This window comes from Cryptomeria japonica, chromosome 6, assembly GCF_030272615.1.
Source record: "Cryptomeria japonica chromosome 6, Sugi_1.0, whole genome shotgun sequence".
NCBI classification, from domain to species: domain Eukaryota; kingdom Viridiplantae; phylum Streptophyta; class Pinopsida; order Cupressales; family Cupressaceae; genus Cryptomeria; species Cryptomeria japonica.
Genome location: NC_081410.1, coordinates 52,951,636 through 53,023,724, shown reverse-complemented (window position 1 = coordinate 53,023,724; position 72,089 = coordinate 52,951,636). Strand labels below are relative to the sequence as shown.

The 72,089-nt window shown below is 36.6% G+C and overlaps 1 protein-coding gene across 1 annotated transcript; it reads left to right on the top strand.

Moving 5' to 3' along the window:
• Positions 1-21,148: 21,148 nt before the first annotated feature.
• Positions 21,149-44,255, top strand: LOC131064224 (deSI-like protein At4g17486). The gene is made up of 4 exons (XM_057998306.2): positions 21,149-21,711; positions 36,201-36,488; positions 43,670-43,765; positions 43,873-44,255. Exons 1-4 carry the CDS (start codon positions 21,567-21,569, stop codon positions 43,998-44,000), a joined length of 657 nt encoding a protein of 218 aa, XP_057854289.1. The 5' UTR covers positions 21,149-21,566; the 3' UTR covers positions 44,001-44,255.
• Positions 44,256-72,089: the final 27,834 nt, after the last annotated feature.

Here is a 72,089-nt window from a genome sequence, read left to right as displayed (position 1 = left end):
TTGATTGGATATAATTAGATTGAATATGGAAGAACTGGGTAAAATGCTAGGAATTTGACAATGTTCAACATAAGTATGAAGATACCTAGCAGAAAGATAACACAAAAGTATAGATCTAGAAATGAGATATAGAAAGGAACTTATCATTGAAATTTGGGCTTGAAATGGTCAGACTAGTGTGCTAGGCACCATAGTCTTGATAGGTTTCTTGTAGCTTGAGACTTCAGATCCTATATCAAAATTCTCTTTAGATCATGCTCTCCAAGATTTAGTTAAAAATTGTCAGATAGGTGAGCAAATTGACATGGTTTTGGGGTTTTGACTATTTGAAGTTTGGAATTGTAGGTCTCAATTTGCAATCTGCAACTCTAGAACTTTTAGCTTTCAGATCTATAACATGCACACAAAAAAGAGGGGAAAAGTGTTGTGTTGTATAGGGGCTTGCCTAAGTCAAACCCCTCGTAGGTGTTAACCTCCACTACAATTATTATGATTAGAAAAGAGAACTTACCCTTGGTAGGGCAAAGGCTAAATCTGAAGTGAAATGTTGAATTAAAAATATTATACCTCTAGATTGATAATGGGAGTGATGCAATTCTTCATGGATAAGTACTCCGAGTGTTTGATGCAATAGCATGATAAATCATAACAAAATCCATCATGAAAACATACTTGGAGATATTGTTGCTCCTTGTACTCAAATCTAGTCTTGAAGAAGTTAAATACTTGAGCTTTGTTCATGAAAATGCTACATGTGTGCTTAGGTGAAAATGAGTGTGAGATATTACCTTTTTATAGGGTTGTCAAGGTATTTTCATATTTAGGTCAACTTCCAATGGTCATATACAAAACTTGAGACCATATTTAAAAAGAGGAAGGTTGACTCTAACAATGACTCAAATTTTTGGGAATTTTGGTGGGACACATGTGTTAGGTACCATAGTACTTACATGTGTCCAATTTGGGTACCATAGTCCACATAAGTGTCCAATCCCACCAAAATAGGACCTCCAAAAGGGAAGTCATGAGTGTTAGGTTTTGTGATGTCAAATCAGGTCCTAATATAAATATTTGACAATAGTAGGATAAAATAATGCCCAAATAAGCTTGAAATGACAAAAGATGAGGCACACTAAAGCAATTGCCCAAAAAAGAGCATGAAATTATAAAGGGGTTACAATTTATGACACTGTAATTCTCTCACGAGACTTTCACAAAACTATTCAAAAGTAGTCATCTTAAATTCTATTTGAAGAACAACTATGGTAGAGTAGAGAGTAAGAGAAAAGACCTTATAAGGACCTTTGAACACACTCATGATATGATTTGGTTTTGCTATGAGCTTTAATAGAAGAAATAAAGACTTGAATTTTAAGTTTAAAAAAATTAATTGAGGGAAAGACACAAATAGATAAGATAGTTAATTCATCATACAACTAAAGTATTTTATACCCATCAATTGTACCAAATAAATCATTAAACATATCCCGCATTTGTTTAAGAGTTGCACAACTTACAAGATGATATTGTAAATTATTAGATACATGAAGGCCAATAATGCCAATGGCCTCATCTAACTTGCTATAATAGATGAACTATTCATACTCCCATGTAAAATTATATTTGTTGGTCATTTATGAAGTTTTCCATAGTCCCTTTGATTGAAGAAGTTGATGTAATTTTACATTTCATCTCTAAAAGTTTTTGATTAAGGGTAAAGCAAGGTAAAGCATTGAGGTAGCAACAGAAGAGACATATTTGATGAGATTATTCTCACAAAGCCTAGGTGATCAAGCTATGGAATGGTTCTCCCAACTCCCACCTGGTATTAAGTCATGGGGTGATCTAGCAAAGGCATTTATTCAACATTTCTCCTACAACATAGAGACAGACATATCAGTCACTACTTTGTGCAACACCAAGCAAAAAGATGGAGAGTCTTTTTCATCATTTTTACAAAGATGGAGTAATCTAGCTAGCAGATGCTCTTGTGAAATTCCACAAAAACAAATGGTAGAAATGCTCACCCAAAATGTTAACAAAGACAATGGCTATGATCTAAGGAAAGCTTGTTTGTCCACCTTCAAGGACATCATTGAAAAAGGCTTAGCGACAGAAAAGGTCCTAATTGAACAAGGAGTCATTAAGATATTCAAGGAAAACAAAGATGACTTTAAAGGAAAAGACAAGCCAAGATTTTGGAATAAAAACAAGAACACAGTCAATGATGGTGTTGTTGATGCCAACGCGGTACGACCAAAAATCATTTTTTCTGGATCAAGTTCTACAAACAATCAAGTGAATACTCAAACAACTTCTAATTTACGAAGGAAGTACACTCCATTGGGAGAACCACTTGAGTCAATTTTCAAAAAGCTAGTGGCAAACAAGGTAATCACAGTTCCAGATTTTCCTCCATATGAACCAAAGGTTAAACCAAATTGGTGGAATGATGATGAGTATTGTGAATTTCACAAGAGCAAGGGTCATAAGACAGGAAATTGTCATCGACTGAAGAACATCATACAAGATCTCATTGATAGAGGTGACATTGAGATTGAGGGACACTCATCCAATCAAGAACATGAGATGTTTAAGGAACCATTCCCAAAACATGACAAGGGAAAAGCTAAAGCCACAGATGACCAAACCAACTATACCAAAGCAACCTGTAACTATGATTCAACTATCAATCACTTTTCAATGGACAATTACGTCTCTACCATTATCATCAAGGACAAAAACCCTGAGAATTCTACCCAGAGACCCAAAATTGTCCTAAAAGGTGTTGGATCTTCTTCCGAACCTACCTCTGAATGTAATGTCACAACCCGCCGAGGTAAAATCACTTTGCAAGGTGCTCCAGCCAAGAACACCGCTTCTTCATCAACCAAACCTGAGTATGATATTGTAGAATAGTTAGGGAAGACACCCACACTTATCTCAATCCTTGAGCTCCTATGCATATCCCCCGCACATAAATCCATTCTTGACAAAATCTTGAGAGAAACTGTCGATCCTACTGATCTAAACGTGGACCAGTTTCAAGCCATGGTGGGATACCTTTCCATTCCACACTCCCTTACATTCACAGAAGCCGATGATGCCTCCGTAAGTCAACCACATAATGCACCATTACACATTGAAGCCTTCATACACAAACATAGAATCAAACGAGTCCTAATAGATGGAGGAGCAGGTCTAAACATTTGTACATTGAGCACTATTAAACAATTGGGATATTCCGACAAAGCTGTGAATTCTACAAACAAAATTACTATCAAGGCATATGATGATGAAGAGCGTTCATCCAAAGGCACAGTCATTTTACCTCTTAGAGTTGGGCCAGTTACAAAGGATGTGGTTTGTCAAGTCCTAGACCTAGATCTCACATACAACATATTGCTAGGACATCCATGGATTCATGAGATAAGCGCAGTCCCATCTACATATCATCGATGTATCAAGTTCCCACACAATGGAGTTGAAATGACCATCAATGTTGACCCAAATCCATTCATATATTGCAACAATCTGCAACCTAGATCAAAAATAACAATTCCAGCCACTCGAGAAGCTATTCCTTCATCAGCATATGTGGATCCAGAATCATTGAAAGTTTCTACATCAAAACAAGCAGAGATCAAAGAAAAGTTCAAGTTTAAAGACATGGGATGTGGTGAGTATATTTTTCATGTTGATCAACTCCCGCTATCTCCTAAGGTATTCAGTCGACAGGAACATCCTACAAACAATTTGCAATGCCAAGGAATCGGGTGTGAACCACCTAGTGTTGTGGCTACTAAGTCTGAATGCAAATCTCCTCTAGCGGTGCAAGTATCTCTTGATATCAATAGTCCTAAGAGTGGTTCTAGCAAAGAATCTATTGAGCGTATCGCCCGCCCTCTTGAGAACTCACATAGCCTTACCATTTCATCTGCTCATTCCATTTCCACTCCACTTCCAGACTTGGATCAACAAGAATTACAAAAGCCCTTACTTATTGGGGATCAAAAATCAAGCTTTGAAAAGAAAAATCTAAAATTCAAAAATAAAGAAAAGTCCTTTAGTCTAAATCAAAATCAAAAGCTATTGGACTCTGCAAAAATCAAAGTCAAGGATAAAAATCCTATGAAGCAAAAAGAACAAGAGATGATCTTCCCTAATACCAAAATAACTAGGGGCAAAAGTTCTACAATTTCAAGCCAAAAAGAATACTTGTTGATCCTAAGTCTCCATCATGTCATCTTACTTTCACTTCTTTTCACAATCATAAGCCTTCATCACTCATCCACTTGTTCCACACATCATTTCCCTTCTGGCGATACATCATGGACCTTTAATGGAGCTTCCTTGAAGGACTTTGTTATCAGGGATGCCCAAACTTCTTCAGGTGACATGCATACGGGCATGCGTAGTCCACACACTAGTAATTCTATCTCAGTTCCTTCATCAAGAAAGATAGTCACTCAAGCTACACATCATTTAGTCAAGGAACAATGCAGCTACAATCACAAGGTCAAGCCTTGCACATTTGAGGTAGGTGATTTGGTTCTCAGAGAAAATCCTAAAAATCAACAAGATAGAGAGAAGAAGGGCAAGTTCGAACCAAACTGGCTTGGTCCTTATATCATCACAGCAGCATATGGATATGGGGCATATCAGCTCTCTACTACAAAGGGTGAACCTTTGGAGGATCCTATCAACAACATGCACCTTCGCAGGTTCTACACATAGCTCTTTGGAATATCCTAATTCAAAAAAATCAAAAAAATTCAAAAATTTAAAAAATACAAAAAAAAAATTTTTTAAAAAAATTCAAAAATACAAAAAAAATAAAATTATAAAACAAAAAAAATTGTTACTTGGTGAAAACCTAGCAAACAGGCACCTTGTGACACACAAAACATTGAAAAATCGAAAAAAGTAAACAGAAATAATTTCGTCCAACGGTGAAAACCACTTCGGTGGCACCCTGGGCAAGTACCATGGTGAAAACTGGGTCACCAGCACCATGTGTAGAGACATTGCTCCTCCCTCCTTCAGGATTCTCTTTCATCACTTCACTTTGCACACACTCACGACCAATTCATCCATAATAAACTTACCCATTCCCATCATGGCTTGTTATTGATCTACCCAAGATTGGTTAGCCATTCATAATAAACCTCCCTTTTCACCTCCCTTTCCATCCATAATAAATCAGATCCTATCTGTGGCTAAGGCAAATCCTACGTCTAGTGATGGGTGTGCAAATAAGAACATCACATGTTTCGAGGAGTACAATTTCTTCCAGCTTCCTTCAGTCTATCCGCGCACAATTCGCAATAAAGCAACATCTGCATCGCCGGTCCGCAATAAAGTTTCATCTTCTCCGCAATAAAGTATCAGTTTCATGGATTCAGTCAGTTTCAGATGAGACACAGCAGCAACAATGGGCTTCAACAAGTCAAATCTTTCGACAGACTCAGAAAACATATGGTTTAGTGCTATCTATCTTTTTTGTGAAAGTTAAGATTGTGACCACAATCAAATAAGACTTATACAAGTGACAAGAGACACTAAATTTGAGGACTACAGTGGATGTTGGTGTCGAGTCTTGGTTTTCTTTTGATTTCATCTTTTTGGTGACATGTCTTTTAGCTTTTCCAGGATGTCTTGGACTAGAGATTTTTACCTCCAGGATGTCTTTGACTAGAAAGGCGAGGATGGGGTATCATCACCTATTTGTATTTGTTGTCTATGGATTGTCTTTTAGTAATGTTATGACTTGTCCAAGGATATGAGGACACTGTGAGTCTAGTATGAACTGGGGCATTCCTTGTTTGTGACTATCTTATCTCCATGCAAACAGGTACAATGACTTTCTGGGTCGAACATATGCCTCGATTGTCATAACCTACTTGCCACAATAAAGCTCAATGATGATAACGCACAAGAAGCTCTTGCACTTTCATATCTTCTGTCTTCCATCCCCCTTTCTTGATTGACTTCCATCGTCCTTCTCGAGTCCGCGTAGCTTGCTATCACATGATTGAGTATAATGACACACCAAAAACATTTGCATTTCATATAGTTGCACCTGCATTACCACATATAAGCATTTCATACATACATATAGATATCACAACTGCATCACATCTTGCACACAACATCTGTTAGCATAATTTACATTTTCATTATCATATTCATCTGCATTACATACATTCACATTTGCATCATACATACACATATAAAAACATAAAAGAAAAAAATATTGTATTTCATCGTATACATATTTGCATCCATATCATAAGCATCACATAAGAACATCTCATCACATAGGTACACATGCATATAGCTGCCGCAAAGATGAATCATCTCATATATATATATAAAGTGTCATGATACAATGATGTCAAAATCATATGGCTACAATCACCCGCAGGTGTCTACATCATCATACAAAATGGTACAATATTGATACATAGGGAGCCCTCTACGACTATGATGAATTCCCTCCCTCAAAGCCAGCTGGCCTCGACGGAGTCTGAGCCCTAGAAGGACCCGCCCCAAGATCATCTCTCCTGGCCCCTGTGTCCTCTGCAGCCACCCCTCGTGTCGCCCTATTCGGACAGAGGAACCCACTGATAACTCCTGCCAACACTATTGGTAGTGCTAATCATGTCCATGTCATGGTATCCCATGCCACTTGTCCCACCCTCATCTCCAGTCCTGGGTCCCGGAACACTCGTCTCAGGGCCTCCCTGTCTCTGTCTTGATCGTAGGGAATCAACTCCCCATCGATCGGTATCCTCAGAATCTTGTATACATCCTCGATGGTGACTGTCATCTCCCCCATCGGCAAGTGGAAGGTGCAAGTCTCGGAGTGCCACCTCTCTGCCAATGCAATCAGCAGTCCCATGTTCGCCCGAAACTTAGGCACATACAAAATATGTCTCAATCCCATAGCCTCAATCACAGCTCGGTCCTCGGCTGTCAACTCAGGTCGCAACCTCTGAGTCGATGGGAATCTCTCCTGTGACTCCAACATAGGCAAATACTCCTACAATCAAGCAAATCAATCATGTCAGTCATCGTGGCATTCACTGTTCATCACAAAAAGCTACTTTTTATCTAAGTGCATATGGCATTCTATCCTAGTGACACTCACTGTTCATCACAAAGTGTTGCTATCTATCCTAGTGACGCTTACTGTTCATCACAAAGCGTTGCTATTTATCCTAGTGGTACTCCCTGTTCATCACAAAGTAGTACGTGTGTTGCACTCACTGTTCATCACAAAGTGTTGCTCACATTTGCACTCACTGTTCATCACAAAGTGCTGCTCATATTTTAGTACTCCCTGTTCATCACAAAGTACTATATCTTGGTACTCACTGTTCATCACAAAGTGCCTTGATCTATCCTATCCTAGGGCCTCTGCTTGAGTAAATCCTCTTGAGTAGTTTCCTAATTGGCAACGTATGTTCTATCACAAAATTGTCAATCCTAGCCCTATTTGCCATCCTAGTCTTCCCTAGAGGACCTGCTTGAGTGTATCCTCTCAGCAACTTATCCAATCGACAGCGTATGTTCATCACAGAACTGCTGATTTGACCTAGAAGACAAAAAATTCACATTTTTGGACACAACCATGCTTTCCTGACATAAACGCGCATTTATTACATTACCTAGTATGCATTAATGACAACAACAAATGCATCAAAGTACAAGGAGGTTTTGCGGTACTTACCAGCTCTCCTGCCTCTGCTGGCCTCTGGAATCGGCGAACACGATCGAATCTATGAACAAAGGCCATCACTGCTGACTGCTGCTGCTCTTTTCTCTCTCTGCACTCTGCTCTCGTGGATGTGTAGATGACAATGAGGATGTATTTTCCCTCGTGGTCTATCTTATAGACTACCCTAGCCCCAGCCCTCGTCTCTCGAGTCAGTCTTCATTATCCCGTGACTTTGTCACTTTATCTTGTCAGTCCATTCTAGCCTTTCTTTCTTATCGAGAGATTGTCTGAGATCTTTGCAAACATTTTCATCCAATCTCTCGAGGGGGCATATCATTCCCATCCTGGGGCAACTTTGTATCAGTTCATCTTATCTTCTTTGAAACAACACGACAAGTCGCATTGTCTCAAAGAGGGGAAAAATGTAGACACCCAAAATTGTCATGTCTAATTAAATAAATATTTTATTTATTTAATTATCTTTAGCTTAATTCTTCTATTAATTAAATAAATCTTTATTTATTTAATTAATTAATTTATCCTCTTCTAGCCTTATTTCTCATTTAAATAAATACATTTATTTATTTAAATTATCATTTTCTTAAATTAAATAAATATCTTATTTATTTAATTGATCCCACTTCTTCTATTAATTAAATAAATCTTTATTTATTTAATTAATTCATTAACCTTTTCTACCCATGATACATGTCATTCATCTCTTAATTCATACACTACCTACCCGTTTCATTATTTTATTATTTCTTTTACCTACCCTCTAATCATAGCCGACCTCCTTTTACACCTCTCAATCTTATCCCTCCATTTCATATTGTGTCTTCTATATAAGGAAATACTTCCTTCATTATCAAACCCTAATCAATCATTCTAACTACGCGATCAATTGACTACTTGGCATATGCGATCCTACTTGCAACCACATTCCGTTCTTTGTTGAGCTCTTGTGCACATAAAATCTGAGAGCAAATACATTAAACAAGATCAATGGAGATAGGAAGAATGGAGATCCAAACCCTATTGGACATGTGATGGTATAATCTTTGTGATTTCATTTGATTTGAATTGTCTTAGGTAATCTTCATATGTTATGGTGGATCTTTGTTGTTGTTAGGCTAGGGTTTTGTGGTTGAATTCATTTAGCCTTTCAATATCGTTATTATTGTTATCCATTTTCACCATATACACTAACAATTAGTAGTTATAACAAATATTAATGGTTGTCATAAAATGCTAATAGTTAGTGATGCCCTCCTAAATGACACAATGTTAGTCTAAGATCAAAGAACACAAAAACATACAAAACATTAGTGTTAGTCAATCTAAAACTAAACATATGAAGGCATTCCAAAAGAGACACAAAGAGACATGCTAATATATCTAATAAGTAAAACAAAGATCATGAGACATCTCCAACTGCCTCTTAGCATGGCCTTAGCTTCTTCTCCCTTGTTCCTCTCCTCTCCGAGTTCCAAAATAGTGTAGCTCTCAGCAGCTTTTTGCACTATGGATGCTTATGGAGGATTGAGATTTGTAGTATAGCTCCAAATATGAAATGAAAAGCTATTTTTATGCTAAAATGATGTATTTTAACCAAAAAGACAAGATTTAGTTATGCTATGCTAAATGCTCTCTAAAATGTCTATAGCTTAGATGCATACAAGTTTTTAGGATCTGGATTATGAAGGAATGGGCTCTATTTATAGGAAAAATGGAGCAATGGATGGTTGAGATTTGAGTAATCTTAACAAGGGTCAGGATTGAATGATTTCAAATCCATGTGAGGGCTTTCAACCCAATCCCAGGATGACAAGTGTCAATGTGAGATAGGTTGAGAGGAGAGGGAATAAGCATTAAATGCCTGACATGACTTTGGGATTTAGAGTCAAGGTTGGTTGAATGAATAAACTCTTTATTCAAAGAATAAAGCTTTTATCCAATGGATAAAATCTTGTGCAAATGTGAAATGGATGAATATGGTCAAAACAATAAATGTTTGGGGAGACAAGATTGAAATAACCATAAATGGTTATGTAAGAGCCATAAATGGTCATGTAAGAGCCATTAGTGGTCTTGGAAGACTTTAGAGGTTAATTTGTTGAACACACAAAGCATTAAATGCTTTTCAAAGACTTTGAAGTCTTTGAGAAGTGACTCCATTTTGCTTAGGAATGTGACAATAATTAGGGGATGGATTAGGCTAATTAGGAAGGGGTTAGAAGAATCTAGAAGGGGATTAGATTTTTGCAAGTGGATTTGGTGGGTAAGGGAAAATAGGATTTTATTAAAATAAAAATTCATTTATTTTAATAAATGTGTGCAAGTTGCATTTGTAGGAAAATGCAAGTGGGGTGGGGATAATGATTTAAATAAATATTTTATTTAATTTATTTAAAAGAGGAATAGGGGGATTTAATTAAATAAATAGATTTTATTTATTTAATTGATTTGTATTTGGTTTAATGAATGAATTAATTAAAATAAATTGAATAATTTAATTAATTAATAGAAGAATGTTTGGGGATGAATTAATTAAATATTTATTTAATTAACTGATGGCTAGTGGATTTTTAATCAAATATATACGAAATATTCATTTAATTAAGCTGGACAGATTTATGTGACTACAGTTAGCAATCACAAAAAATACCGATGGCTACAAGAAATATTACATCTACAATAAATGCTAGTACTTCGTGGTCATAGAACTATGATAAATATTATAGCTACAAGAAATGTTGGCATAAAATGCTAACATAAAAGAACAACTATTAAATGTTATCAAATTAGTTTGGAGCATAAAGTGTTAACATTTGAAAACTAACATAAAAATTTAGGGCAAGTTTTGGGGCTTGGAGAGTTGTGGAGCAGGTCATGGCTGATGGCATCACCTTTGAGGTGGCAATATGAGTGAAATGTCATTTGTGGGGATTTGTGAAGACTTGTGAGGTAGCCAATTTTTTATGGTCATAGGAGTGGCATGGTTGCGAGTCACTGTGAAATGTTGGTGGTTGTGGGAGTGACAAGGTTGTGAGTTGCCACTAAAATGTTGGTCCATCCCTACTCATAACTTTAATTCTTGAGAATAAATAAACACCCATTTAAAACAATTATAATATAGCAAACACTCCTACAATAAATTCTTTCATGAAGGAGTTATGGAAAAATAGTTGCTAATAAAAGAAAAGTTAAAGGAAAGACCTTGTTTGATGTTGGTTTGATTAAATATCAACTATGTTTGACATCCAAATTAAAGATTTAGGCAATGGAAAAATGGTAATTTGCAAGCAATGACAACAATGAAAAAAATTAAAATGATGCAACAAAAAATTTGACCTATAAAAATGATTCATAGCTACAAAATGTCAATTTTAACAAAATAAATACATTTCATACAATTGTAGGTACACCCCCCCTAAAAATATTGTGAAATTTTCTTGTGGAAATTTGTTATAATCTGGCAAAAATTCTTAGCTTATTTGGGCCTTTTGAACTCAATGATGAATTTCATTTGGCTCTATGACACACATATGATAGGGTTATGTGTGAAATTTGACTAGAAAAGGGAAGGTATTTACTATTTGTGGCTCTAATACCATGTTGGAGCAACAATGGAATGAAATAAGTATACAAAACTTCCACAAAATAAAAATGCACATAAAATACCAAAATCTATCATAAAAATGTATGAAAAACTTAGAACGAGTTGCTTGTATGTGTTGGACAAGGAAGAAGGAAGTTGAGAATGGATCACTAGCTAGCCCTCCAAGAAATGTGACATGCGTAGAACACTTGGGATAAGTATGAAGTAAGTCAACAAAGCCTTTAAGTGAGCTTATGATAGTGTGAATATGTATACTAGGTACTAGATAAATGTAAACTAGATAGCTAATATATATTTTTACATTAGCAATTTGGGTTTGGATGTTTTTACTTGTTGGGTAGATAATGTTCCAATAATGAATCTAATGAACATAATACTGTCAAGAAAGATGAAACTACTTGGGGTATTCTGAGGCCCTCGGGTATTGGATGTATTGTTCGATATCATAAGGGAATCATAATCACAATGGTAGCAAGATTGTTGGTCAATGGCACCAACAACAAAGCAAACTTCTAAGCTACAAGTCAAAGATAGAGTGAAAATTGGTGGAATTCTAAAATAGATGTGAGTACCCATGGAAGTGATGAAATATAGAGTGTAACCTTTAGGTAAGCCATATCAAAGATAAAATCCAAAGTGAACAAGGTGTGGACAATGAAAGTAATCAAGGTAGCAGTAGGGTTGATGATCATAGTAAGCATGAAAGAGGTAGGATTGGAATTGGAGAAGGATACCCCATAAAAAACAATTTCTAAGGATGGACAAGATCTCATAATTTCCTTGTGCTATGAGGAAATCCTTTTAATGTCCTATAAAAAATACTTACCAATTGATTACTTGGGATTTTGCTTGTCATAATGCATTTATCAAAATTTGTCTAATTGGATGAATATTTCATTGAGACCCATGTATATCATGATCATATCCTTCTTGGTCACCTGTGTTGATATCTCAATATGACCACTATTAAATATGTCACTCTTACATTGGGCAACCATGTTAGGTTTTAAGAGAGTAATCTTTGTCAATAAAGGATTGGGATCATGATTAGCTCTTGACATAAATAATAGTATGATCTCAAATAAAAAATATTTGAATTAAAGTACATCTAAAAATAAGTGAAAATACAAACCATAGAAACAATATATGGTAGGGTGGAGTAGGCAATAGATAGGAAAGTAAAAATGAGCATCAAACCTTAGAAGATTAATATACTAATGGAGCACAAATATGTAAAAGGCTATTTAAACCTAAAAATAGAATCTAAAATAAATAAATAAAAACATTCCAAAAATAATAATGTAAAGAAAATCTAGGAAGTAGACTAGGTCATTTAAGACAAAATAAGTTTATAAAAAAATACAAAGACAAATAAACTTTCCTAATGTCAACTTAAGCTTTGCAATACATAAATGTAATCAATTAAGCACAAATCAACCTAGATCAAATAATGATAGTTAAAACTGATAAACCTACTAATTAAAATAACTATTTATAGGAAAGTAAAAATTTAACCTTAGTGGTACTCATCTCTTTTACCAAAGAATGATTTCATTTGTTGAAGATTCAAGAATCAAACTAGTAGCCTAATAACTTATTTTTTCTCTATCTAGGATCAAGTTCATAGGTTTGGGTTTGATCAACGAGCATGGATTCAACCTCACACAATGTAAAATTTTGTTTTATTTGTCACCCAAATGATTTGCATTTGTTGTACTTTTCTCTAATATTTGAGGGCTACTAATGTTTTAAAATACCTAGAAAGAGTTGCCATGTTGCAAGGAGCCATTCTCTCATAAGCTAACAAAAACAAATCTATAAAAGTTTGAAGATAACATACATGAAACCTAAAATGAATATATGCAAATTCATTTCTCTTTTTGGTGCACAAAATAAATGCCTCACTATTGATTGCTCTTTTAATGCTCTAAGATGACAGAGTATGCTTTAAAGATAAAATACATGAATGCAATTGTTTGACAACATCAAATTTTGTAATATATGTACTTAATTAAATTAGGGTCAAAAAAATAAAGGGTCAAGTCTATGTCCATGGTCTTTTAGCTCCCAACATTAGGCAAATTTGCAAATTAAAATCCTACAAATTTATCCTCATAAAGTTTTGTCCTATCAAAGATAAGTTCATGGGGTTTGGGATATATTTGCGATTCCATATACATGCCCAAGATTTAGATTTATCCTAGTAATTTACAGGATTTTAATTGTAAATTTGACTAATGCATAGTCTCCAGCTCCACCTTTTCTAAAAGTTTGGGATAGTGACATCGATGAATACCTTGGTGAGGATGTCATATGATTGAGTTGAGAGGGTGTTGCACCTTGATCAACCCCTTTAAATTAAATACTAAAATAAAAATAAACAAGCACCTAAGATGCAATTTTTTCTCTTTTTGTTGCACCACACTAAAATATAATTATCTAGCATGACTAGCAATTGCTTTATTCAAATGATTGATAAACTAGCATACCTATCTTTAGAGGAATATAGGTAAAGTACGCCAAAGATATCATATTTGTTCATTATTCCACTTTAAAAAATGTTATATTTCTATTAAACTATTGACCAAAGCAAAAAATTTATTAAGACTACATTATTATTATATTATCACACCAATATATTTTTATTTGAAAAAAAAGTGGATTTTATGTAGGGACACTTTCAGTCCCTCATAGTTAATAATATTATTTCTAATATATTATTGTACTACTATTTTATAATATCGATCAATGGTAGAGATCTAATGAGAAGATTCGATGAGTGGGTTGATTGAGATAATTATGAAGTTAAATGATTGCATGATGGAGATAGACAAAATTGATTGATCAATTAAACTCAGAGTGAGTGGGATTTGAGAGGTTGAAGTGAAGATAAAATAATATAAAATTTAAAAATAATTTAATAAATTATTTTTTCTTAAAAAATTTCATGCATTGATGGCGTGCGTGCGGGGGCTCGCAAGTGGCCAAGGTATGGTTTCGATGCCCTAGCTCATGGGAGACAGAGTTGCAGGCGTGTCGTCAGGGGGAGGGAAGTGCAAGTGGCAGATGGGGCTGGGCAGGGTTCGGCCGAGGGAGTGGAGGGTGAAACAATGGGCTTTGGGTGGGGTTTTGGCTGCGAGCGGCTGGGCTTCTGGTCTGCTGTGGGCCATGGGATTTCAGGGGATAGGGGTTTCAGCTGGCTCCTTCTCTTGGTGGTTCTTGGGAGGGGTGGGGTCGTGGGTGTTGTGCCTTCCCAAGTGGCCCTTTGGGGTGTGGGTCCTTTATAATCTTGAATAATTTTTTTGAGCTCCAATGACGAGTATTGGTGGTGAGGCCTCACAGGTACCTCCCGCCATGGATTTTTGTGTTGCGGTGGGCTCAAAACCCCCACTTTAGAGTATGAAGACTTTTAACAATAACCTTTTCTCATCTGAATCGGGTTCAGGGAGTGTTGGTAGCTCTTGCATTATGAAGATTAATGGTTGCCTAGAGAGATGCAATGAGAGGCCGAAGCTGGTTATTCCTCCTGAGTTGATAGCTGAAGACATTGAGTACTTTTCAAAACACTCGCTATATTGCAAGTTTTTGGGAATGAGGGTTTCTTTGCAGTTTTTGGAAAACTGGGCACAGAGGACTTGGGCATCGGAAGGGGAAATGGAGATTATGCTGCTAGCAAACAACTATTTCATGGTTACTTTCAACTGCATGGAGGATCGCAATAGGGTCTTTGAAGGAGGCCTGTATTTTTACAACTAGGTGGGGTTGTTCATCAAACCTTGGCATGCGGGGTTTAACCCTTCAAAGGAGCTCCCAAATAGGGTTCCAGTGTGGGTTCGTTCACCATGTTTTTCAGTGGAATGCTGTCGGGAGGATGTGCTACGGTTGCTGGCTGCACTGCTTGGGAAGCCAGTGGGATCTTCAACGCAAACCCTAGGGAGAAAGGTAATGACCTTTGCGCATATATGTGTTGAAATTGATCTTAGTAAACCTTTGCCAGATGTTATAGATATGTGTGCGGGCTCTTACTCATGGGTTCAACAGCTAGATTATGAGACTTTACCTTTTCGTTGTCGTCTGTGTCATGAGTATGGTCATTTACAATGTAAGTGCTCTAGATAGAAACCGGTGGTGCGCCAACCTCAACAGCTGGCCCAAAGTCAAGATAGGGTTGATAAAGGAAAAGCTGCTATGTCGACCGAGGTAGTGGGTGTTGATGGTTTTGTCTCGGTTAAGACAAGGAACTGGAATCGAGGACAAAAGAGGTCCTTGCAGGAGAAACAAGAGGAGGATACCTTTAATAGATTTGAGGCCTTGGATGACCTTATCCATCAGGAAGTGAATCCGGGGTTAACTCCTTTGGACCAAGGTGCTTCAAGGGGGGGTCCGGAAAGAGTTATTGGGGATTTTACCCAGGCCCTGCAAGTGATTGGAAGCCAACAAATGGAGATGGATCAGACAGTAGGGGTCCAGTTGGGACTCACTACTGGTTCGGAGGTGAATTTGGTTTGGGGGGAGGGCTCTCTGATAGCCCTGAAATTGGAACCGGCTGGGGCTAAAAGTAATAAGTCTTTCGTTCACCTGGGTTTGCATTAGAAAGATATCAAGAAAAGTGCTACAGAGAAGAACTCAAAGTTTGGCAGAAAGAAGGATTTGGATAAAATCAAATTGATGGGAGAGAATTTGGTTGAGTTAGGGTCAGTAAAGACTTTGGATTCTCAGTTTTCCAATCATCCTAAATGATTGTGCTCCCATGGAATGTAAAGAGCTTGAATAGTGGCCCTAGACAAAAAGTTGTTCGAGAATTGATTAGGAATCATTCACCTAATGTCCTGTTCTTGCAAGAAACCAAACTCTCAGTGGAGAGTATGATGGGTCTGGTGTTGAAGCTCTGGGAGTGAGGCGAGTGTCAGTGTATTGGGGCAACTGGTTCCTCTGGAGGGGTGGCCTGTCTTTGGAACCCTTCAAGGATTCACCCTGTCTGGTGGGTGGCTTCCAGATCTTTGTTATCCAGGGTTGCCTCTAGTCTTGAGACCAGAGATCTTATCTTGTTTACTAATATCTATGCCCCCACTGATCTTCAGGGCAAGCAGAACTTATGGTCTCATATTTCTTGTATGTGAAGGTTGTTCCCTTTTCATCCTTGGATTATGGCGGGAGACTTCAATGGTATCCTTGAGTTGAGTGAGAAGAAGGGGGTGTCATGCAGTTGGAACCTTCTTCTTTCCTTTTTCGAGATAGTATATCTTCGCTGCATCTTGTTGACATTAAGCCTGGTAATGGTTTGTTCACTTGGAACAATAGGAGAGTGGGGGAGTATTGGATTGTAGAGAGGCTGGATCGATTTCTGGTTTCCAGTTTTTGGGTTGGTGGGGGGTGGTCTACAAGTTCTGAGATTCTTGACTGGAGAGGGTTAGACCACTGGCCTATCAAGCTGGTTTCTTCTTCTGCCCGAGTTGCTCGCTCTCCTTCTTTCAAATTCCAACTTATGTGGTTTTGGGATCCTGATTTGCAGGCTCTTGTTGAGCAGTGGTGGAGGAAGGGGAGGCCGACCTTTGGCACTGCTATGTATACTTTTGCCAAGCAGCTACGGTTTGTTAAGTTTCAGCTTTAACAGTGGAATCGACAGGGTTTCGGGAACATTTTTCACGCTAAGAAAGCTGTCCAAAAAGTGTTAAATGTCATCACCAATGAAATCAGAGAGCATGGTTTGTCTAAAGCCTTGCTTAGGGAGGAGGACAGGGCTGTCAAGGCTTTAGAGGAATGGGAGCTCAGGGAAGAAATTTACTGGAAATAGAGAGCCTGTATTGATTGGCTTCAAGCGGGCGATAAGAACACTACTTTCTTTTTCAACTTTGTGAAAGCAACATGCCATGGAAATTCCATTCCTGCTCTGGTCAATGATAGAGGTGAGGTTTTATTATCCTTGCAGGAGATATCTAGGGAGGCTTTACAGTATTTTCTATCCCTCTTCGGTGAGGATTCTCAGGGGAATTGGTGGAGGAGAACCAGGTTCTCGCTTGCATTCCTCCTCTTGTTACTGGGGAGATGAATGAGCAGCTTATGGGCCCTATTTTGCTTGAAGAACTCAAGAGGATTGTTTTTCACATGAGGAAAGGAAAAGTCCCTGGATTGGATGGGTTCCTAGTTGAGTTCTTTCAAGAGTTCTGGGATATCATCAAACTAGACTTACTGGAAGTAGTCCAAGAGTCCCAGAGGAATAAATAGATGCTTCGGGGCTTGAATGCGACTTTCATTGCGCTAATCCCTAAGTGTGATGGGGCTGACAGGTTAGGCCAGTTCCGCCCTATATCTCTTTGCAATGTGATTTATAAGATCATCTCTGGGCTAATAGCAGAGAGGCTGAAGAAGTGTCTGGGGGATGTTATCTCTGAGGAATAGAGCGGGTTTGTGGAAGGGCGTCAAATTTTGGACGGTGTGGTCATTGCTACAGAGACCATTAATTCTATGGCAACCTCCAAGGAAAAAGCTATGTTTATCAAGTTGGACATGGCTAAGGCTTATGATAGAGTTCGTGGGTCCTTTCTCCAGAAGATCCTTAGGGCTTTTGGCTTTGCTGAGGAATGGATCCAATGGGTTATGAGGGGAGTTACATCCACCTCTTTCTTAGTGCTAATCAATGATGATCATACTGAGTTGTTTGGTGTGTCTAGGGGCCTCCGTCAAGGGGACCCCCTCTCCCCTTACTTGTTCATTCTCCTGGATGAGGGCCTGGGGAGGCTGATCAAGCATAATGTGGGTCTGGGTAGTATTCAAGGTTGGAGCTGGGGTAATGAATTGCAATCCCAGTCTCATTTGCAGTTTGTTGATGACACGACCTTGATGGGACTTGCTCGGATCAGAGAAGCTACTAATCTGCGTAAGGTTTTGGATGTTTATCTGGCAGCCTCAGGCCAATTGATCAATGAAGATAAATATTCTATCCTTTTCTTCAACACCCCTGAAACTATTCAAAGGAGGATTGCTCTTATCTTGAGATTCCAAGTTGGCTCTTTGCCCTTGACTTATTTGGGTATTCCTATTTCTCCTGGTAACCCTCCTCAGGAGTGATAGCAGGGTATCTTGGATAAATTTCGCTCAAAGGTGGAACATTGGACTCACAGATGGTTATCATTTGCTGGGAGGGTTCAATTGATTTAGTCGGTGGTTCAGGCTCTTCCGATTTATTGATGTATGCTTCAAGTGGCTCCTAAGTGGTTCTTGAAGGGTTTGGACTCTTTGGCAAGGCAATTCTTATGGGTAGGCAATCTATCCTCTTCCAAATGGAGTCTTGTCAATTGTGACTTGGTGTGTAGCTCGAAGTTGTCGAGGGGGGGGGGGCTTGGTTTAAGGTAGACTATTTTATTCGGGGAGGCTCTGGCGGCTAAATTGTACTCGAGGTGGTGTGTTGAGCAGGATCGTGGCTGGGCTAAGATTTTGGCCTACAAATATATGCAGAGGATCCTAGTGCAGGAGGTTCCAAGATATCCGCTTGAGGGAGAAGGCTCAACGATTTGGTATACTCTCAAGAAGGGGACCTCTCTCATTAAGGAAGGACTCTTTTTAATCTGCAGGAGGGGGGAAGAGGTCCTTTTCTGGAATGACTCTTGGGATGGGTACCCCCCATCCTTGATCAATTTCCTAATCTTGGGAACCTTAGCCAAAGGTTTTTGGAGGCAGGGTGGTCAAGGGTGAGTGACCTCAAGGCTGGTTACAGGTGTGGGCGACTGGAGTTGGAGTGGTGGAAGGCTCCTAATGAGTGGTCGGTTGCTGGGATGGAGGAAGAGTGTGCTGAGTTGCATGGCATTCTGGCGAGTAGACACTATAGTGCCCTCAAGGGTAGGGATGGACTTGCCTGGTCTCTGAATCCTAAGGGCATCTTTACTGTAGCTAGTGGATATCGGGAACTGTTGAACCGAAGATTGGAGGGAAGAGAGGTGCACTGGTGGAAACAGGTTTGGAACAATTCTTCATGGCCGAAGTGCAACTGCTTCGCTTGGACTATGGCCCTAAATATATGCCTAACTTGGGATAATATTTGCAAGTGGGGATTCTTGGGGCCTTCTATTTGTGCTTTGTGTGGTAATGGGGAGGAAGATTCCTCACATCTGTTCTTCAGATGCCCCTTCTCTATGCTTATTTGGCATTATTGGTTGGGGGTGTCGAAGTGTCCTTGTGTTCACGCAGACTCTCTGGTGGAGTTTTGGAGCAGTTTGGGCAGACCTCCCATCTTGTCCCCCTTCCTCTAGACGATCTGGTATATTGGGCCCATTTTCATACTCTAGCAGATCTGGCTTGAGAGGAACTAAAGGATCTTTCGTGAGGCCAAACCGTTAGTGCAACAAGTGTGGAATAAAATCATGGTTATGGTTCGCGAGACAATGGAAGTTAAATGTGAGGTGAATTTTCCTTTGGAAAGAGATGAGGTGGATATTGTGAGTAGGTTTGGCCGACAGAAGTTGTCTCCCACCTTCGCTTGTGTCAGAAGAGGTAGATGTGCTATGAAGAAGATCCAAAGGGTGGGAAGGTGGAGACCCCCTCAGGATGAGTTTATCAAGATTAACACCGATGGCTCCTCCAGGGGTAACCCAAGCCCTGCAGGGGTTGGTGGTGTTGGTAGGAATTGTATGGGGGAGGTGGTTTTCTTCTTTTTGGTGCATAAAGGGAGGCAATCTAATAATTTTATGGAGGGATTTTCTATTCTCTATGCCTTGGAGCGGGCTTGGGAGTTGGGTAGAAGGAAGGTTATCTGTGAATCGGATTCACAAATTATTGTTAATTTGTTGATAGAGAAGAAGGTGAGTGGGATTCATTGGCAGCTGGCAGGGATTGTTCATCAGATTCTTCAAATTAGTTCTTTAATGGAGCAGGTGTCTTTCATCCACATTCCTCATGAATGGAACAAAGCAGCTGATTGTTTGGCTAAGTGGGCTTCAGAACATGATAGTGACTGGAAAATGAAGGTTGGGAGCATCTCTCCCCGGGTTACTGTCAGGTCTTGCAGAAGATTTTTGCTGAGGACATGGATAGTTATGATGTTGGCTGATCTTGGACTGGGCCTGTGGCTCTTTTTTGGGGCCTCAGGGCTTTGGTCCTCCTTGTAATTTTTGTGTCTGTGTTTCAATAAAGTTTTTACCTCTTTTATTCAAAAAAAATAAAAATTCATGCATTTAAGTGTCCCAAAAATGTCAAATTAAATGCTTCTAATTATATTGATGGACATTTTTGCATCCATATGTGAGTATAATATGCCTTTGATGTAATGAAGAGATGATAATAACACATGCATTGAATGTCTTCAAATACTAGCACATAACATTCGCACCAACAATGTGTTTAATCAACTTGATGTAGAAGAGTAAAGGGAGCCAATCAACCAAGTTTGAGTTTTGAATTTTAAATTGGATAAAAACAAGTTCACAATTTTGAGGTCACCTTTACTTTTGTAGACTTATCTTCAAATCAAATAATAGTTAAATCATATTACAAATGGCTAACTGGAAGTAGGAGACAAGTTCACAACTATGAAACCACCTTTTCATTTATAATCTTAAGATCAAATATGAATGACTAAATGAAAAAAAAAAAAAAGAGGAGATATGATGCCATTTGTCACTATGTAGATATATTATTAGCACATTGCTTCAATATAACACAAACTAAATTGAAAAGGGCATTTGGCTAATTCCACAAATTACAAATATATAAATTCCTTCCAAGAGAGGGGGAAGGGGCCATAAAAAGCAGGCCCTATTCATTCGGGATAAATGTTTAAGACAATCCATTGTTCACCTAACACTTGGGATTTAATCAATTGCATATCTAATTAACAATACCTACTCGTCCAGTCACCTCTTTGTTTTGGTCTCTCAGTCTTCGTCTTTTTACTTATTTTGCCCTGACAAATAATTTACTTTTAGGAACACACACATATCGTACAATCATTCGTGTATAGTAACAGGTCAACACTCATGTCTCCTCACGGGACTGATTGTTAATATAATCAGTATAGAATTTCTTACGAGAGATTCTTAATCTCCATACAGTTTGAACGAACAGTTTTTAATTTATTTTTAATTTAGTTTGTACTTTTTAATTTTGGGTTTCAAAAGACTGGAGGAATTCTTAAGAATGGACGCAGAGGCAGATGGATTTGAAGTAATAACTAATCTATATTGAGAAGCAAGAAAACGGAAGAAGCGCGGTTTGTTTTGAAGGGTGAAAATGAGATCAATTGTATCCAGTTCGAGTTCAGATCAGAGTCATGGTAGGAGTCGCAACCATCTTTATCTGAATATCTATGACCTCACCCCTTTGAACAATTACATGTACTGGTTCGGAGTGGGAATTTATCATTCTGGGATTGAAGGTATTACTTCTTTCTGTGTCTCTTTTTCCTATTTTGTTAGCATAGATCCACTTGAGTAGGAATGCATTTTATTATGATCAAAGGGAATAACATGACAGATAAAGAAGAACGCACCCATATATATTGAAACCTATGCATCTATAACATGGTAATAAAGAAAACTGGAGTTAGGTGTTGTATATGAAATGGCAAGGCATATTCAAGGGATGCATGATGCAGAAGCCCCTGCAAAAGGAAAGGGATATAGCAAAGTCGTGTACAGATAGATAGATACATGTACCAATGTTTATCTTGCAAATTTTAAAGATCTAATAAAACCTGACACATATTTTAGTTTACATTTTGCTTTTCCTTAGTGCCATGTGTAGGTTCATGTGTTCGATGCGCCGCTATTGTTTTTCATTGGGTGCCCATTAACGTTATTTTTACTTTGGCTCGGTGTCGGACAGAGACCTATGGGCTTGCCATATTGTGATCTGGGTTTGAGTGTAGCTTTTAGTATGAGATTCTGGATTGCCTGCTAAGACGACGGCTTAATTTTGGGTAGTACATTTGCGAATCTTCCCCAAATATCAATGCTTTATAACCTTACTTTCCCATTTTTGGTTCCCTGTATTTTAATGCTACATAACTGACCCTTCCCAATTTTTAGAAATCCATGTTTCAGTACTGTGTAATCAATTTTGCCCATTTATTGTTCCCCATATATCAGTACTACATAACATCAGTGACCTATTTTTCAATGCTCCATTACCTCACTTATCCATTTAATGTTTATCTTATATCACTACTCCATAAGCTCACTTACCTATATTTCAGAATTTTACGACCTTTTATGACCCTTGGGGATATGGCTGCCTTATTGTAGTGTGACAATTTAAACCCGGGCTAGCCTATTGTTTTTCATTGGGTGTTGGTTATTGTTATTTATGTTTTTGCTCATTCTCGGGGACAGACTGTGGGCTTGTCACAATGTGATCTGGGTTTGGGTGTGAGTGTTGGTATGAGATTATGGATTGCTTGCTTGGGTGATGGTTTGGATTTGGGTAGTACACATGCAAATCTTCCCCATAGGTCAATGCTTCATAACCTCCCTTACCCATTTTTTGTTCCCCATATTTCAATGCTACGTAACCGATTTTACCTGTTTTTTGGAAAACCATATTTTAGTGCTCTATAATCTTACCCATTTATAGTTCCCCATATATCAGTACTACATAAAATTGGTGACCTATATTTCAATGCTCCATTACCTCACTTAACCATTTATTGTTCCCCATATATCAGTACCACATAACATCGGTGACCTATATTTCAATGCTCCATTACCTCACTCACCCATTTATTGTTCTGCACATATTAGTACTACATAACATTGGTGACCTATATTTCGATGCTCCATTACCTCATTCACCCATTTAGTGTTTACTTTATATCAATCCTCCATAAGCTCAGTTGCCTATATTCCAAAAATGTATGACCTCCCAAGACCCTTAGGGAAATGGGTTGCCTCATTGCAGTGTGACAAATTAAACTTGGGTCACTCCCTCATATGAATGAACCACAACCCTTTATACCAATGGGTTTCTATTATTATTGAATTATTTCTGTATTGGTTTTAAACTTTTATGTTCTCTCCATTCTGCACCTCCTATGAATATACCCTACAAATACAATTAGCTTGCATATAACTGATCCACCTTTAAAAGTGGGAGATTGTCTGTCTGTTTGAAATATCAGTACTATCTGTTGTGCTAGATTGGTATGTTTAATCATCACACTATTCTAGCACCATTCTTTGAGCCAACGCCCATTCTTGTAGGGCAAAACCTTTCTATGGCTTCCCAAGAGTGACTACAGGGGCTTTACCCTTTGTTTATGTTATCAGAAGTGAAAAATGTGAAATTTGGCACAATGAGAATGCAACTGAAAATGGGATTTATAAAAGTTGTAGACAATTATATAATTAATTCGTAGTGTTTAATGTTTTTCAAGATGAATTAGCTGAGGTATCTTTTGGGGCCCAACCCACAAAGCATATAAGTTCTTACAAATAACCAGAAAGCCATTAAAAAATCCTCACAAATTATGGAATCAAATTGAGAAATAAAGAAGTCAGGGTACCACAAAGACAAACCTATTTCATCTATTCTTAACATGTGATCTCAAAGTCATTTTTAAAGAGGGTTATTTCATCTTTTTTCCTCTTCGGCTTCTCACTGTAGTCCACACCTCTTTACTGCTTCCTCTAGTGTCGGAAGGAAAATCCTCCTTGTCCACCTCAGTGAAACACTGTGGTTCACAACACAATGGATTATTTGTAGAAGAGATTCAGATAGCTAAAATTCAATGAGATTGGCCTTTTCTAAATCTGCACAACCCATTTTAGACTGTTCTTCAGGCTCGAAGGGGCTGCTCTCTTTGAGATTGTCCAGTCCACAGTGTTCCTACATTTCCTGCAGGAAGCTTCTCTTCCTAAACATTGACATTTTCCTCCACACTCCTGTTCTGTTCAGAGATTGAACTCACTATTGTTTTACTTTATAAAATTGAACTTTCAGGTAAGGCCTCTTTCTGCAATTTATAAAATTTGAATCATATTACAATCCAATGCTCCAACTTGGCTCTCAACTCTCTCACTCTAATCACTCTCATCAGCTTCAAGGTTAGGGTTTCTTTTGCAGTCTTCGTCAAAGCAGCCTTTCTGGTCTTCATCGCCTTCATCATCTCTAACATCACTTCCACCTTTGTGGCCATACCAACAACACCTTGAATTCTTCGTGGTGGCTTCTCTTCCTAGAGTTTGAGGAAATTGCCTCAAATCAGTGATTGATGTACAATCACTCCTTGTAATCGCCTCTTAGTTGACACTCAGTTGTCAAGTTTCTTCTGGATTGCCTCAATTTTGGCAATCTATTCACAAGCATAACTTTTAGGATATTATTAGTGCTCCTTGGTCCAATATGTTCCTTTGCTACTGCTAACTTTGGAAAGTTGCTGCAAAACACTGTAATTGAGTGTAAGCCCGCTAGGCCAAGTAGTAGATTAGAAATCACATTATGCCTTTGTGGTGAACAAAATATTCTATAAATTGAATATGATGTTGATGGATTAGTGTTGAATGTATGTTCCCAACCACGAAGTAAAATCTGCAACTGTGCTGAAATGCAGTTGGATCTGTGGTAACTGTTATGACTGGTATACCAAATACAAACATGCAGACAAATGAACATGTGAAAGGAAATATTTTTGGGTGATGCAAGATTGCTTTTACACCCTAAGATGCTCCTGCACTAGACAGCTAGGGTTGTTTGAACTTTCCAATTGCTAGAGGGAAACCAAGATAGTTTACCTCAGCCTTTGAAATCTAAATTGAGTATTCTTCTATATAGCCTTTAACAGTCATAATTCTTTGCCTCAAGTTGTGTAACTCCAACAACTCTAAATGATAATTTTTGGGAATGACTTATATTTTAGCTTTTTCACCATTCTATCCCATTTTTAAATGCAATATTTACCTCTTTTATTTATTCCTAACTGAGTTTCTTTCCATAAAATGGTAGCGTGACCTTTCAACTTAGCTTTTGCATATTTTACCCTATATGGATCATCTGAATCCTTATACTCAAAGTAGCACATTTTTCTAAAACTACGAGAATATTATGGAACATCTACCCATGTTTTCTCAATGATGCTTGATATAGCTTTCAACGTCCTTCCTTGTCTTCTTGCTTGCTTCCACTTTGCTTGGTAGGGTACTTCTTGTTCTTCATTACTCTCATAATCTCTAGGGTTAGGGTTTCTTCGATGGTCTTCTTCAAAAGCATCCATTTGGAACTTCTTTGCCTTCATCACCTTTGACATCTTTTCCTTCTTTCCAGCCACATTAACAACACCTTGAATTCTTCGTGATGGCATCTCTCCCTTTGGTCTGATGCAAATTACCTCAAGTTGGCAATCGGTCTAAAATCACTCCTTACAGTTCTTAGTCAATGCTCAGTCATCAAGCTTCTTGCAGATTGCCTCAATTTGACAACTTGAACTTGTTCAGAAGCCTAACTTTTAGGATACCAGCTCACTCTCTCCTCAGGTACCACTTGATGCAGTCATGGGTAGAAGATCCAATGAAGGATTGTCCAACCATGTGGCAAAATAAAACAACACAATTACATAGCAGAATCTCAATAAAACAGTAAAAGAACGATATGAACTGTATTGGTTCTTGGTCATAAATGAATAATAATCTACTGCAATGGGCTTCCAACATGCTAGGCTCAGCCATTTGATTATAACATGCAATTTATAGAATTCAAATGATATTACAATACAATGCTCCAATTTGATTCTCTACTTTCTTTCTCAACTAAACTACCTTCAAATAGTTCTAATCAATGTTTAAATAGCAGCCTCACGCCTTAGGAATGATGTCAGTTGGCTGCAAGGTGGTACAAAGCTCAATGCCTACTGAAACGTGTAGTTGGACAAATGTATAGATGAATCTCCCAAATTGAATGTGGTGATAATAGACTGATGAATCTTGATGCGTATCATTAGTACTCCTAGGTCCAATGTACCTTGATATGGGTTCCTTTGTTGCCACAAACTTCGGAAAGTTGTCACAAGCCATGAACTGTGAATTGAGTGTGACCTTGTTAGCCTGCTAGTAAGTCAAAAACCAAATTATGTGTTTATACTTATAGTGAATGATAACTTTTAGAAATTGGATACGATGTTGATGGATCAGTATAGAACATATGTTTCAATTGTGAATTGAAATGTGCAATTGTGGTAGGATCTATGGTAAGTGTTATGATTGGTATACTGATAATAACTTGCAAACAAACAAACAAGTGAAATAAAATATTTTGTGGGCAATGCAAGATTGCTTTTACACCCTGGGATGCTCTTACATCATAAGGGAAAGTTTCCTTTGAAGAGAAGGGGTCCACCTCAGCCAAACATTGCAATTCAAAACAGACTACATTATTGTAGAAGAGTTAGCTAAAAATTTAAGGAGTTTGGCCTCTTCTAAATTTGCACAGCCCATTTTAAACTGTTCCCCATTTTCAAAGGGGTTGCTTTCTTTGAGATCAGCCACCCTTTAATCTCCTAAGTCCTACATTTCCTGTAGGGAGCTTCTTTTCAAACACATTAACATTCTTCTCCATGCTTGCTTCTTTCTTACTCTGTGCTGGACTGTTCTGTACAAAGATTCAACTCGCTATCAATTGCTGGCATGCCTTGCATTTTTTCACCAAGAGGCGTTACTTTAAAATTGTTTTACTTTGTCACAGCAAAAAAGCCAGATTCTCATAATCCAACTGCTGTTTCCACAACTCATTTCCAACTTTTTATACCTATGTCTTGAAGAAGTCCGAGAGAAAAATCAAGTTCTAGTTTTTGTATCTCAAGGGATATCAAGAAGCATTTTCCCAAATTGTTATCAATACTTTTCAAAGTAGTAAGCCTAATATTCTGTCCAGTAGCTTTACACTTAAGTCATGCAATGCATTAGTTTTGGATAGATTGTGGTTAAAGGTAATTATGATGGACATTTTTAGACAACAATTGGTCAAATGTGAGTCAACAATGGTCAAGTGTGAGGCTGTGGCCTCTCTATGTGAAGCTACAACATTACTAATGTTGCAGATTTCTTCTAATTTCAGGGTGCCAACACATCGCCTGACTTGCTGCGATGCTGGCAGACACGTCCATTTCAAAGCCTAAAGGTAGTTTCAACTGATCATCACAAAATAATGTGATGACAGGAATGGGGGGGCACTATATGCAACCATAGCAATGGAATAATGGCCTTGTATGGCACAGGTCTGGGAAAGGATTCTAATAAAGTAGATGAGGTAACTGGAGCTCAAGTTCTTTGTTGCTAGCCTACCCTAGGGAGGCTATCACTATAGAGATATAATTCAGAAGCTAAAAGATTAGGTTGAATTGAACTGGAGGGCAGTGGAGATTAATGACTTATTCTTATACCTTATAGCAGTAATACACCTATTAAGGCGCAACACATACCAAGGAACCTACATCAAGTGGCTGATGCTTTCAAAAAATACAGGAGTTCATATGGCAGCAGGTGGCACTAAAATGGGGAAGATGCCTATATTAGGAACTGTTTCTATACAGACTGTCTTAAATGAGTGCAGACACTTCCTGTTATGCCAATCCTTGACATTCTCATGTTGCATATCGATAAAACTGATAGGAGCATACCAGGAAAAGCTCATCATATTTTAGCACGGTATCAAATTCTAGGAAGGTGAGTTAATTTGTTCAGAGGATCTAAGTTTCTAACAAATGATGAGCAGAGTTTCATAGTTTGCTTAATGCAATCCCATTTGTGTACCTATATGAAATTTAAATTTCTGTTTAATTTTTCCTAGTCATGAATCAAACTGGATAACAGCAAGGATAGATGGAAGAATAATTGGCATCAAAGTCTCAAAGTTGCTACAGCCAGGCGGCATGTTAGATAGTATCTCCATCTTTGAGTTCACTACAATAATTGGTGTGATTGGTGTGACTGCACGGTGTGGCTACTATGGGGTTTCCTTGACTAGTCCTATGTTATCAAGATTTACCATAACACATCTATTAATAAGTTCTTTGCCTGATAAATGCAAGCCGCAGCAAATACTGGCACAGCATGAGAAATCTGTAATTGTGTATTTTATAGGGCCTTTTCCTATAGTCCATACAATTCAAACACTTTTTTGTTTCTTCTGGATGAAAAATAAACAATAAAGTATAGAATTTTGTAATGTCCAGACTGCAATATATGAAGTGAGGTGGAGGTCTTATACCCAGATGCATGGTTGCCTGTTAACAGCTAGATTCTAAAATTTCGATTGTGCAAGATTTGCAAAATGCTGTTCTACAAGATTTTTACTATAGTATGTAAAATTGTATATAAATAAATGTTATAATCTGGGAAATCTGATTTGAAAAATGATGTATTTTTGACATATATATGGATTTCATTCTGCCCATCTGTTAACATAAGTTACCAATCCTGGTACTGGTTCAGGTTCGGGTTTAAGGGTTCAGTTTCCAGAGTCGTTCAAAATATTTTTTGGTGCTTGTTTATTTTGGGTTCTGTTCATTATAAAACATATTAAAATCATAAATATATAATATTTGCAGCCTAAAATCAGAAATATTAGAGGCATCTAGTATTTTTAATGTACAATATTTCTAAGCTTTATACAATAATAATAAGGTTAATGTAATATTATAATATAAAAACAAGTTAATATTGATAACTATTAATAATAATAAAATTTGCAAAATGAGTTGTCTGGCTTTCAGCAAATTCTTTTTGTGCATGTCCTGCAAGCATGGCATTCCAGGAGACCACATGTTACCGAGGCATTTTGTCGAACAATTCATGTGCCTTGCCACACTTAGAATACATATCTGTTAGGAGGGCATTGGCAAGTTCTAATACCTGATGAAATTCCACCATCAATTTTGCTTTGATGGATATACATACCATTGTTTGCACACTTGTGATTGACAAAGACTTGGCAGAGCAAATATTTCTGACTTGACAAAGCAAAAATCCCTTAAATTTCTTAATTTCTTTTCTAATACAAAATTCATAACAAAATGTATTAAATGAGTTTGGTGAGGGTTTGGGGGTAGTGCCCCTAGTAGGATTGAGGAGAACACCTCTTGCAGGGATTTGGGGCAGTGCCCCCAATGGGGTCAAGGGGCATTCCTCTTTTAGTGGTCTGGGGGCAGCGCCCCTTGTGGGGGTTTAGGGGCAGCCACCAAGCCCAAATGAAGGCTTTCACAAACCATACTTTTAAAAAAGCCAAAAAAATAATGTCTTTTGATTGTGAAAATAAAAATATTTCCTTTTTTATCTGCATCTGCTGCATTTCTTAAAAAGTCTTGAAGCTTCATCAAGAAAACCATTTTATGTATATCCTGCAATCAGTGTACTCCATGATACCACATTTTTTTGAGGCATTTTGTCAAACAGTTCACATACCTCGTGTGTGTTTCCAACTACAATATCTAATTTTAAAACTCCTTTCCATTATGATTTGATAGATGGCCATTCCATGATCCAAGACTCTTATGTTGGGATAGGCTGGAGTATGCTGCAAAAGTTAATTGATTGGTTTAGACACATGTTCATTGCATTTGATAAAATAGTATCGATCCTCATGAGGATACCTATGTTTTCTGTTAGCTGCAAATAAGGCATTCCATGAGAAGACATGTCATTCTTTTATCTGCAAAAAAGTCTAAAAATAGCAAGAATGAATGATGAATTAATTGCCGAAATAGAAAAACAGAAAAATTAGAAAAAAGTGTCAGGTTTGTCGTGGTGAGAGTGGAAAGAGGCAGAATTTGGGACAGGTTGGCCTACGCTTGCCCCAGACAAACCCACAGACCTTTTGTGGAACCTGTTGTGACCTTTTCCACACATTGCCCCATTGCAAATGGGGACCCTCTCTTTTCCTGCTTTCTAGGGTTTTGTTAGTGTCCTGTGACCTTTTGCTGCAGTTTCACCAAGCCTTGTCTAGTTCAGAGCATTTCAGGGCCTGACGATTGAAAGTTAGTTTTTGCAAGTTATGTGATTCCGAAGTGTGAACACCACCTGAGTGCTTAGAGAGGCCAAAGGACGAAGATCGCAATTGATTTGGACGAATTTGGACAACTTTCTATTTTTAGAAAGTTTGCTTTTTTTGCTTTTTCCTATTTTTTAGGAAGTTTTCGTTTTTGGCATTTTCAGCCCGATCCCCGGTATGGCTATTTTTAGAAAGTTTTTCCTATTTTTTAGGGATGTCTGCTTTTTGCTTTTTCGGGATGCAAACCTAGGGTTTACACTTGTACCATTTACCAGCTTCGATCGGAACTCGAAAATTCCAAGTTTTGACCTAAAAAAGCTAAATCCCTAGATTTTAGGCTTTTTGCTTTTTCGGGATGCAAACCTAGGGTTTACACTTGTACCACTGACTAGCTTCGACCGGAATTCGAAAATTTCAAGTTTTGACCTAAAAAAGCTAAATCCCTAGATTTTAGGCTTTTTGCTTTTTCGGGATGCAAACCTAGGGTTTACACTTGTACCATTGACCAGCTTCGACCGGAACTCGAAAATTCCAAGTTTTGACCTAAAAAAGCTAAATCCCTAGATTTTAGGCTTTTTACTTTTTCGGGATGCAAACCTAGGGTTTACACTTGTACCACTAACCAACTTCGATCGGAACTCGAAAATTCCAAGTTTTGACCTAAAAAAGCTAAATCCCTCGATTTTAGGCTTTTTGGCTTTTTCGGGATGCAAACCTAGGGTTTACACTTGTACCACTGACCAACTTCGACCGGAACTCGAAAATTCCAAGTTTTGACCTAAAAAAGTTAAATCCCAGATTTTAGGTTTTTTTTCTTTTCCGGGATGCAAACCTAGGGTTTACGCTTGTACCATTGACTTGCTTCGACCGCGATCCAAAATTTTCAAGTTTTGACCCAAAAAGCTAAGTTCCTATATTTTAGGGGGTCATGGCACCTTCAAAGGATAATCAGCTCGAAAAATCATCCTGATCCTCAAATGTCCTGAAATTTGGCTAAGTTTGGAATGTCATCCTGATCTTGAAATTTGACTAAGTCTGGAAAATTGGAGAACCCTCCAAAAACTAGATTTTGCATTATTAGTCCTAGAGGCCCAAAACCACTCTCAAACATCCTGACAATATATATGAAATATAACTTAAAGTATACTTATACTTAAATGTTATATTTCATATATAGTCCGCCCTCTTGAGAGCCTCCAAAAGTCCACCTTGAAGAGCAAAGGTCTAGAAGTCCGCCCATGTTGGAGATGTCTAAAAGTCCACCATGTTGGGGACACCACCAAAGTTCGCCCAAGATGAGACACCACCAAAGTCCGCCCAAGGTGGAAAGCGCCTCAAAGTCCGCCCAAGGTGGAGAGCGCCTCAAAGTCTGCCCAGGCATGTGGGAGCACTCTTCAAAGTCTGCCCAAGCATGTGGAGAGCGCCTCAAAGTCCACCCAAGGTGGGAGCACTCTTTAAAGTCCGCCCAAGCATGCCAAGTGATGGAGAAGCCTTGTCCAAAGTCCGCCCAAGAAGAGAGGTCATGTGGGAGCTAACTTCAAAGTCTGCCATGCCTTAGGAGAGTCATGAGGAGGGACCTTCAAAGTCCGCCCCATGCCTTAGTCAAATTTACACCTTGATGGAGGCCATGAAGGAACACTCACCAAAGTCTGCCCAAGAAGAGAGGTCATGTGGGAGCTAACTTCAAAGTCCGCCCCATGCCTTAGTCAAATTTACACCTTGATGGAGGCCATGAAGGAACACTCACCAAAGTCCGCCAAGGCTAGAGAGGTCATGGGGGAGCTAACACCAAAGTTCGCCCAAGGTGGAGAGCCCTCCAAAGTCCGCCCAAGGGGAGGTTGCTTGAAGTCCACTTAGGGGATGGGTTTGAAGTCCGCCAAGGTAGGAGCCTAGCCTAAAGTCCGCCAAGGTTGGGAGGCTAAGGAGGAGGAGTGATAGAAGTCCGCCCAAGTTGGAGCTGCCACCAAAGTCCGCCCAAGATGGAGGTCATGTAGGAGCTCTCTCCCAAGTCCGCCAAAGTAAGAGAGCAAGGTAGGAGGTGCCAAGTTTAAAGTCCGCCAAGGGTAAAGAGAGCTATGAGGAGGGACCTTTAAAGTCCGCCCCATGCCTTAGCCAAAATTCCGCCTTGATGGAGAGCCATGAGGAGAGACCTTCAAAGTCGGCCCCATGCCTTAGCCAAAATTTCACCATGTAGGAGCAAAGGCTAAAGTCCGCCCCATGCCTTAGCCAAAAATTTTGCCTTGAAAAGAGCCATGAGGAAAGGTCTCCAAAGTCGACCATACCTTGGAGAAGATGGAGATGAATTTCAAAAGTCCACCTACGCATTGAAAGTCAAACAAAATCAACAAGATGCCAGTGATGTCACAAAATCCACTGAGATTTCAAAATTAAATCCAAAATGAAGAAAATCTCTAAGGATTATTAAAAATCCTCGAAATAAATCCAAAATAGAAAGTTTTCAAAAGGAGAATATTTGGAAGATCGATAAGGATTTCGAACTTAAATCCAAACTGGAAAGTTTTTTTTAAAGAGAATATTGGAAGATGAATAAATATTTCGAACTTATAGCCAAATTGGAAACTTTTGGAAGATATTTGGAAACATGACAACACTTTCCAAAAGAATGAAGTTAAAATTGGAAACATGATTTGGAAGATTTTAAGGGCTTCTGATTAATTACAAATACTTCGTTGTAAACTTCATTTCTACACCAAGAAGTTTGAAAATATTAAGGAGAGCATAGTAAAATACTTTCAGTTTGGAGTTCATTTGGAGAAAGTTTTGGATATTGCTGGAAGTTGGATAAACTTTTTTGACAAAAGTTTCACAGATTTTTGGAGAAAGACAACCAGTATAAGGACGAATTATTGAATCTCTCCTGAATTTTTGAGTATTTTTGAAGGTGAAATTAAATTCATGATGCAGATTTATGTATTTTCTGAGTTTATCCAGAGTTTGAGAAATGATTTTTAGTGAATTTGTTCGAATTTCTAAGGGAGGAAAATCATTTTTTTGGCTAAGTATAAGAAATTTTCGGAGTTATAACACTTGGTGTTGGATTGTGATCACAGTTATCTTGAAGGTTGGAGAATTTACATGTGAAAATCCCATTCTCATGGCTAAGTATGAAAATGAAGCGAAATTTTCCAAACACTTAGCCGTTCACAGCCTCGATTTTCTTTAATCCAAGATAGATTTCTAACCATTTTTTCTTTGGTTTTACAGGTTGCAGGAGGAAATAGAAGCGGAATCATCATAAAGATCGCAGTTGGAGTTTCAAGCCAAACGAAAGATTGAGGACAAGTTCACAGGCAAGGTTCATCCGAGCGTGAAGATAGCCAAAATTTGGCTAAGTATGGGAAATGTTTCACAAAGAAAATTCCAATTTCCTCAATCATGATGAAGGCATGTTAGGGTATCGAGAAGGAGGACATGATCACAGCAAATGCCTGAATAGCTTGATCCCATCATTTCATATTTGCAAGGGGTTACCCAGAGCTTTTTAACCCTCCTCCCACGCAACATAAATTGGCAGTTGAAGGCAAGATCGTCACAGAAAACACAAATGGAGTTTCGAGCCAAATTCAGAATTGAAGACAGGACCATGAGCAAGGTTCGTTCGAGTATAGAGAGGGCCAAAATTTGGCTAAGTATGAGAAAAACTTCACGAGGGGATTTGTTCTCCAAATTCGAGGCACTTGAAAGAATCTCAAGGCATCAAGAAAGAAAAGTTCTCAGACTTGGTGAAAATATGGAAAAGTTAGATAAACTTCCAACTTCTTGAAGAATTTCATCTCCTGAAGGAATTAAAAAAAAAAAGAGACAAGCTCCCAAGCAGAATCAAATGGCGACAAGAAGGAATCAAATTTCCATACTTAGACGATTTCTTGACAAATTGGAGAATTCAAGAAAGACATCCAACATGTTGAGGTGGCGCCTCGTCATTTTCCAACCAATCAGATCGCTCCAAGTTAGCATGTCCAGGTTCGATGAACCTGACTTATCCAGAAGCTTGTAGAAGGGCACACTTCACAATGCAACAACCTTCTATTTTCATTGATGGTTCATATTTAGCAAGAAGGACAAGTGTCCCAAATGTAATTGGTCGAGGGTAGTTAGTTTTGGGAAACCCTAGTTAGGGTTTATAGCTTTCAATCTGGGCCCTTGATCACTGTTTGATCTCGGCCGTTCATTTATTCTTGAAAACTATATAAGGCTACCTCCTCTCATTTGAAAAGGGTGAGGTTTTTGATGTATTGTTGCTTAAGGTCATTTCCAGATAATATATTGCATGTGCGCTGCTTTGTAATCTCTATTATTTAAACGATTTGCTTGGTTTCAATTTCCTCAACACTTAGAAATAATTTAGATTTGCTTTCATTGTTGTTAATTTGAATGAAGGATTTGATAAGTATCAATTGATGGTGTATTTCCGCTCATACTTTTGGTAAATGGATGATTTCCATTCTACCGTGCAAAGTTAGTCTGAGCCCATCCCCTGTGCATCCTAACATCTCGATCATAAGCACAACCCATTGAAGATTGCACCAGCCTTGTGTAGTTGTCCCTAGTGTGGCGAAGCAAGGTTTGGTTTCTCGAAAGCACCCAGTTGATACCGTCTCCAGAATTCGTAGGATTAGATTAGCCTTCCTGAACCCTATCTCTTTTTCCCTTTCTTTTGAAAGTCTAAATCCCAGAAAATTCCCCCCCAAAAAAAAAAGAAAAAAAAAAGAAGAGCCTAAAATTGCTAAATCCATCTAAGTCCAGCAGTTCAAGATACTTGTCAAACGTAAGTCCCCCTTGAAATTTCAGCATACACTACCCAAGAAGCTATTCCACGAAAGTCGCTTGTTTGCACATATAGACCTTGGAATCAGTAGTGATTTTTCAGGAGAGGATAGAATACCTTCGGGTATCCTATCCTAATGTTTGGTAGATGATAAAACAGACACCAACAAAACCCTAGCTGGATCCCCTGTTGAGCTAAACCTGGATCTGCGTCTGGACCAGATCAGACCCAAACCAGCTGCAAGGGGCCAAACTGGTAACACAGATGTTAACCTTTAAATAATAACTATTTAATATAAAGAAGTTTGGAAAATTTCAAACTTCTTAACCGAATACTTGCAGCCAAGCTCTAAATGAATGTGGAGGGCTCGAAGTTTTGTGTATATTGTATTATTATTAAATTAGAATTTTGTTCCCTTTCCGACCAATTTAGTTTACAAGAGGCATGCTTCTTGTATATCATTAATGAAAAACTTTTTTAATTGAACTTGATGTAATGTTTTTTACATCTTTAAATGGCTGTAAATAAAGCTTGTTCAACTGCAATGAAGTTTAATTAATATTGGTCATGCTAAACGGATTGATTTTCATATCATGAACGATCCCTTATTATAAATGCATTATTATGTAACACAATACCTTCATTTGGTTCTAAAATTCAAGAACATTATTATCTGACACATTACTTTCATTTGGCTCTAGAGTCTAAAATTCAAGAAGCGTGTTAGTAAAGTATTAGTCTGTTTATTAGTCTGCTATAGACATTATTTTGCAAAAGCTAACAATGATTAGATAGATCCACTTCATTAATGGCATCCTTGATCTTCCTCCATCATTATACAATTGTAGTCATTTTCTGTTCCATCAACTATCCACTATGTTTTTGAGTTCTTGTAAATCAATTATAATTATTTATAGATGATATAGACAAACTGGTTTTTGGCATCATAATGCCTTCTAATATATAGAGATTCTTTTGGACAATTAATCATGTTTTGGATTTCTTTTAGTTCCTTATTTTTATCCATTGGAAATATAAGTGTGTAGTATAATTGTTAAATTGCCTATTAGTATACTAATAGTGATGTTTGCCATGATGAACAGCTTATGGTGTGGAATATGCCTTTGGAGCACATGATTATCCTACAAGTGGAGTATTTGAGGTTGAACCCAAGAGTTGTCCAGGCTTTCTTTTCCGGCGCTCAATTTCATTGGGCACCACTGATATGTCCTCTTCTGAATTTCGACAATTCATAGAACATATGGCAGGAAGTTACAATGGTGATTCCTATCATCTTATTGCAAAGAATTGTAATCATTTTACAAATGATGTCTGCATGCGGCTGACAGCGAAGTGTATACCTGGGTGGGTGAACCGACTTGCAAGAATAGGTATGCTACTCAAAGCATTGTAATTCATTGAATTTTTATTTTATTGTTTGGATATGCCAAGATGTAATTTGTATGCATAAGATATGGAATCTACTAAGTAAACCTCTAAATAGAAAAAGATCAAAGGTCTTTCATTTAGCTAGTGTTTTCAAAATGTATCAAATATTATGATGTTTTATCGGCATTTGATTGTGTAGTTTTCAGTCAATCTTTATTGGCCCATATTTCATGAGTATGGTTCACAAGAACCCCTATCTCAAGAGCATACTTAGCATTCATTGACTCAAATTTATGTTGTTGATTCAAACATCTGAATAGAAAAAGATAGGAGGCCTTCTACATTTAGGTGGTGCTTTCACAGTGTATCAAATTATATTATGTTTTCATGGGATTCAAATGTGTAGTTTTTAGTCAATCTTTATCAACCTATATTTCATGAGTCTCAGAACCGATTGACTCAAAACTATTCAGTTGAATTCTGATTAAACATTATATAATACGAGGCCTTTCTTAGTGTACATTGAAAAGTAATTAAGGAAGGTATTAAGTGGGCAACAGCTGGGCAATATGTGTAGATGATAATGAATGCAGTAACACAAATGAAAGATAATGTGAAAGGCAATAAGTAAGCCAATAAAAGAGAGTCTAGTTTATCCAATAATGTATATAAGCCTTGATGCAATATGTTGACCAATGTAAATGACAAATATGTAAGATTAGAGGAAATAGAGATGCCTACATGTAGGAAACTTGTTGGTGCAATGATCTCCCCCTTGACTAGAGCTTCTGTGTTGGAAGGAATAGTTAGCCTAGCAAATCATGTGGGTCTTTGTTCCCAGGGTGGTGGTCTTTATCTGCAGTAGATTTTCAACTCAAGTTTTCATGTCGTGTGCTATTGATTTTCTTTAGTTTGGAGTTGTCTTTGTCTATAGGTTTGCTGCAAGTCAAAGGGGTAGAGATGATTTGTCTCTTCCTTTTCAGAAAATAGCCTAAGAATCATCAGGTCATAACTTAAAATGAAGACATCATCTGCCACGGCTAGTGAAAAAACAACAGAATCTGTGTCTAGACAGAGACGGACAATGAAGCACAAGGGGTCTAAGGATAATGGAAGTTTATACCTATAAAATAAAAACTTTTTAACATTTATTATTTCGGTTATATGATATATCTATGAACTTAACCATAAACTTTAAGTTTTTTCTTTCTTGACATTTATATTCTTGTTTTTGAGTATGTAAATTTAAAAAAGAGGAAAAAAAATTACCTAGTCAAATCCAGAAATATTGCTAAAGCTTATATTATGGACTGTGGAAATTACATGTTTTTAATTTATATTCTTATGCTTTGAGTTTCTTTTGTAAATATAATGTTCATGATGTTTGCAAGTGGATTAGATTTACAGGAATTAGGAAGTATAACAAAGAAAATGCTTCTTGAGGACATCGTCAGATTCAGATGTATCCAAAATTTGGGATTTTATCATGAACATGATGTTCACAGATGTCTAAGTTTGAGATGAACTAGTTAAAAAACCAAAGGTATACTAAGGGCAACTAAATCATCACAGTAGCTCTAGTTTAGCCCACCCCAATCTTGCAATCTATGAATGATGGTAAATCCAAAGTGTCAACTGGTTTCTTGACAAAAGAAATGTTAGTAGAACATTTTTAGTGTATACATAGGAAAGATTGTATAAATAGATGATACGGGCATCACTTTCTTTAGTTTTTTGAATTTGTGGAGTATGACTTATGGAAACGCTCCTTTTAATTAGGTTAAGATTTGTACTTGTGCTGGTGCAAGGTAAGGAAGAAAGGAGAAGTTCCACAAATGTTGTTGGATACATGGAATGATAATTTCAAGGAATTTGTTAATGGGTAAAGGTTCTTTCTTGTGAATGCAGTCAACTGGTTCATTTTGGATGTCTTAAAACTATTAAGCAGAAATAAACCCATGAGAACCCAAAGTCAAATGCTATGTGATTTCTCATTCTTGTAGGATAGATTTCTTCTGTCGTTTATTCAACTTTAGCTAGTTCAGATTAGGCACTAAACACTTAGTTTTTATTTTTGCTGAGCTATTCTGGATAAGTGCTGTTAGCTTTCTTATAGGGAATAGCTGAATTTATTATTGACTGCGAAAATTTTATTTCTAAAACTAGTAAATTTTTTTAAAATTTATTAATTGTATGTAGTTCTTGGCCATCTGTTACTATCGGTGCATTTGTAAGACTGTATGGAGGCAAATTAGGTATCATAACACAGTACTTTGAATTTAGTGGAAACTTCTACGACTGTATTAGTCTCTGACCTCAAGTTATCTATGGCACAAATGGGCCAATCCTCTTCCCGGTAAAAGATTATCTTGCTGTATTATTTTTTGCATTCATTCCTTACCTCCTTTTTCATATGTTTTTTCTGGGTTCCTGTGCATATGTTCACAACATACTCTAACTGTGATTTGAAAAATATAACTAGTTTATTTGCTTGGAAATTCTTGTATTTTTCCAAAAAAGCCAAATTCAAGATTACATTCATTATTGCCTTTAATTTTGAAGGTAATGAAGTGAGATTGGCATCAGCTGCAAAAATGAGCTTTCTGATATCTTTTTGGTCCATCAGATTTACCTATAAGCATATTCAAGATTTTCATTTACTATCCATTTGAACGTGGATCTGGAAATGATCTAGATATATGCTACGTTAGAATTTGAAAGAATTCAAAGCTCTTCCACTTCTATTGCATCTATGCAATAAAGTTGGTATTAGCTTTAAGTTTTTGTTAGTTGCAGCCTTTATTTATTCTTTTTGATGTAAATATTACTTTTCAGCAAAACTAATGTCAAACTTGAGATGCACATTTTAAAAGCTGGATATGGTTTCTGTGCATAGGGAAAGCAGTTTCAGAGAAGATATCAAAAATCAGAAGGTCTAAAATTGTATCTGAGGCCTTAACTAAAGGCTCTAGTGTTCTTGTATCAATAAAAAATGAGGCCCAACAGCTAACCATAACTTAGTGATCCAAGTTTTCCTAAAAGTCAGAGTCTGAAAGTAAGCCTGTCGTCATGTTGCTTAGTTTTATGGGTATAATTCAAAACTAAAATAATCATCAGATAAGAAAAACATACACAGCTCCTCCAGAAGCATTCTTGTAAATGCTAACTTGCCATGCAGCCTCTGGGGATAGACGATGGCCTCTTTTTCCTATCAGTGGTGTAGGAATTGGGAATTCAAAATCTGGTGTTGTACTCTATAACCAAATTCAAATCTTAAAATACATTTCTGGATTTGTTAAAATCGCTGATTAACATTCTGAAGGGTTTCCAATCTGGCATATAGTCTGTCATGAAAAAGCCATGGATCTGGAAAACTAAACGTTAACTTGGAGGCCATCAATATTACTGAACTCATACATTGAGAAATTCTAATTCTTAAAAAGGTTAATCTTGTGATTGGAATTTTCAGGAGTAAGGGAAGTAGGAGAGCTGAGTCAACTGGAAGCTAGCAATCACCATTGGAAAGGGCTCCCAGCAAGCATAGATTCTTCAAGTTGTATTGTCTCTTCCTGGAAAATGCCCATTTGAGGGGCAAAGAGAAAGTATCTGATTGACATAAGGAAACGTTGGTCTACAATCCCAGAAATTTGGAGTGGAGAGAGTGCATTGAAATATCAAGGCTGAACCAATGGCTCTAAACCACAAACTCTTAAATGCATTTTTGTGTCTTCATGTGTGGAGATGCTTATAGAAGACCATATGATAAAATTTATGGAGGGCACATTGTGTGGAAACAATATCCAATAAAGAACTCCAGTAGGCAGATAGCGTTGGGCCAGAACCCTCAAAGATCATCTTTCGGAAAGGCTAACATCATTTAACATGCAGTGATACAAGTTGTGCAACAAGAGGCACTAAGAGCATGCAGGTCACTTCTTTGATGAGGAGCAAGAAAGCAAGTGTGATGGATGCTGTACCGGCGAGATCTTAAAGTTGCTCTTAAAGGCATCCAGTGTCCCATTTTCAAATTTTATCTTATCTTTTGGAGGTTTCTCATCACCCGTGAACCTATCTTTCTCATCTTCTTGGGGTTTTTCTTCTGCTACAAATTTTTCAGAAAGTGCATGGACCAGCTTACCCAAAGATGTGTGAATTCTTGCTTTGGGCAATGGTTTCTTGGGATGGAATCACCTTTTCCGTGTTGCTTTTTGATGCAGTAACTGATAACTCTCCTGGCAAGGCTGTCTTCATTGTCCTTTGACATCTTTTCACCAGTTGATTCCATTTTCTTGTTGACATCCTTGGATCGCAAGGTAGTAATTCACCATCCTTGATATATCCTTTTACTGTCATATGAACCAAACCACAACTCCACAATACTCAAAAAGGTTATGTTAAAATAAGCTTTGGTACACAGCTTTTGTTCTATTTGAAATCATAGTGGCATTCAATTTACATGGCATGGCAAAAGTGTAAATGGAACTCAATTACCCAGGTTTAATAAAGGAAAACGTCCGTAAAAGCTTGGGAGCTGAATTACTAAATACTTGTGCAAATGTAGAGAAAAAACCAATTTTGCTATTTCATGTCAAATATAATATGTAGAGATTATTTTTGACATAATAGTAAATACCTTCTAAAAATGCTAACCATAAATTTATCTATAGGATTAAATGAACTATTTTTTTCACTGTAGATCGTTAATGTTAAAATTTTACTGGTCCTAAACTAGTAGGACATTTTGTTGTCGAGTATGGCCTACCATTTTAGAGGCAGCCCTGTTTTTTTAACTAAACTCTTTTTAGGATATAATTTAAAAGAAAACCCCTCATTACAGTTTAAAATTTAAGTTGTATTTAAATATCCTCATGCTAAAAATAATTGTTCAGTCTACCTATGCTTTGTATTTTTCTGCTTCTAACTTTGCATAAATAAGGTGCATATAACATATTATTGGAATCGTTTTTAAAAAACTAGGGAAAACCTGGGGAAGTGGCACAGCAAATATGGCGGATTGTGATTACTCTAGGTTTATTGTTAGTGGATTGATTGTAAAAGAAAACATGTACAATATTTTAAATATTAAGCAACAATGTGATACAAGCACAAGATTTTGACATGCTCAAATTTTTATCTTGGACACCTCAAGGTGGGGAAAACCAGCTGTAAGTGGCAATGATGTAGATTCCTTAGTTTCCTTACACTCGAAGATTAGACACAAAGAGAATGAATATAGCATCACTTACTGTTGTTTGCTTCTGCAATCATTCTCTGCTTTGTGATTCCTTTTACAATCAATTCCACATTCCAGTAGTTCAGTATTCTCATGTATAGTCATACCTCCAATTGTCAACCTGTCCTCTTATAATGCTGAGGACTAATTAGGAGTGCCTTTTTTTGCATGGAAGGATTCTCAGATGTTCTAGAAATGAATAGACATAGCTTTCTGTTGTTACTTGTCCGTATGAATTCTTAGGTAAATTGCTGATTTGTGTAGATCTATGGTTACACTCCCATTCCAGTATCTTTGCAATCACTGCCTGTGTTAAGTGTCAGTTTTGTCAGCAACAATTATTCTATTGCTTGATCAAGTGATCTGCATCCATTTCTGTGAAAATTGATAGTTTCAAATTTGCTGCATACTAATAACTGGCGGGTTTGCCACCATACAAGAAATACTCCATTTAGAGCCATGTTGCATACTATAGATCCATCAGTTTACAGGAATTGCAGATTAATACCGAAAAGCACGTGGAGTCACAAACATGGCAGAGGTGATTTTAGTCAAAATGTAAAATTAGTTCTTTATACAGTGGCATTGATTTCGGGAGAATTTTGAAGCTGTGAGGATAGATCTCTGAAGTGTCCAGTGATCTGCTAATTATGCAGGGCATTATCGTGTCTTTGAATGGTTAGCAGGCATTGTTATGAAAATCTTTTTGGATTCTAGTTTCCCGGAGTTGCATAAATTAAATGTTCGTGCACAGTGACTCCTTGCAAGTCTTGGTACCTTCATGAATTGCAGACTCTGCATTTAAGGACTTTTGCACGAAGCAATGCATTTGATGCTTCTTATGAATTGTGTAAAACAGTGAGATTCTAAGAGCAAAGAATTTCATTGGTAACATGCTGAAAGTGTTTCTAAGAAGTAAGATCTAAAATTGTTAGTAGATGGTTTTCTGGATATTCTGATTGCTTGTTCTCTGTGGATGGATTGCTGATGTACTTTGTGTTTTCATACCGAGGAAGAGTTCTAACATGCAAAAGAACTTCTTGCCTTGTTTAACAGTGAGAAAGGTAAATTCTGTCATGGAACAAAACTTCTTTATCTGATTTTACTCGTTAAATTAATTATTACAATAATAAGTTAACTGTAAGTGATTGGAATTAACTACACAAACTATTTGGTATTTCTTCCTCACAGCTTGTGCCTTAGATTCCATACAGAGATTCTCTACAGACTCTGGAACTCACACATACATCTTTTCTAGTATATACTGTCAAAGCAAACGAGTGATCATTTGTGAACTCCAAATAATCTGGTCTGGCATTTTTGTGAAGACTTCTATTTAGTATTTGATACTTGGCCACAATGAATCCACTATCTTGGATTACTATCTGATTGCGACAATGGATATGGCATAGTGCTATTAATAAGCCTGGTCTAGACTGTTTCTTAATTTTATCTTTGTAGTCTTTACTGACTTGCTTCTGAATCCTAGCCTCCACAAATCTTGTATGGATCAAATATTTTGATCTTCTGTTTCACATTCTAATACCTTAAATTGAAGGTTTGCTTTCCATGATTTGTCTATGCAAGACTGACCCTGAAAACTGACAGTTTTGATAGATTTTACATCCATTGTGGTAGGGTAAATCATGCAGTTTCTGGTATCATACATGAAAATGAATAAAGAGATTGTATATCCATTTAGTTGCTCTTGAGCTAGTACAGTGAAGATGAAAATCTTGGTGTTTGACAAATGTTGAACATGCAGATTGGTAAAGATTTCCAGTAAGGGAAATGATAATTTTTCCTTAAAATTTAAAACTTTCTCTTCAGCAGAACTAAGTTGCCTGTTTCTTGTTGAGGGATGCTTGTTTATTCATGTACTAGTTATTTCCTTTGTTACCAAATTCAGGAATTTAATCTAATACCTGTGCTTAATCGTATTAATTTCAGGCTCGTTCTGCAACTGTTTGCTTCCAGAAAGTATTCAGGTTACAGCTGTACAGCATATACCAGATTATCAAGAGCTTTCGGATCAAGGCATTTCAGGTGAGTAAGATGAATTTAAAATTGATATCTTCAATAAAGAAAAAACATTCAGTTGTTTTGGCTATAGAGCAAATTTGTAATTCCCCACATCAAATTTGCCAATGCAGAAGACGAGTCAGAGAGCCGGTCTACTCAGGGTTTTGTAGAGAGTGATGGAGAGCAAGATCATCAATTGTTAATTTCCAACACTGCAGAGGGTCTTTCATTCACGAATCATATCAAGGAAGTGTTGTAAATTATATGTGGCTTTATGATTCACTATGGAAGACTGTAAATTTCATTGTTTGATAATATTTCTCTATACAACCTGCTTGATTTTTTCCATGTTGACATCAAAGAATGTAAATTATTAAATTATGGAGCCCTATTTACATTAGAGCTTTTTAATTGGGGTCAAGATAAACAGTGATTTATCTTCTTACATGTTTTTGACAATGTGATTATTTGTTCTAAGAATTTTTAATCAAGTTGAGCTTTCTTTGTGGTTGTACCTTAAGTTCCAATAGATAGCTTTCCTAGTTTGTCACCTTATCTCACAGCAAATGACTTACGAAATTGTGTAAGTTGAAATTTGCCATATGGACAACTTGAAACAAAAGTGCACCTACAGAGTAGCGTAGATACCATATCATATTTTTGAAGTGAATCTTACCCATTCCTTACATGAATGTCTGCCAATTTTGTTTGCATATTGTGGAGTGAGTGGATGAGTAGTATAAGATTTTGGGTTTTTATAAAATCTTTTGTGTCTTTTGTTGACAATGATTCATTTGCTTGTGCAGATGTTCTCTTTGAAGTTCTTTTTTCCCAATATTTGGTGCCCTCGTAAATGATTTGATCCACTACCATTATTACTTAAAAGTTTTCTTCCGAGGTTATATGGGTTTTTGCTTTTCCCCATTTAATTTCACCATGAATCCTTCTCTTCCTCTATCTTTTGTAAATACGATCTTTCAATTTCACTGTTTGTTTGCATAATATTTTGTGCAGATCTCAGCTATGCAATCTTCTGCTTAACCTGTGAAATGAGCAGCAAAATGTAAACACAAGAAGCTCACTGAAATAACTTGGATACAAGAACTTAAGAAAGTTGAATGCCATTCAATAAGCATTATGAAAGACAAGACAAAATGATTATTATTGTATGTCTCTTTATTTTTGTGGAGTACTTTATACATTTGATGGATGACGAGTTAGATAAAAATTTAAATATATATATTTTTGGTTAATTACATATTTAAATAGTTTATAATTAAGAAAAAATAATAATTTAAAAATTACATTTGTTTTTGGTAACTTTCTTTCGAATATATCCATTAAATTGAGATATTAAAAGTTGTTTCTTTGTAGCCAAATTGATTGAAACTTATTTCTATAATTCCTTATCATTGTTTTGATTAAAGACAAGTTGGTTTTCATGGGGACATAAACCTAGTTACAAAAGATAAAACAGCTTGAAACCAACACAAGAAGTTCTAGATGGGACAAAAACAAAATAATTCCAATTAAGTTGCCAAACTATAACAAATGCACATGCAAATGCAATCAAGTTGCCAGGCACAAAACAAACGCAAGGATCCAACCTCAATTATGTTGAACCCAAGCTTACTCAATTTCACACCCTTTACTTTGGTGTACCATTGGAAGATACATTTCGGAAGACTTTTCTTTATTCTTCTTCTTTTTTCTTTTTTGAACAATTGTAAAGTGTAATCTTCTAACTCCTTGGATCAAGGAGAGGGGTTGAGGGGTGTTGGAATGCCCCCTTAGAGGGCTCATCCATGGTTGTAACACCAATAGAGGAATGTTTAGTAGGAGATGCCAACCATCAATCAATTGCTTTAGGAGCAAATATGTGTTCTACCAAAGCCAAAGGATAATATGATTTGTAGAAATGGGAGGTTGAGCAATGGAATTTGGAGTAGATTGGGGCAAATTAATAGGAGCCAAAGGGGTTGTAGTATTAGTCAGACACATCATATCCACTCTAACCCCAAGAGAAATACCCTCAATAACATGTTTTGAAGGGGGAATAAGAAGACCCAACTTTTTGAGAAGATTTGTCATCAGGGGCATCAATAGTCAAGGGATTATTGTGGACATGTTGCCACCACATAGCCACCTCATCATTGTTGACATTATAGTCCTTTTTTATGTTGTCTCTTTTTCATTATTCGCAACATCATCATTATTTTATTCCATCTAATATATATTTCAAAAAGTTTAATCCATTTTTTCCAAAAGAATTAGTTTTTTCTTTCATTTTTTCGAAGGGTAGAAGGGTTTTTTTTAGAAGAGCTTCAACCTTTTTGCAAATGAAACAAAGCTCAACAAAGAAACTCAATAAGAAAAAGGCAAGCAACACCAAAAGACAAATCCCAAAGCTATAACGCAATAGAAAACTAACTACACCTCACAAGGAAGAATGACCAACCAACATGAGGCAAATTGGCCAAAATTGAAGGTTGCCTAGCTCAAGGTTGCATGGAATTTTAGTGCTTTAGGGGTCTTTGGACCCTCACAACATTCTTACAAATTGCTTGATACACATTTTCTTCTTGGTGAAACAAATGCTTTAGAGCCAAATTTGAATTAAAAGGACCAACCATAGGTTACTTGTTGCCAAATTTCACCAAATAGCCCACCTCAAGTTGATTCCTAATCATCGAAGTAAATTGATGATTTTTTTCTAAGAGCCCTAGTTATAGGCAAGGTAGCCTCCTTGCCACTTCAAAACATGGGCATCTCAACATTAGTCTTAGGAAGAGAAGGCATCCATTGAACCTTCATCCATACGTTTTGGTGTCTATGATTATTCAAACATTGTATAGATGCATGATCCACTTTCTTGCCTTTGAATAGTGCACTTTTTCAAAAACAAATTGTTGTATGCATTCCTTTAAGTTGGATTTGATAACTTGTGAAGATGGAAACAACTTTTTTTTTATCGATATTGTTAGATTTTATTAATGAAGAAAGGAAAGTACATCTTCAGAAGTATACCACTTGTCCAAAACCACCCAAAAACCATCAAAAACAACCCACCCAGACTTCTAGCTCAGACAACCATCCCACATAAGTTCAAAATTACAGTCCCATCCAAAAAACACTGTATCGATTAGCAAAAAACAGTAAATCGATACCAAGACAAAAAACCACATAGTCTAAAACAATAACGGGAATCAAATCTCGATCAAAATACACAATGAAGACAAATTACAGGCTATCCAGGATGATTGCCAAGGCCGGTTTCTCGTTCGCCACCTCTGCCTTCTTGTGCCCTATCCTTGGACGAAGCCTCCGACTGCCCACCTCTACATCCCCTGCTTCCTCTCGAGCCTGTCTGATCACTTCCTTTAATTCCATGATTTGAGCAAAAAATTTGAGTGCCTCCCACCCTTTCCTTGCCATCTCCCTAAACCTGGCTTTCACCACTTCCTGTTGTCTAAGAAAGCGGATGTATCTGCCCCTTAATTCTTGGTGGAACACACAAATTTCCTCTGAAACATCAAAGCCTTGCCTTGGAACAACCCACTCCAACAAAGATTCCAGGTTCTCAAGGTATTCCACTAGCACAATTGCCTTCATCACCCTCCCGACATCTGCACATGAGGAATCTAACTTGAGCCCCCATGCCAAGATAAGAGAATAAACATCTACCTTGGTGCGGTAGTGGTGCCCAATTACCTCTAATTCCTCTCCCAAAACCAGCAACACACTTTGAATTGACAGAGGATCCTTGGACCGAAACATATTCCTCAATCTTCTTTCTGAAACCGGCCCCAAGAACGCAATCAAGAGTTTGGTTGTTTTGAGTGTGAAATTTGCCTCCATTTCTTCTCCGAATTGCCAACTATCATTGTCAATGCAAAGCTCAATCTTGGACCAGAAACCTCCACCATACGCTATGACAGAAAAACATTTTTCCATACTCCTCATAAATGAATTCCCACACCCTCTGTCGCCATTGCAGAAATAATCAGCATTAATTGCCCACCACCTTCAAGCGAGCCCAAGTCCTCAGGCAAAGAAATAGGCGTCCTTTTCTCCCACATCGCATTAACTGACATGTCATACAATCCGATTAAGCATGCCACTATACTATGTCATCATTACCTCCCCACCAACGTGTCACCCAATTATCCAACGTGTATGCCACATTGGATAAAGCATCTGCCACCGCATTTCTCCCTCTTCTAATGTGAGAAATTCGAAAATCCTAGAAAATATTAAGTTTTGATTGAATAATGGAAATAACTTTATTCAATCTTCAACTCATTGAAGCTCCTTTCACAATTGCATATATCACCACTTTCGAATCTCCTTCTAGATGCACTCTCAGAGTTTTTATGTTCTCAGCCAATTCTACCGCTAATAAAGCAGCTTGCACCTCTCTTCATTATTGGTCCCATCTCACAGCCTCTGCACCCCTTTGAAAAGGATCTTCCCTTCCTCATCACAGGGCACACAACCCGCACCTGAGATGCCTAGATTCCCTCGCAACGCCCTATCAAAATTTATTTTGATCCTTCCTTGCTCTGGTTTGGTCCATTTCTCCATCTCCTTATTATCCCCCGAATTCAAAGGTTGAACCCTCGAGAACCCAGGAGCGGGTCAAGATGGAAGCACCTTATCAACATCCAAATTAACACAAATCATGATTGACACCAAACAATTCCAAGATTTGATCGTTGAATCAAATGTAATGAACCACTGAAATGAGTTAGCTATGCCCTTCAACACTTCCTACCACTATTTTAATTGTAATCTAAGGAGCATGATCAAAATAGAGACCTACTTAAAAACATGCTTCTTGGGATCAAAGTCAGGATGCCATTTTTTGAGTAGTAAACCCAACATTGCCAAGGAACCGCATTCAAAGGGGTCTACTGAAGAGAAGGAGAAACTTTGAAAAACTGGCCAGATAAAGATATCCTATACTCCACATGTAAAGAAGAATTCTAGTGCCAAAGGAGACGAGAAAAGATTTCTAAATACCTTTAGTGATGGAACAAATTTGAAGATATAAGCAGAGAATCCCAAAACTTCTTCCCGCAACAGGATGGATGTAATAAAAATTTTCGAACCAAATTGAGCCTTAATGTTGTGAATGACAATCTTCAAATTTACTAAGAATGAGCAATATGATATAAGCCTGAATGTTAACTCTGAAAACCTTTGGCTTCTGGAATATGGGATGAAGAATGCAACACTTGAAGTCCATAAATTGTGGAGTTGCACATGCGAGAGATTGCAATCCCACATTCTCCAATGAAAGGATAGGAGGAACGATTGAATCGGAAAACAAAGGATGCTAGCGTAAGGCAGTACCAAATATGCCAAATTTAAAAACCTGTATAATGGCACATTTGAGAGTACATGAAAATCTTGAGTGATAAGCGGGAGAACCATGGCAAAAAAGAGTACCACTAAAGTTAAACAATGATTGACCACCTGTATATTCACACATGTGCTATTTGCAGGAAAACTTAAGGAAGAGTTGCCAATATATAAAGATAATTGCATCACACAGGTGAATAAGTCCCATCAAATTAATTTTAAAAGCGGCCCATGTGCCAAATTTCATTTGTTAATCTCATGTCTACCTTAACTACCTGTTTACTGATTGGGAAGATCATTTTGTAACTTTGACATGAGTTGGGAATCATTACGTACATCCTCTTCAGAAACAATTGTTTCTCCATGGGTCAGATTGCAGCTACAATTAGCCAAGTAATCTACTATAGTATTAGCTGCTTCCCTGTAGCAATAGACTATAGAGTATTGTTCCAGTTTTGAAATGATAGTTTTTATGTCCTGCATAATATATTGTATTTTTCAATTGGTTACTTTTGGACTCCTACAAGCTAGAACTATGTTCATTGAATCCCCTTCTATTTCAATTTTTGGCAAATGTAGAGAGATAGCCATTTGAAGACCCAATAAGACAGCTTGAGCTTCAGCAACATTGTTTGTGCCATCAAGGATTCTTGCAAAGCCCCCTTTGATGAAGCCCCCCAATGATCTCTAATTACAAAACCAATACCAGAAACTCCTGGATTCCCCTTTGCTGCTCCATCAAAGTTTATCTCGAGGAAGCCTTTTGATGGTACCTTCCATCTAATTTATTTTCTATTAATAGGATTGATCATGTTAAACATTAAACTCCCCTTGAATGGAAGAGATAAATTCTTCCATTGTGATAGAGCTAAATTATCACATGATGTATAAGGGGAACTCAATTTTTTTGTTTTTGTAACATGAGCCTTTATCGTTTCTACTATTGATTGCTCCTTCTTTGAGATCACGTGATGAATATCATTAGATTCATTTCTAAAAATTCTTCGATTTCAATCCCACCAAATGTTCCATACTAACACTACATGGGAAATAGTCCATATGCATGTAAAAAATGAATCACAGAATAGAACGGGCCAAGAATCAAACAACAATGGTAAAGAGGAATGTAGAGGTGTTTACCAAAGTAGTTTTGATTTGATCCACTCCCAACATTGAGAGGCAAAAGAACAATGAAGAAGTAGGTGATCTGTAGTTTCAGTTTCTTGTTGACAAAAAACACAGTTAAATGGTTGCGTTATGCCAGGAGCAGATAATCTGTTACTATATAACACTATTTTTGAGTGCAAGCCATAAAAACACCCTTGCCTTTTGCAAGCCTTCAATAGTCCAACAAAACTGATATCTTCTCAAAGGGATTCCATTGTTCTTATGAACTAGATGCTTATAACCTTATTTTACTAAATAAGACCCTGTTGATGATGGTAACCAAACAATTTTATCTTCTATGCTTTTATTTATAAAATTAGATGTTGCCTCAAAATAGTTTTTTTAATTGTCACAATTCAGTGCTTCTCTCCCTTGTTATCACCATAGGTTACACCTCTCATGTAACAAGATAATAATAACAATATGTAAAAATACAATAGAGATTCCACAATGTAAGAGATGTTTGTGGGCATAGTTGTCATAATATTGTAATATAATAAAAAATAGAATAATCAACCTTGAGGTAAGACAACATCGTATAATTATTCCTTATTAGAGTTGAAAGTTGACAAGGTTTTTAGGACTTTTAGATATATCAAGATTTTTAGATTTGTGGTTGCAAGATGGCTTCGTTTCGAGTGTTACAGACTTGGATTGTTATTCTTCTTCTGCGGGTTTGGAGGACATGCTTCAGGGGGTAACCCTCATATTTGTAGATTCTTCTTTGGAGGATGTTCTCAAGTCTTCTCAATCTTTGTCTCTTCCTTGATTGGGGTTCTTCCAAATTTTTAGGAGACATCTTTAGAGGCACTTAATCCTTCTTTAGAGATTTTATTTGTGAGGCTTCTTCCCTCTCGCTTCTTTACAAAGATGGAGATTCTTCAACACACCATTGGATTTATTTCTTCCTAAGGGGAGAAGTGGTTTGTTGTCATTGGATTCTCTTTTGGATTTAGAGATTCTTCAGTGGCTTTGAAGACACTTCAATTTGGCGGGGAGTGGGAGGTGGGGGGGCTATGTAGTCTCTATATCTCCCTTTATTGAAGTGGTTCTTGTATTGTATCTTCATGATGGATGTAGTTCTTAGGGGGTATAGATGAGACCTCCATAAATCACTCACTCTAGCACTAGTATATGATCTTATTTGCATTCTCTCTTTTGGGGAGAGTTTTGTCCCACTGGGATTTCTCCCTTTCTTTGTTAATGAGAGATCATTTGTACATGAGTACCTAACATGGCCTAGTAGCTAAGACCCATCTTGCATTTTGCATTCATTTGAATAATAATTTTTTCTCCCTAAGTTACACTTAAGGGGGGTGTTAGTGCGAATGAGGTTATTTCTTAACTATACATTAGTGGGAACCTATTCACATGTTAACTTAGGCTTTAAGTGTCATTTCTAATAGTTATAATGGGGCCATGTTCACCTCATTTACTTCTAGTTATGTAGGAATTCAATATTTGTATCAAGGGTAGTTGCCATACTTCATTACACCTTGCTTATATAATTAAGATGTTTGTATATTTGTAACATCTCAATCTTCCTAATCTTCATTTTTATTTTAGGGAGCATTCTTGTTATGAGGCCATTGGCAACTCTATTGGCCAATTCTTGAAGGTTGATGATTCCACGTCCTTCATTGGTCATTCTACTTTTGCTCGCATTTTCATTGATATTGACATCTCTATGCCTCTCCCCGGGGATGTGGTTCTTATGGTTTGGGATAGGCCATGAACTCAATCATTGGATTATGAGGGCCTCCCCTTTTGTTGTCGTAGATGCTTCTCAACTTGTCACCTAGCTTGGGATTGTTCTCTCTCTCTCTCTCTCTCTCTCTCTCTCTCTCTCTCTCTCTCTCTCTCTCTCTCTCTCTCTCTCTCTCTCTCTCTCTCTCTCTCTCTCTCTCCTCCTAGGATGAGGTTGTGCCTCTTATTGCTGCTCTAGCCTCTGTTGCCCCTCTAGATCCTATTGGTGTGGCTTCCATAGGCCTTGAGGGTTTTATGCCTATAGCTCCTGCTACAATCTGCTCTAGGTGCTGATAGACACTCCGAGGGGATTTCCCCGCGTGTCCCCTCTTGCAATGTTCCTAATAATAGTATTGTCTAGATCGTTGTTTTCCATAGGCATAAAGGTAAATTCCCCCTCCCACCCCCAAACTCTTCCATGTCGAGTTTTGGGTGATTCTCCCCATTTTTGAGGTGGATTATGCTTTTGTGTTGTTGTTGGTTGGGTAGGCCTTTTAACAGTGGCCCTTTGTTTTGTTGTTATTGGCTTGCTTGACCCGAGTTTGTATAGTGTCAGCACCCTTGTTTGGTTGCCTTTCTTTTATGCCGCCTACACCTATTTGTATATAGGTCCAAAACCCGTAGTTTGTGCTTATCATTAAAAAAAACATATCTCATATCTCAATATTCAAGCAAGCTCATTATTGCATACTCTCTTGTCGAAGACATCATTTTTTTTTTGCTAGTGATCTAGAAGTTTGCAACTTCAACATCAAGGGTTCATCTCTTTAATTCTTTGTTCTAACATCTTTTTGGTTTCTACTCACTACTTCTTCATAACTTTCTGGTTCACTAGAATGAATCAACAATACATAATACAATGAAGGATACTATCATTCAAGGGGGTAAAAGCACAAACCTGTGTCACACTTTTATAAAGGAAGTGGCCAACATGACTAAAATTATTCAACTTCGACCACATAAAAGTGGCATTTCTAATTTGAATTTCAAAGTGATGTAAACTAATGAAATGTAGATATATTCATGATGTTTATGCCTACAATTTTTATTTATTTTAAATATTGATATTTTTTATATATTTAAAGGCAGATTTTTTATTGCCGAAAAATGCTGAAAATCAAGGGGTCTAGTCAGTGTCACCAAAAAAATAAATGAAAACAAACTTATTTTTTCATGATTTCAATTTTCCAAATAAATGGTCCCATAAATATGTAGTGCAAAAAAAGGAAAAGTTAAATTTTGATGTATATTTTCCATGTAATAATATTTTAACATCCAACATAGTTGAATTCGATAGTTTTCTTTTGGCATCACTTTTTGTCTATTAAGTTTATCATTATCAAGAAACAAATTATACCCATTTGGAGAAGATTCCATCCTCCAATGAAAAATATATTTTGTAAAATATTTTAATATGATTTAATTTTTTTTTTTAATTTCAAATTAGCCTTTTCTCAAATTTAAAAAACCTACTTTTAATATTAAAAAATAAAACATATTAAGATTAATCAAAACATTAAAAAATTATGTCTAGATTCTTGACTTTGAGCTCTACAAAAGGGTATTTTTAGATTTTTGAAAAGAATTATTGACTATAGAAAAATACAACATAAGTGAAAAGTTTAAGAATTCACTGAAAAATGATGATGTGGATGCCACTTAAGATGCAACATAGATAGTTTCGACTGAAACAATACATTAAAATTTTTCATCAACCAAAATTTACAAAGGAAAAAAAATGAAATTGGGTTTTGGTCGACATGGTTTTTATAGAAAAGGGTTTCAACACAGTTTTTTATAGAAAAGGGTTTCAGCCAAAATATTTTCAGCTGAAACTGTTTCATCCAAAACTATAGTGCCACTTCGATGCCATTTGTCTGCCACATAATTTCAGTTGAAACACTTTCGGCTAAAATGTTTTCAGCCAAAATTATCTAGTTGACCTAAAATGTGACACAGGTTTGTGCTTTTACCTAGGGGTCTACTTATCCTATAGATCTTCTTGCAAGAATTTGAGGACTTGTGGTTCTAGTTGTTGAATATTTTGATTTTCTAGCACCTTTGGAAACCATTTTTTGGGATTTCATTAAACATGGTATATTATATATTTTCCTTTTCCTATTTATTTCCCTACAATTGATTTTTCTATATGACCTTTTCATCGAATATGACCTCTACTCCTAATGATTTTATGGTTCCCATAATCCCATAAATGATAACCAAAATCATGAACTTTGTATCCAATAAAGGTACTCTTTTTTAATTTTTCCTTACGCTTTATTCTATTTTGAATGTCAATAAAGGCAAATGTTTTAGAACCAAAAGTTTTCAAAAATGAGTAATTTACCTTTTTACGTGTCCATGCCTCATCTAGAATACCACCATCTAAGGAACTTGAAAGTTCTTTGTTTATTAAACAACATCTGCCCAAAATTGTAATGACAATCCTACATGCAATCTCATACTTATTGCACACTCCATGAATGTTTTGTTCATCCTTTCATACACACCATTTTATTGTGGTGTTCTTGGAACTATCTTTTGTCTACAAATCCCATGGTATGAACAGTAACAATCAATCTCTTTACTATAGTATTCACCTTCATTATCTGATTTGAGAAACTTTAACTTATTTCCTTTCTTACTCTCAACCAAAGCTTTCCAATTCTTAAAAGTATCAAATATATCAAAAATTTTGGGAATGAAATAACCCAATTTTTTGTAGTTGCATCATTAATAAAAGTAACATAATAATAAGAACCACTAAGAGATGATACTAGAGATGGTCCCCATACATTTGAATTCACAAGCTCTAACTTTTCACTCTTGTTTTCTTTCCCAACTCTAAGAAATGTGAATATCTTTTGTTTTCCATAAACTCAATTTTCACAAAATTCCAAATCAACTTGCTTTAAACCTGGCAATAAATTCCTTGAATGGTTGTTAGCACCCCTTTCATTTTTAAAAATTTAAATGTTTGCTTTTATTTCACTAGCAATTTTTCTCTATCAGTCATGCCTTATCAGTGAAACCTTAGTGCATCGGAACTATGTTTCAAGGTTCTTGAATTCCAAAATCACCCGATGTCGCGATTCCAAAGGAGAGACCGTCATTTATCGGGCAATCGAACGATAACTAGAAATCTGCACCATTCCCAATTCCTTTTTCTTCATGATGACCAATACTCCCTTGTAAGTCAATATCGGGGTATCAAAGAATTCAAATTTCTTTTTGCATGCTTCTAAGTTAGCCTATAGTCATACATCACACAAATCCCAAGAAACAAATCAAGTGAAGATTCACAAATACCCTCATTAATGGTTTTGATTAAATGGTTAAAGGCATGTAAAGGTGGCAGAATGAGTCATAACAACTGATATTATTTCCTTTGTAGATGAAATTTAATTTACCACCCTTTGAAACTGGTTGAAGTAACACATGCTTTCATGAGACTCTTCTGTCAGAATGGTTTTGCCTTCTGGTAACCAACTACCAATTGTTAATCTTGACCTAAACTGGCTGGAAAGTGAGCAAGGGAATATTATCCAAGGGTTGCACTCTCTTGCATGGAAACAACAAACTAGCTTTGCTGGATATAGAAAGATCATCACCTTATTGAAAAAAATCGCAGAGCAAGCCGAAAATCATGAACAACACTTGCAAGAAGAAATAGCTATAAGGAGAAACCTTGGTAATTAGTTTTTCTAGACGACAAACAAGATGGTTCTCAAAGGAAAGCCCCGATGATACAACCCGATATTGAACATATGCAAGATGACATCCTCTTTGACCTAATTGACTTCGCCTGAGAGCACGATGAAGATGAATTCACAGTGGTCCTTTAAGTGTTGATTGAAGAAGAGACAAAGGCCGAAATGATCGAAAATCAAATTGCTAGAAGAAATCCCATACCCAATGAAGGAGCCTGAAATTAGTAGTTGTTTATAATCCTTAGTTTGAAATCCCATACCTAATGAAGGAGCATGAACTGTGCAATAGTCATAATAAATTCAGGGGCTTGAACATATTGTGGAAAGATGGTTGCCTCCACTAGCCCCAACCTCTTGATCCTTCTATAAGGAGCATCCAACCTTGGCTTGTCCAACTATATTTTAGGGCTAATCTGGACAATAACCCTCCCATGCATGAAGGGTTAATGTTGCTTTTATACAACCATGTCAAGGTCTCCTCTATGCAGCATTCTATCACTGAGCTTTCAGATTCAGATGATGAGTCTGAGAACTCAAATGATAGTGAAAACGAGGGGTCTGATACCGAGTGAGAAGATGATGGTGACAAGATTACCTCTGCTAATGGTTCTAGCAAGGAGAAGGACAAAGATTTGGCTTCTGGGTTCAAAAAAAAGAAAGCTAGAAAAGGGGTTAAAGGAAAAAGTAGTAAGGTATAGGAGGAGGAAAGTTGGCTTGAAGATGATGAAGAGGATGACGAGGGGATGGAGACTGATAGTGATTATGTTACCCCACCGCCAAAAAAGAAAAAACAAGCAGAGCCCTGTCATCACCGAAATCAGCCCGGATAAAGGGAATGATTTTCTTAATATCCAACCCAATCCTCAGGATCCCAATAAAAGGACAAATGATGTTGAAGAAGATGGGAAGACGGTGAAGGAAGGTGATACTCTATCTCCCAATGCTACTGATGTTAACGTGGAGACCCTGGATAATTTTGCCCCTAAGATAAACATTGATAACATAAACTCTCCTTTAACCATGCTGAATACTACGAAGAGTGGGATGATGGAGTTCTGCAAGGTCATTGGTTGGGTCTATTCGGAGATGGATAGTTTGAAGAACAAGCAGGAGGATTCATCCAGGAAAGTGAATACCTTAGAAGCTGTTGGAACAGGTAAGCTCAGTACCCTGCCTAACTACTTGATTGAATTGACTAAAGCCATCAACGATGCAAAGGCTATCACTAGAGTGTATGGTTCTCAATTTAAGGCTGTGGAGGCTAGATTCAGTGATATGGAGAAGCGGGTTCTCAATCATGAGAACACCATGAAGAAAATTGGATAACAAAGCCAAAAAATTCTAAAAGCCTCTGCCGACAACTTCAATATGATGATCGGCAAACTGGAACAAATCCATCAGGAAAAGAACACTATTGATACTACCGAGGATAAGGTTCTGACTCTTGAAGGGGGGACTACTGGTCATGGCAAAATGTCACGAATCATATTTTTTAATAATGTGCATTTTAAAGATTTAATGTGATTTTGAAATTAAAATAGATTAGATCATTCATAATCTAGTGTGAGGAAATATTGCATGCATTTTAATTCCTGCAATTGATATGAAATTCGACATTTAATATTCTTTTGGGTTTGTCAATACTGATAAACTATCGAGTGCAAGTGATGCAGGATCAGGTGAACGAGGTCGAAGGCGAGAACATGAATCAGGTAGACTTGTTTTTAACTAAATGACTTCGATGGAAAAAGGGAATCTCACACACCACATTTGCATATACATTTATCTTTGCATTTATGAATGAAATATTATGTTAAATTCGACCATATAGGATGAAAGATTTATTAATGATTGAATTATATAGCGATTCCATGATTTCATTTGCTTTGTGTGAAATTATCGATTATGTTTGGTTTTCGGAATTACATTTTAGTCGTACGAATTAGGAATAGATTATAAACTTGTATATTCAAAAGTGAATATAGTTCATGATTTATATTGAATATTTTAGTATGATTAATTAGTCGTTGAATAAATTGAATAATATGACCTAGTTTATAAATTGATTAGTCATTGTTATATAGATGGTAGGAAACTTGAAATTTATCGATTACATATATATATATATATATATATATATATATATATATATATATATATATATATATATATATATATATATAGGTGAAAGTGTAAATTTAATCATTACGGAAATGGACATACGCTATAAAAGCGATTACATAAAACATATTATGAATATTAATATATATATATTAAATTAGGAATATAAATTATAAACTTTGAATATTTCTAAGTTTATTATTTATATTAGATAGTCGCATTTTAAAAGGTGTCGGGATAGATTTAGTTTGAAAAGCGACTATGTCGCATGACCAAATGAAGACCATTAAACCAGCGACTAAATGCATGGATTGGATGATTTTAATGTGGGAACTTTGCATGAAAAGGAAATAGACCATGGTTAGAGTTAGGAAATGCATAGACTAGTGAAATTAAGTGCAGAATTAAGAGTTCCAACGTGGGTAAATAGCATGCAAACAGTTTAGTGAACTTGGAGCAGAAAAAAATAGGGAACGTGGCCATGCATGGAGCGATAAAATTGCGATTGCACATGTTTAAAACCCCAGTTTACTTCTCCATTCCACGCAACAAGAGAAAGAACCGTAGTGGTGGCATAAACCAAGCAAAGTGAGCTTCAACGTGGCGTAGACCTGGCAGAGATAGCAAGGAAACTGTGAAATACAAACACATAAGAGCTTGTTATATCTTCCAACCTCCCTATTTGACCGATAAGAATTACTGTAAACACGATCAAGGGAGAATAGAAGCAGCAGACAACTTAGAGATGAACTCACATCGTGGAGGTAACGTAGAGATAGACTGCTATCGTGGTGTTAATCTTGCACAATAATAGCAGAAATATAACAAAAGATGCCATCTCTCTCAGACGTGGAAGAGTAAGAGGAGATGAAGGTAAAAGATTTCTAAACCTTTGCAAACACCGAGCCCTTAATAAAGGAGTAATCTTAGGGAAAAATTAGATAAATAGAGGGAGAAGATAGAAGAAAGGATCATCTTTTCTTCGCTAGCAAAAAAAAAGGACGAGAGAATCAAGAAGAGAAGGATAGAGTAGAGGAGAAAATACTTTGATAATATCGAAGAGAGAAATAGAGATAGATTTGATACGAATAGTTTTGAGAGAGACTTGCGAACAAGGTGAGGAACTATTTGACGAAAGAACGTCAAGGTCGTACAAACCGGACCAAGTTTACATTCCTTTGTTTATGGTTGTTATTTATTATTATTTGGTATGAGAATGTATAGAATTAGAAGCTTTAGATATTATGTATGATTATCCAAATTTGTTTCATATGTCATTATCTTATTTCAAATGCATTGTAAATCATTTTAGAATAGAAGAAAAGTATATAGAGAAAAAGATGTTAACTAATTGTTAATAATGTATTTTGTCCAAAATAATTAGTTCTAATTCTATTTTAAGAATGTGTTTGCGTACTTTTTGGTTATATATGAGATTAAATTCATACATGTATAACACCTTCTTTTGTGTGTATCTTATTTAGTCGAAAGATTGATTATGAGATTATTGCTTATGAAAGTTTATCGTTTTCCAAAATATGAAAGATTGTCTTCAATAGATATATTAGACAAGTAATGATTAGTAAGGAAAATGATATCTCTATTTTTGTTTAAAAAGAAAGATTGTATTCTCAATTGAATTTGTGTTTGAGGGAACCAAGCTAGGGTTAAGCTTGAGTTAGAAAATTACCTTTCGGGACGGGTGCCAAATGTGGATTTTTTTAGGGAGAATAGTTGCTTTTTTCCAACTATTATTTTGCTGTGCATGGCATTATACTCGACCAAGTTATTATTTGAATTATCCGTAGAAAATGATGGAAATTCCTTATTTATGCTCTCTACCACATCCTAGTATGATAGTGAATGCTTGATTCTTAGAATGAAGTAGAAAAAAGAAAATGCATATATTATCTAGGCATGCACCAGATTCCCTCTTGCTTTCGAATTCTTTGGTTAAAACAATTCGTGCAGGGTCGGGTATTCTTGATTGACCAAGAATTCCGGGGAAGCGTAAGCTTCAAGGTTGGGCGGAAAAAGCGCCTGATTCTTGTTCTCGTCTGCGTTCAAAGGACTGAAGGAAGCGACTCAGACTAAAGATCGACGAATGCATCTTCTTGTATATTTTTAAGGCAATTTGGAAGCCTAAGTAGGAAATAAGGACTTCTAAGTGAGAAAATTGTATTATTCATTTGCATTATAATGATATATCTATGAATGTTTTTATATCCATATTCGATGTTTTCTTATATCTTGTATTAAATATGCTTAAAGTTTGAAATTTAAGTTTATTTATGAATAAAGAGTAGTTTAGGTTTAGATCCTAGATTGACGTCTTTACACAAAATAACTTGAGCTAGTACTAGGAAGATGACCCAGCATGCCAAGGAGCTGGAGGAACTGAAGAGCGCTGCTGCCTCTATCATCCAGCTGGAGCAAGAAGCGACAAAGCTTATCATAAACCTTTCTTAGGGTCTGTTGCTCGTGGCTGTCCCTTAGTTTTCTTTGTGCTGTCCCTTTGCCTCTTTTGGCTTCTTGTTGGCTTTTTGTCTTTGCCAGCTGTCTCTTTTTTGTGTTTTGCTCTATCTAGTTGGTCTTTAATGTCTTATCTTTTGATTATCTCTCTGTAAAAAGGTTTCAGGGCCCCTTCAAAACATGCTTTTCACTTAATTGAAAACTTTGGATTTGAAGAAAATATTCTCATTAGTTATTTTTTGTCTCAAATCTACAATATTACTTTATGAACGATGGAATTCACAAGTATGGGTTACTTCTATGTATGTGAAATTGTTTGCTAACCACAAATTAAAAATTTTACACAATCTAATGTGACATTTTGATTTATTTTTCTCTCTCAACCTCTTCATCTCCCCTTCCATTTCTCCCTCTCTCTCCATACATATCTATCTTCTTCCTATCTCTCTTCCTCCTCTCTCTCTCTCATACACACATGCAGACACAAACACACTCCCTCTATTTCTACCTGTAACCATATATCTCCATCTCACTCTCACTCACACATACACACTCTCTCTATCTATCCATATCTCTCTACCTCCATCTTACTATCTCTCTCTATCTCTTTATGTATCCCTTCTCGAACCCACTATGGGTTTTTTGAACCCTGGTCGAACCTAGTTCGAACTGGACCTGTACCACGGACCCGGTTGAACTAAGATCCATACCAGGGGGCCAGAGGCGAACCCAGTAACTTAGGAATAAACTATGTAAGTTCTAGAATTATCCATGTAGCTTCTAAAGACTTTTAGAAAGAGGCATCATGTAGTGTCTCGATCATCATATCTGTGACTGAGCAATGGATTAATGAGGAAGAAAGTTGGAATGTTTAGCATTCCAGGTGTATGGCTCTATAATCAGTTGATTAATGAAGATGTTGTGTTGTATTACTTGATGATTATTTAGTATTTGATTTATTTATATTTTGTGTATTTTTGTTTATTATTTTGATTCCATCCACTAAAGTGTTGGGATTGAGTTTTTTTATGTTTTAAAAACATTATGATTATGAGATGGACCCTTATGGTTTAGATTTGGTAAGGATAGTTTCTTAGACGGTCTAACACTGAAGAAAATAAGATGGATATGCGGTTGATAGAAAGAAATGAGGGTAGCATTTGGATGGGTAGATGAGAGAAATGGGGGAATAAATATGATGACTTTTTTTGGGGATGGGCTAAGTTGTGGACGAATTTAGTTTAACAAGGTGCAACCTACAGCAATCTATGTAAATTCATCAGATGTGCGAAGTGCTGATTGAATAAATAGTATGTGTATAGCTCTCATTATCTGAACTTGAAATCCCTACTCTAAAATTAAGATTACCTTGCACATGCACACAAAAGATTAGAACCCGAATTTGATGGAATTCCATTCCTTAAGGTGGAAATTCTCATTTCGGCACAAGTAGGTTGGACGCTGGCAAAAGTTTTGGAGATTGGGTTTTTGCATGCGAATTGCATTATCTTGAAAGCTTTTTTTGCATATCATACAGTTAGGGCATTCCACGAATATCACATTTCTTCTAGGTGTTATGTCAAACAATTCAAGTGCCTTTTCATAAAACAGAATGAGCCCAAGAAATTTCAAGGACTCCGGCGTGGTACCTTCTTCAGTGAATTTGCTTCCTCAACAAGAAAATCACCAGTTGATTTATCAGTGGCTGTAAGCAGGCCAAAGGAATAGCTCTTACCCAGATTTGAGGTTTTTGTCACTGGGCATGTTCTTCCTGCTATTTTCAATGCTTTTATGTTGATTGTAAAAGTTGTCCTAATCAGGATGCGATTCAACATCTCAGCACAGTTGCCATTCCTTATCCTGTAGAGAGAACATGGCATTGAAGAACATGCACTGAACTTTCAACAAATTGATTTACAAAAGTTAGATAAGCATGATTGTGGGATATTGTCCAAAGTTTCCACAGTACTGCAAATGAAGACAGAAGAAATCGCATTTTGGGTTTGAAGAATAGAGAGATTTTTTATTTATTCAATTCCTTGTAGCTTGGCCTTGATGCCTCGTGTTGGGTAAAGAAATGATGAGACATAAAGAAATCGGGTTGCTGTCTAACTTGAAAAAGCTTCAGCATTGTATAGATACATATTTTTAAACTATATAGTTCAGCAATGAATATATAGATTCCGAATATTTTCAGTGCATTTTCTTCCTTTAAAACATGATCATCATAAATGTTTATGAAGAGCTCTTTTTTGGATGATGGAATCCCTTTTTGAGTATTACTAAGTTTAAACTATGTTGTTAGAATTGTTATTTTTTTAAAATTGAGCTTTATTAAAAGAAAATAATGTAAGACTTTATTATTTTTTTGTTTGTCATATTTAACACTTAAATATAATACTTTTGGGAGGCAAACACTAAGCATCACTGACTACAATGTTTCTAAGCCAGAATATTTGTTTGTACAATGTGTTTTCAATCAGTATTTTTAGTTCATCCTTTTCAGATTCTTACAAAAACATTATAAAAAGTATTTATTTCAAGATTTATGTTTATACATTTTGCATAGGTCTTTTTGGTTTTTGATCTCCTATCTTATATTGTTAAAAATTTAGATAGTGAAGGACTCAACCTAGAAACTAGGGGCTCTATTACGCAATCATGGTTTTTTTGAATTTTAGTCTGTTCTAGGAAGTAGATGAAAAGTTTTATATTATTTATTTTTTTATTCAAATTTATTATAAATTTAGACAGATAGTATTCCAACTAGAATCAGTTTGCTTGTTGAATATTTAGAAATTTATGCAAGCATGGTTCAAATTAGAACCTAGTTTTCTTGTTTCTATTGAGCTACTTGTAGTTCTTGATCATGATTCTTTTTGGCTTATGTACATGAGTTCTAGCATGTTCATTTTTTTTTAGACAGAGAGAAAGGGAGAAAATTTTATAGCATCAACAATGCATATTCATTTCTACATAATTATGCAATGTGATTGTTATCCTAGATAGCCTACTCTTATGACACATAAAATTGAGTCTTATATTTTTGTTTAATTCATACTCATTATGTAGACTTTGCTTTATCATTTTTTTTGCAAGTAGAGTTCCTCAAAGTTATTATATGGCAACCCTTGAACAAGGATACAATATTGATACCAACAATCCTGGATCGAATCTTGGAAGAGAAACGATTGTTGCTATGCCTCTATAATTTTTAAAGGACTCCAATCTTATTTACTCTAGTGTTCTTTTCAATCATTCCAAACGATGCAATTTCTTCACATTTTTTGTCCAATTTTTGCAAATTTCTTACATCTCTTTGACTTTGTTGACAAATACCAAAGAAAATATGACAATAGCATTACTAATGTAATAAATAGTTATGGGTCGATCAATGGATGCAATGTAAGTTGTTATCTTTATTATAAAAATGCAAATGCTTGTGAATATTGCACTATGTGTTTTCTTTGTACACTCTATATATTTCTTGCAAGATGGGGCCTGGCAAACTTATCTTAGGATGTTAATGTTGGCAAATTGGAGGAATTGATTATGTGTTGCATTGATGTTTGTCATTGATGTCCACACTAGTTGTTTTGCTATCTACCGACTTCTGGTAGAGTGGTTGATCTTTCATACATTGATCTGGAGATTTGTCTCCGGGTTTGGTCCGACTGTTGGAATTGGTTTGGATTGGTTATTCATGTGTTCCTAATGTGTATCACATTTAGTTGGTTCGGGATTTGATGATATGGATGCTATCATATGTTCTAGTAAGCCTTTTGGTTACCGGTAAGGGTTTTACCGACAACGTTTTGTTGAAGATCTTTTGATGAATCTGATAAGTGGTGTTGGTGTGGCTTCTACAAGGTTATCAGGATGCTGATGGTTATCATGTTCGTGTTCCAGTTGATCGTGGTGTTTCATTTGTCTTATGGCGACCTATTTTGGGTTCGGTGGTTATTCTGCTAGGTTATGGACCAGTTTATGTAACGTGTTGGTTGATGCTCCCGATGCGTCACCGGTTGGCTTTATTGTTTGGTTTATGTTGTTTTCATCTTAGGCCGGCTTGGTTTATCATTGATTTGCGGGATTATGTAACAGATCTATTGTATTATCTTTTAGGTGGTCGACCTAATTGTTTAGGTCTCAGGTTGGTATAAATATGATGTAAGATCTCTTTGTAGATCATATATGTGGTAGGAAAAGGTTATGGGATTATTTGTGTGTGAATAAAGTTGTAATCATATGCAGAGGTTTTGGTCAATCATAGGTGATCGAATTGGGTTTATAAAAGAGGTTTAAGACCTTCGGTATTGAGCTTAATTGCAACTATACTCGGGCATAGGAGATGTTATTCTTCCAGTTCATTCATCTTTTTGGATTGTAGTCTGGATTTATTTTGTAGTTAGCAAGGCTCCTTTTGTGATGAGCAGTGCACTCTAGGTTGTTGGCCTTCCTTCATGTGCAAGCTCCTCTTATTGTAATCGCATACTTGCTGCAAAAGTATTATCTAACTATGGGTAGGCTTCCCACTGTGGTTTTTCCCTTTACCGGGTTTTCCACGTACAGATCATGGTGTTATGTGTTATGGATGGTTGGTAATTATTCTGTGATTTATGTTCATGCTTAATTGTTATATCTGTTATTCCGGTATTTGGTTTTTGTATTTCGGTGAGAAACCCCTAAGCTTGATTCAACAAATTACAGGGTATGGAAGATTCAGATGGAAACTCATTTGAGATGTATTGGAAAAGAGATTTGGGAGGTCATAGAGAAAGGCTATACTCCTCATAATCTGGCATCTGGCAATCCTCCTCTGACAACCTTGGATAAGGACATTGAAATGGATTGTAGAGCTAGAGAAGCACTCTTAAGCGCACTTTTTGATAAGAAAATTATGGGATTAACCGACCAATCATTTATGAAGGCTGTATGGGATAAGTTGGAGGCTTTGAATGAAGGTGACCCTACTGTTAAAATTGCTAAACTTGATGGTTACCGGGTAAGGTATGAGAATGTGAAGATGGAAGAAGATGAAAGGATTACTTCTTTTATGGAAAGAGTTAATAAAATTGTTATGGGAATTCAATGCTATGGTTGATCTCTGAGCGAAGATGAGATTGTTTCTAAAGTATTGAGAGCTTTGCCACTAACTTACAAGATTAAGGCTACCACAAGTAATGAGCTGAGAACAATGGATAACACTTTTGTTAACAACGATACTTTGGCTGGAAAATTATCTGCTTTTGAGCTTGAAGAATTTGGTCCTCAAGGAGCTGCAAAGACTGAATTTTATTTTCACACATCTACATCATCAACCGGCAAGAGTGATTGGAAAGCTTTATATTTGAAGGAACTGGAGGAAATGAAGAAAGAAGATGATGAGTTTGAGAAACTTGAAGCCCTATTTGCTAGAAGAGTACCTAAAAGTCCGACAGGAAGTAAGTATGAAGGAAAATTGCCTTTTAAATGTTTTGCATGTAATAAGATAGGCCATTTTGCATCTAGATGTCCTGAAAGAAATTCAAGATTTGAAGAGAAGCTAGAAGATATTTTAGGCCTAACCATGATTATCAAGAAACAAGCATAAGTACAAGAGAAACAAAGACAAATCATGTTACTATGTGGATGAGGAAGGTGTGACTGATTCTAATGATGAACCGGCACAAGATTCAGCTAGTGGATCCAGCAGTGGATAGGAAAGGGTATTTTTAGCTATCAAGGAAGATGCTCTGACACTTGTTGTTCAAAATGAGGAAAATGCCCTTGCTGCTAAAATTGAAGACAAGGATGAATTGGTGATAGATAGTGGATGTTCACATCATATGACTAGAGATAAAAGGAATTTTTTATCTTTGCAAGAATTTGATGGTGGTCTGGTTAGATTTGGAGATGACAAAGCATGTATGATCAGAGGAAGAGGAACTATATCATTGGATGGTAAGCATAACACTGATAATGTTTATTATGTTGAAGGTTTAAGGCATAATCTTTTGAGTGTAGGACAGTTGGTGGATAAGAGATTTCAATTACAGTTCAAGGATGGAAAATGCAAAATCATTAACAGATCTAGATTGGAGATTGCAACCAGTACATAGACTAAAGGTAACATCTTTCATTTGAACTTTGGTGAGAAGACATGTTTGATTGCACAAGTTGATGAGAGTTGGCTATGGCATAAGAGGTTGTGTCATGTGAATTTTGATGGCATTGTAAAGATCAGTTCAACTAAGGTTGTTAGAGATATACCTAAGATTGTGAAGCCCTATAATCCGGTATGTAAGGAATGTCAAATGGGAAAGCAAGTCAAAACTTCTTTTAAGAGTATACAAGGCAAATCTAATGATGTTCTTGATCTTATTCATACTGATTTGTGTGGTCCTACTAGAATAAAGAGTTTTCAGGGTATATATATTTCATGCTAATCATTGATGACTATTCTAGAATGATGTGGGTTACTTTTCTAAGGGAGAAATCTGAAGCTTTCGAAAAGTTTAAAATCTTTAAAGATAAAGTTGAGACAGAGACAGGGTTGAAGATTAAATTCTTAAGGTCAGATCGGGGTGGTGAATTCACATCTGGTAAATTTAATAGTTATTTTGAGAAGCATGGGATAAGGAGATAATTGTTTGCACCCCGGACACCTCAGCAGAATGGTGTTGTGGAAAGAAAGAACAAAACTATCTTGGATGTGGCCAGAACTATGACGATGGAAGCTAATTTGCATCATATCTATTGGAAAGAAGCTATGAGAACGACGATATACACATTCAATAGAGTTCATATCAAAGGAAACACCGGTAAGACACCTTATGAGTTACGATATGGTCATACACCTACAATTAAGTATTTCAGAATCTTTGGTAGTAAATGCTGTAGTCACATAAATCTGTCCACTTAATTAAATGAATACTTAGTATTTATTTGATTATTTAACCATCAATTAGTAATTAATTAAATTAATATTTAATTAATTCATCTTAACCCTCTTCTCCTATTAATTAAATAAATTATTCAATTTATTTGATTTAATTCACTTAACCAAATTCAGACCATTAATTAAATAAATAAATCATATTTATTTAATTAAATATTCTCTCACATTTAAATAAATTAATATTTATTTAAATCCCCCAAAATCCCACCTCTCACATTTAAATAAATTAACATTTATTTAAATCACCTTTATCCTCTACCCACTTGTATTTTCCTACAAAAGCAAGTTGCACAACTATTTTAAATAAATTATTTATTTAAAATCCTATTTATCCTCACCCACTTGAAACCTTTAATGGTTTCCCTTAAAGTATTCAAACTTGATGGCTTTAAAGTCTTCAAACTTGATGGCTTCCTTCTATAGTCTTCTTAAGACTTTAATGGTTTTCCTTAAAGTCTTCAAGCCTTTAATGGTTTCCCTCAAAGTCTTCAAGCATTTTAATGCTTTATCTTCATTTTTCTCATTTAAATAAATTAATATTTATTTGAATATTTATCCAAATGCAAATTACACCATTTAATTGAAATAAATGATTTTATTTTAATTGAAAATACCAAAATTTCTCCCACTTGCATTTTCCTACAAAATCCACTTGCATGCCTAAACCCCTTCTAGAATTTTCTAATCACTTCTAAATAACCTAACCCCTTCTCTAAACTTTGTCACATTCCTAAGCAAAAGGGAAGTCACTTCTCAAACCCTCAAAGTCTTTGATAACCATTAAAGGCTTTCAACCTGCATGTGCAGGCCCCTCTTATTATAATCACATACTTGTTGTAGAAGTATTATCTGTTGTGGGTAGGCTTCCCACCGTGGTTTTTCCCTTTACCGGGCTTTCCATGTAGAAATCATGGTGTTATATGTTATGGATGGTTGGTAAGTGTTCTGTGATTTATGTTTATGCTTAATTGTTATATTTGCTATTCCAGTAAAAGGTTTTGTGTGCTTAAAGTTTTATAATCTGTTGACAACTGATTCACCCCCCCCTCTTAGTTGTCCATCAATTATCCTAACAATTAAATATGCAGGGGTCCAAGTGCTTGTTTCCATGGTCAAGTAGGTTTAAGCTAGTCAAATTGTTCAATAAGTGGTAGTTATTAGAGGATTATATTTTCCATATGATTTTCATGAGCTAAAATTTCAACACCAAAAGATAAAATGCAAGAAATAATGTTGAAAATAAATGGTTTAACATGGTTTCTTTACTTTTACTACCCAACAATAGATTTATCCTACATCTAATATCATATTATTTTCAAGTATCCATACCCTATTTGTCAAATTTGTCATGCTGGCATTTGGTAGGAAATATGTTGAAATGTATCCATTAAGTATGAAGGGGCCTTAAACACACAAAATTATGGAATAACTTTGGTGAGTCTAAGTGAAGAGGAACCACCTACATAATGAAAACACCACGAATGCTTGACATTTAAACTTTTACATGGTCATGATGAATAGAATAAATGTGTCAATTCTAAGCATTTCTATAATATTTCTCATAAATCACACCAACATTCCAATGAAAAGAAAAGAGTATTATAAAATATCTAATGGCATGCCTCATAAGGCATTAAAAAGTACAGTTAAACAATAACAATAATAGAGTTACAACAACATTTTTCTTAATTAATTTTAGTTTCAACAACATGAAGTTCTTTCTATAACCATCTCAAACCCCCTTTTAAATCTAGAAGTGTATAATTTATAATTAAATGCTATTAAGAAAGGGAAATATCGAGGAGTATACTTATGTATAGGAATATTGTTTAAAGTATCTCTAATGCTAGCACTAAAATCATACATCTTGTTACCAAGGTAATCTATTATCCAATTACCAAGGCAAGAGACTTCTATATCTCAAACATGCCACATATCTACTCAATGAAATAAAGAAAGATATGCCAACCACATGTTTGCTAACTCCAAAATAGTAATTCGGCTGACTCGAGTAATATTTTCCTTAGTTTCTCATTTTAGCACATGAAAGGGGGATGAAATCAAGGTTATGGACTCTCATAAGCCTTTTCCATATCTAGATTTATTCGCAAACCACAAAACCTTGTTTCTTAGATAGTTTCATCCCCATTTCAATATCTCTCTATCTTTTTGTTGACCCTATCTTATCTCACCACATAAAGAAGTTAACTCTGCAATACACATTCTTCTCTCTAATGTAAATAAATCCTTTACCCCAATATTATCTTTCGTTGCACTTATCAACTATAATAATTATTATTATTTTAAATAAAATAAAATAAAAATTTAATGATGGCAAGCGGGAATGGGTCGTCAAGCGGGAGTGAGATGAGGGCTAGGGTTTCCTCTGGTGAAGACGCAACAGGGGAGGCAAATGGGGAGGATGGAGATGGATTTGGTGATGAGGTGGGCACAGTTGTGGTGGATGCTGGTCTATTGCGGGTGTCAGTTATTGTCGAAGCCTCTCTTGGTCCCTGTTTTGCGGCCGTCGGTCTTTGCTCCTTTTGGCTCTTTCAAAGCATAATGATGGAAGCAATGATGGGGATCTTGGTGTGTTCTTCAATTTTGTTGGGGTTGGGGAGTCGGCTTTCTCTGCCACTTTGGCTGAAGGCAAGGGGGCTCATGTTGGTGAGTCGGTTGGTTTGGATGAGGCCGACCTAGTCAGATCATGCGCTTGGTGGTGTGCCCCTTTGGGTTTGGCTACCCACTCTAGTTGGTTGGGTTGCCTTGCTCCTCTCCTCGGCTCTGTTGTCCTTCTTCGTAGAGGCTACTTCTATTGTCTTTGGGCTTGGTGTGGTCTGATCTATTGCATCTTTTGGATGGTCATCCCTTTGATACGGGATCCAAATGGATCTTTTGCATCTGGGTTATTCCTAGGGTTTGTGTGCTCTCCCTTCCCCTTGGGTTGTCTTCTTCCCTTGGGATGGGATTTCTTGTTTGATGTTGCTTTTTTCCTTCTTATGGCGACATTGTCTATTCTGGAACCCTGGTTTAAGGTCATGAGGGTGGGGATGCACTGTTTGCTTCTAGTGCCCTTTCCCCTCTTTCTTTTGATTGATCTGGTAGGTCCTTTGGGGTTTCTTGTAGTTCTTTTGGATTTTGTTCAGCCCTGGAGCTTGGTGGAAGATTTGATGATGGGATGTTCTCTTGGGTCTAGCTCTATTTTTGCTTGTAATGTCTCTTGTCCCGCCTTCTCTCTACAACTTGGGTTCTCTTCAATTTGTCTTATTGAGGTGGCCCTTCCTTCTCTGTCGGAAGAGATGGATGGTTTTGGAGTTAACCTCCCTCCTATTGAGGTGGAGTTGGGTGTTGTAGTGCAGACTGGGTATTTCTATCCTATAGAGGTGGATAGATGCTTTGTTGTTGGAGGTGCGGTTATTAGATGCTTCGAGGGTGTTGGCGTCAGACCTGTGGTTTTGGGAGCCACCTCAAAACCCATTTCTAAGGTTAGGGGTGCCTTTCAAAACCCCCATGTTATGGTTAAGTTTTTGGTGGTTTTGGGAGCCATTGTAAAACCCAATTCGAAGGTTAGGGGAGCCTTTCAAAACCCTCTTGCTTATCTTTGGCTAGATGCTGATAGTTTTGAAGGGCCCAACTTAGTTTGTGTTTGTTTTTGGTTAAGGGTCGGGCTAGCCTTTTGTTGCCTGATTTTTCTTTATATGGGTAGGGGATCCCAAAAAATCCTCGATGTTTGGATGTGGGAGTATAACGACTTCATCTAATGCTTTAGGTTGTGTTGCCAGTAGGTTTGGTGTTGGCTTTTTTTTGTTTGCGGTTGTGTGCCTGGCTTTTAGCTAGTACTAGCCAGATTTGTTGATTTTGTCTGTTGATTTTATTTGCCTATCTTTCTGACATAAGTTTCTTTGTAGGTTCCAAATCCTGGAAAAATTTGAGGGTTTCGTGTTCCTTTAAAACCTAGTGTACGAGGTTTTTGGTCCCCTCAAAACCTATTTTCCCTTAATCAAAACTATAATAAAAAAATTTACTCATCCCTTAGTCTCTATCATTTTATTCTTTTATCGAAGTCTATAATCTATTCCAATGTTGTCATTTTTGCACAAGCATGGATGATACTACCACAGGTTGTGGAGTCTAGCTTCTACACCTCCAAAAACATTTTCTTGAAATTTTCTCCCAATTTTAAAACATAGATCTTGCCTCTCCTTGCTCCCATGAATTTTATCTCATTCGTTACACCATTATTTTTGTAATCTCCTCTCCTTATTCGTTAATGGCTTTCAACAATCTACCAACCACAACTTTTGAATTTTTTTTCTATAGAGGTACTGAAAATAAAATAAAATAAAATAATATCCATGTTGGAGTAACCAAATTAAGATAGAAATTATTCAAATGTGACTTGACATAACTACCTGTAATTTCAAATTATTCTGATAATAATAAAAAATTTAGTAGCTACATTTTGGAATTCCTGTTACCAGCTTCTAGAGAAAAAAATAATCAAATAACATGGGATAATAGTTAGCGATGTCCAAAAAATTTGTTGTAGCATTAATTTCCTTAGTTAAGGAGATTGGTTATGACAAATAGTGACATTGGACATAAAAGAAAGTGTTAAGGTCAATTTAAATTCATACACAGTTAAATGATATACAAAAACTTACTTATTGATAAAATGGATAATATATTATCACATAGATGTGTACTTGACTATCATTTATGTCCTAAATAAGTGGTCTTGAATGAATGTGGCTACATGGAAGTTGAATATAAATGGTGTTGAATGAATGATGTCAAATTGGAGTTAAAGGATATATTTTATACTAGA

Coding starts and splice junctions, on each gene's coding strand:
- LOC131064224 (XM_057998306.2), top strand. CDS start 21,567: ATGAGATCAATTGTATCCAGTTCGAGTTCAGATCAGAGTCATGGTAGG. Junction 21,712..36,200: donor TTATCATTCTGGGATTGAAG/GTATTACTTCTT, acceptor CATGATGAACAG/CTTATGGTGTGGAATATGCC. Junction 36,489..43,669: donor GAACCGACTTGCAAGAATAG/GTATGCTACTCA, acceptor TATTAATTTCAG/GCTCGTTCTGCAACTGTTTG.